The sequence below is a fragment of the Jatropha curcas genome, chromosome 5, assembly GCF_041381405.1.
Source record: "Jatropha curcas cultivar XTBG-Jc1 chromosome 5, XTBG_Jcur_1.0, whole genome shotgun sequence".
In the NCBI taxonomy this organism is placed as follows: Eukaryota; Viridiplantae; Streptophyta; class Magnoliopsida; order Malpighiales; family Euphorbiaceae; genus Jatropha; species Jatropha curcas.
The window spans coordinates 2607834-2679922 of record NC_143155.1 but is presented as its reverse complement, the minus strand read 5'-3'; the positions used below and the strand labels follow the sequence as shown (position 1 = coordinate 2679922).

Sequence of the window (72089 nt, the reverse complement as noted above, 5' to 3'; positions counted from 1 at the left end):
GCTACCGCCGCCTTTAAGGGCGGCCGCCACCGCTGCGGCCGGGAAAACCGGCTTTTCGAGTCTCAAAATTTAAGTATTCACAATAATTAGCCAGAATCTGCATCCACTTCCGTTGTCTTGAATTCAAGTCCTTCTGTGTTGGTAAGTACTTTAAACTCTGATGATCTGTGTAAATGTAACACTTTTCACCATACAGATAATGCCGCCATACTTTGAATGCTAGAACAATGGCTGCCAGTTCTAAATCATGGGTTGGATAATTCAACTCATGTGGTTTCAATTGTCTGGAGACATAGGCGACCACTTTCTTATCTTGCATGAGTACACATCCCAACCCAGTATGAGAGGCATCACTGTAAATCTCAAAGTCTTTACCTGACACTGGCTGAGTTAACACTGGTGCTTCAGTCAACTTTCTCTTCAAAGTGTCAAAACTCTGCTGACATCTAGCATCCCATTGAAATACAACCTCTTTTTTCAATAGTCTTGTTAAAGGTGATGCAATGATGGAGAATCCTTTTACAAACCTTCTGTAATAACCGGCTAAACCCAGAAAACTTCGAACTTCTGTGACATTTCTGGGTGGTCTCCAATCAACAATAGCTTCAATCTTCTTAGGATCCACTCTGATACCCTCCGATGACACCACATGTCCTAAGAAAGAAACTTCTTCTAGCCAAAACTCACACTTACTGAGCTTAGCATACAGCTGTTTATCTCTCAATGTCTGAAGTACAATCCGTAAATGCTTATCATGTTCTGCCCTGTCTCTGGAGTAGACCAAAATGTCATCTATAAACACCACCACAAACTGATCCAGGTATGAATGAAATACGCGGTTCATGAGATCCATGAAAACCGCCGGTGCATTTGTGAGACCGAATGGCATTACTAAAAATTCAAAGTGACCATATCGGGTCCTGAATGCAGTCTTAGCGATATCTTCTTCCTTTATACGCAACTGATGATATCCCGACCTGAGGTCGATCTTAGAAAACATACCTGCACCTTTTAACTGATCAAACAAATCGTCGATTCGAGGCAATGGATACTTATTCTTGATTGTCAGTTTATTCAGCTGTCTGTAATCAATGCACAGTCTGAGTGATCCATCTTTCTTCTTGACGAATAACACTGGTGCTCCCCAAGGTGCTACACTGGGTCTGATAAAGCCTTTATCCAATAACTCCTGCAGCTGAATCTTTAACTCTTTTAACTCTGCTGGTGCCATTCTGTAAGGTGCAATAGATACTGGTGCTGCTCCAGGATAGACATCTATGGTAAACTCCACTTCCCTCCTTGGTGGTAACCCTGGTAACTCATCTGGAAATACATCTGGATAATCACACACTGTTGGTATGTCTTCCACTTTCGACTTTTCTTTCTCTGCGTGTAATGCACATACCAAGTATGCTTCACAACCCTTCTGAATTAATCTCTTTGCTGTTATGGCTGATATCACATTACTCAAAAAATCTCGCCGCTTCCCAACTACTGTAATCTCTTCCCCTGCTGGTGTATATAATGTCACCCTTTTCTTTGCACAATCAACTAGAGCATTATGTCTAGATAGCCAATCCATACCCAAAATAACATCAAATTCTCTAAATGGCAACTCCATAAGATCTCCTGGAAATTCCTTTCCATGAATAACAATTGGACAGTCTTTGATCACTGTATGAGTTGTTACTACATCTCCTAATGGATTGGTAACCAACATACCCTGACCCACATGTGCAACCGCTAACCCTTTAACCCAGGGTGTAGGCACACTAATGTATGAATGAGATGAGCCAGGATCAATTAAAGCATAAACTCCATGATCACATAAAGAAAACTCACCAACTATGACATCTGGAGCTTCCTCATCTTCTCTGGCTCGCATGGCATAAACCCTGGCTGGACCCCTGGTCTCAGGCCTGTCCACAGTCTCTGACTGCTGTCTCTGCACTCCGGAGGTCTCGCCTCGACCTCGGCCTGCTATGAACGGTGTAGGAACTCTTGCCCTTTTAGGACAATCCTTCTTCTGATGGTCTGAGGCTCCGCATGTCCAACATTTACCAGTCACCAACCAACAATCTCCACCATGTCGTCTGCCACAATGCTCACAAGGTGACAAAGTATAACCGGCTGACTCTGCACCTCTACCAGTGCCTCTACCAGAACCTCTGCCTGAACCTCGACTCCCACTGGTAGAACTAGCCACCACTGATGCTGCTGGCATATTAGTGCCCCTGACTAAGCCTTGACTAAAAGGAGGCCTAGAACCAGATGAACTACTTGCACCTCTGAATTTCGTGCTCTCCGGCTGATGTGTACTGGGTGCACTCTGAGTCTGGTCTCTTCTCTGCTGAGACCGCTGGCGTCTAGAACGCTGATTGGCCTGTATTCGCTCTATCTCTTGAGCTGCCTCTACCAAGGCTGAGAATTCTCTGAATCTGGAAGCTACCACTCCCATCTGAATCTCATCATTCAAGCCTTCTTGAAACTTCTTACACCTTTCGGCTTCTATAGCCACTATCTGCTTACCATACCTGCTGAGTCTAGTAAATTCTCTTTCGTATTCAGCTACAGACATTCTGTTCTGTCGCAGGTATAAGAATTCTTTCCTTCTCGCATCTAGGTAAGCCTCGGTAATGAACTTCTTCTTGAATTCATCCAAGAAGAATTGCCAAGTACGCTGATCTGCTGTTACTCTCTGTTGCACAGTGGTCCACCATGTATATGCCTCCTCTATCAGCAATGAAGTGGCACAAATCAACTTGTCTTCGGCTGTACACTGCAATTGTTCTAGGACTCTCGATGTCCCATCTAGCCAATACTCAGCTACTTCGGGACTATCATCTTTGCTCGCTTTGAATTCCTTTGCACCATATTTTCTAAGCTTCTCCAATGGGGGTTTTCTCTCTCTCTCCACCACTACTGGTGCTTGAGGCATCACCCCTGCAATCTGTCGAAAAGTATCTGCAAGTTGTTTTAACAGCACCTCTTGACCTAGTGCTCTTGAAGCCTCACCCTCCACTGTTCTAGCTTGACCTGGTGCTGCTGGAGCCTCACCCTCCACTGCTCTGGAGGCGTGTGTCTCACTTTCACCTTCCTGAGACATCCTCCTAAAATAATAACAACTGCTTAGTTCATCAGGGTAGTCATGGCATGTACATATACTGACTTATGCATTCAAGCCCGGGGAAATTAAACCGAGGGCTCTGATACCAAAATTTGTAACACCCCTTCCCGGTCCACCCGTTAACCCGAATGAACCGAGTCGAGATGCTACAACACTGGTTGACTGTATGATTAGACATGCTGATATCAGAATACTGAATATTTATATATATATACCGATGCCGTTTACATTACTAGTGTACTGAATATTTATATACATTATACAAGTGTTCAAAATGAGATGGGCCCAACTGTGTGCCCTGTACATGCCATGAAAGAATAATAAAAGATACATATCAAAATAGGGAGCTACCCTGAAGACCGTGTCTTCTACAGATGAACTGCTGCAGTTGTACGCTGTCGCTCTATAGACCAGTCTCAAAACCTGCGAGTTAAACAGGTAACTCGCTGAGCTATTACAGCTCAGTGGATATCTCAATATAGAAAGACATAATTAAGCACACATATATGCAGAAAGAATTATGTAAGTACATATAATCACACATAACATACGGCTTTCATTTCACCTTGATGATCTTTCTTACTGTTTATTTTACTGTCTGATTCATGCAATAGCAAGTTAAAATATCTGTATGGCTCCATAAGGTTATAGTGAAACCGAAGTGATAAGATAAACTGTATGAAACTGGATGAAACTGTATGCTATAGGCCCCGAACCGGATTCGCCTATGCCAATATTGTCCGTTTTGGTGCCCCTAACCGGATTTGCACCGCACGGTTTAATCATATCCACTCAACGGCCTGTAGCCGGAGTTCCAAACTGTATGGGGCGCAGATCTGCTATTCTATGTCGCGACATAGCCTTATCTACATGGTTTCTACCTAACCTCAATGGAGCTTAAGATTAGCATGTCAACAATGTAACACAATAGCACATAAATGGTTTCACAACGTCATAGTTCATCATATTGATTTGATTTCACACCATATAAATGCTTACATGTTGTTTTAATCCATGTTCTTATATTATATTTTTGTTTTACAATGATTGGATGCATGCATGTTGAGCAAAGGAATGTAATTGTATAGAAAATGAAGTCCAAAATGCATGAAAACACAAGTCGCGAGCGCGCAGGGAAAAGTCGCGAGCGCGAGATGCTTCCCAGGGAGAAGTCGCGAGCGCGTCTTCAAACCTCGCGAGCGCGAGAAGTGCAATCGAGAGTCAGAGAGGTTTCTGGCTCAAGTCGCGACCGCGCAGCACAAGTCGCGAGCGCGAGATGAAGTCGCGAGCGCGCTTGTGGAGTTCGCGAGCGCGAAATGCGCAAACTGAGAGTCAGAGAGCTTCTGGCCGAAGTCGCGACCGCGCATGTGAAAGTCGCGAGCGCGAGATGTGCCATTTGAGAGTCAAAGAGTTTTTGGCCAAAGTCGCGACCGCGCATGTGAAAGTCGCGAGCGCGACTTGCTTTCCAGACCGCGCGGGCGCGCGACGTGTTTCCAGATTGTGCAGTCTGTGTTCTTTTGGCCATAACTCTCAATATACAACTTCAAATTGAGTGATTCAAAAGCCCACGTAAAGATAACACATAGAGGAACAAATAACTCGTCTATGACAATTCCTAGTTCCATCATTTACTGGGGTCAAAATCAAGATGAAGTTGCTGGTAAAATTTCCAGCAAACTCTAGTTCATAAACTCATTCCATCCCCTGTTTTCACATCATTTTCAATCCTCTCACTCCACAATAAGCAACATATGATCTCATGAGCAACACTCCACACAATTTTTCATGCAAAGAACATGGGAAATAACAAGAGATATCAAACCTGTCTTGCCACAAAGCTGGGGCTCTGTTTTAGCTTCTCTTTTCTGCTACCTTTGAACTTTCTTCTCCTATACACAAGAATTCTCATAACTCATCTCCAATATAACTCAATTAAAGAGTGAATAACATATAACTTCAAGGAATTCTACTTACTTGGAGTGGACTTACTGCGTAACTTGCATGAAAAGTGCAAGGAAATGGAAGGGAAACGTAAGAAGAAAATGAAAAACGTGAAAATAGGAAAGTGAAAATGATAGGAACGGGTAGACTCTAGAAGAAGTGATTTGGCTGTGTAAACTCTCTAATTGGTACCTCAAGTATACAAAGGCTACAACTTACTACCCAAGCTATATGTTTGGAGGCAAACAAGTCCTAAACTTTCCATGCAAATAAGTCCACTTATCATCTATTCTACCCCAACCAGGTTTGGTTCAACCCGACTCAACTCAAGAGGATGTTACAGGGATTGCTTGAAAGGCTTCCTTGAACTTTGCACAACTCTTCAATACTTAACTTCTAAAAGAAAATGAAGCTAACTATAAAACTATAAAACTATAAGAGAAAAGAATAGATGTAGAGTGTAGGAAAGATGGGATTGCTTCTTATTTGGAGTGGCTCCTTCTCTTCCTTATATAGACTTCTTGGGGGAACAAGCCTTGTGTGTTAATGAGTAAAGTTCAACTTTGTGAGGTGGAAAAGTTTTGTAAATCAAGCCATGAATTGCTCTCAATTAGGGTTTCTCAATTGCACATGGTTGAACTTTGACTGGCATGTGAAGGAGGTATCCAAAGCATCTTGTGAAAATGGTAGGAATTAGTTGGCAACTTTTGACTCAAAGTATTGCTTTCTTGCTTTGCATAGGCGTGTTGCCTGGCACGGCCTGGGGCGTGCCCGGCTTTGAAGGTTTAGAGGCTTTGGCATGGGCCGTGCTCCGTAGCATGGTCTGGCAAGCTAGCGCGCACGGGCGTGCTATCTAGCAGTGCAGTCTCCTGGAAGTCTTGGTGATAGTGCGCACGGCCGTGCGGGATAGCACGGGTTGGGGCGTGCATCTCTCTGTCTCTTAGTTTGTCTCGCCTTGTGCCAGACACGGCCGTGCTTCTTAACACGGGCTGGGGCATGCCAATTGTACTTTGCCTTATTTTTGTTCTTTTCTTTGCAAAATCCTACAATTTTCTTTCCAATCAAGTGAGTTGTGTTTAAAGGAAGCTTTTGATTTAAAACATACAAATATTATATAAAAACTAATTTAAATAAATTAAAAGTTCTAATAATCTTAGTGAAAATTACAATAAAAACACTATAAAAATCAACACTATCAAAATTCCCCAGACTTAAACTATTGCTTGTCCTCAAGTAATAAAATTCTTTTGAAATAGCATTGAATAATTAATTGCGAATTTAATCAATATCTAAATTAATCATAAGAATGATTTATATATATTTTCTACGTAAGTTATTTTTAGCCAAAATTAATATAACATATTCTTTTTATTAAACATGAGTAAAGAACATTTTGTCTCCTTCTTTAGAATAATAAGTATTAGGACAAATTTAGCCTACATGTAATATTTCTCATCTCAAGGTATTTTTAGGTAACCTCTTTTTATCACTTTGATTGGTTGCATTTTATGCTCCATACCACTTTTATTTTTATGTGGTTGCATTTTTATGCTCCATACCACTTATATATAGGGATATAAGTAACAAGTAGTTGCATTTTATGCTCCATACCACTTGGTTTAGAATGGATTTCCGCTATTCTTTAAATAAAACCTTCATCCTTTATTGATTTAAAACATACATGTAAGACGGCTTCAGTGTCCCTTTTCTCTTTATTCAAGATTAGATTCAAAATTTTCTAAACAAATGGTTAAATCAAAGAAGTATGTTAAAGCCAATTTTGGTTTAAAATAATTTACGTTGGAAATATATATAATTCATTCAAAGGTTTAACTAAGATAAATCATAAATTCATGCTAATAATTATTCCATACTTATTTTATTGAAACCAATTTTTATAGTTTAGATAAAGGGTCCACCCCCTACGTAATTGAGCACATTGTCCTCAATGAGCAATTCCCCAAACTTATGGTAGTACAAATAATAAGAAGTTCAGAATTTTGCCATTGGTGGGACAAGAGAATGCAGTAAGGCATGGTAGAGTATCCAAGCTATGAGGTTAGAAACATAATAAAAATAACCAAAATATGGAAATGGACAAACAATTTAAAAATCCAAAAAATGCAAATGGAACTAAGTGAAATCCAAAGTATGCAAACCAAACCAATGGCAAATGTGTGACAAGTAGAAAAATAAGAGAAAATAAACAAAAGGATGTAAAAGAAATCAGGCCTCTGGTGGTGGAGGAGGAGGAGGCTGTAGCAACTGGATCACAGTCTGAAGTTGAGTGGAGAGGCCTTGGTAGTGACTCTGCAAAGTGTCCAAGCGAGAGTCAATGCTGCCCTGTGTGATCTCAAGAGACTGGAAGCGATCATTGATCATGGATTCCATGCCGGTAAGTCGAGTGTCGAACATATCCATGCGAGAAAACATACGTGTGAACAGCTCATCATTTGACACTGTAGAAGTGCCTTGGAATGAAGGTCCAGCTCCAGATGTACCTGCACCGGTAGTAAAACCAGGGAAAGGAGGTGGCTGATCCTCCTCAATGTCAGTAGCTGCAGGTATGTCTTCGTCAGTGGTTTCCGCTGGGGCACCTATTACTCGATATGTATCCCCAAATTTTTCCACAATCTTCATGTGAATCATAAGATCAACATCTAATCTAGTTCCTCTACCACCTCCTAAGCTATCATAAATAGGTCTAGCTGGATCCCACATCCTCAAATAGGTGGCAATGCGTGTAACAAAGCTACCCATCACAATGGCTCCCTTGTCGGCGCGTGCCACTCGAGCCCATTTTTGGCATAGCCAATAACCCACATTTAACGACACTCCATTTTTAATAGCCCATAAAAAATAAAGTTCACTGCGCCCTACAACTCCTTCACTCTCATTTCGTCCAAAAATAGTATGAACCAAAAACTTATGGATGTATCGTAAAGCGGGGCTTTTTAATTTTGATGCTTTGGATGATCTAGCACTATAAACACTGCTGTCTGCTAACTCACCCCACCTATGACGATCCATAAAATCATTCGGGACTTGGGTGACCGCATTTTCAGTAGGAAAATAAAAAATGTGACTAACCTCATCTATTGATAATTCAAAATTTCTTCCTAGGAGTCTAAATGTGATTTTATTCCTAAAACTGTTAGCTGGAAATTTAATTGATGCAGAAAGGGAGCTTAAAAATTCTAATGTGAGGGGCGGATACACAAGGTCTTTCATTTCAATAAAGGAACCCCACCCCACACGTTTCAACGGTTCAATCACAGCATCTTTAAGCCCCACAATCGACAAAGCATGATCATCAATAAATTTATTTGGTAAAATGGGGCGTAGTAGAAGTTTATTGTACCTCTCTAATTGGTCGCTGGAACCCATATCAAATGGAGGCAGTGGTGTAGTGTCCGAAGAAGGCGTGGAAGATCTTGTGGTGGAGCCTCGTCTAGCCGCTACCGATGAAGGAGGACGGCTGCGCTTGTACCTAGGAGGCATGATGTGAAGAATATTGAAGAAAATCAGATATAAGTGCAAGAAGATGAGGGAAAATGAGAGAAAATTGAGAGAAAATGAGAGAGAGGGGTTGTAGCGGCTAGGGCGTGTTGAGTTGAATGAAACAGCGCTAGGGTGTGTCATTTAAATAAGGTAGCACGCACGGTCGTGCAGGGTGACATGGTCCAGGGCGTGCAGTCCTCTGGATGGCTAAGTTCAAGCGGGCACGGGCGTGCAGGGTGACACGGTCCAAGGCGTGCACCTCTCTGAAAGTCCTGCAGGGCAACTTATCTTACCTGGCACGGGCGTGCGGTGCTGCACGGCCTGAGGCGTGCACTTCTCTGGATGTCTGGCGCCTGCGGGCACGGTCTGAGGCGTGCACCTCTCTAGAAGTCTTGCGCATGCGTGCACGGGCGTGCTGCGCGGCACGGCCTTGGGTGAGCACCTCTCTGGAAGTCCTGCAGGGCACTCATCTTACCTGGCATGGGTGTGCAGCTCTGCACGCCTGAGGGCGTGCATGAAGGCACGGGCGTGCGTCTCTGCACGGTCCAGGGCGTGTTACCCTCTTCTTTCTCAAATTTTAATTACCTTTTGAGCACGGTCTAGCTAAGTTACACACCCAGATTATCTTAACTTTTTGGCAACTGTAAAAAGCAAATAAAGTTATAACAAACTCATAAAACAAACTAATCATAATGAAAATGGGTTGTCTCCCATAAGCACTTTTGTTTAACGTCGTTAAGTTCGACGTACCAAACCTGATTAAAGCTTACTCAAGATTGATAGCGGTTTTAACAGGATCAAAATTTCCACCTTGGTAAACCTTTAGTCGGTGAGCATTAACTTTGAAACTTCGGTCACTGTCCATAATATCTACTGCTCCATGCGGGAAAATTTCTTTAATAGTGAAAGGACCGGACCACCTTGAGCGCAGTTTTCCTAGAAAAAGGCGGAGTCTAGAGTTGTAGAGTAATACCTGCTGGCCTACCCTTAGATTCCGCAGAATAATACGCTTATCATGCCACTGTTTGGTGCGTTCTTTATAGATCTTGGCATTTTCATAAGCGTGGAGCCTCATTTCATCCATCAGATTCAATTGAAGCAACCTCTTTTGACCAGTTTCCTTAGTATCAAAGTTAAGAAATTTGATTGCCCAATATGCCTTGTGCTCCATCTCGACAGGGAGGTGACAAGCCTTACCGTATACCATTCGATATGGTGACATGCCAATTGGTGTCTTGAATGCAGTTCTATAGGCCCAAAGAGCATCATCGAGCTTCTTGGACCAGTCCTTTCTTGATTGGCCAACAGTTGTCTCCAAGATCTTTTTGATTTCCCGGTTCGTGACTTCTACTTGTCCGCTTGTTTGAGGGTGATATGGAGTACCTACACGATGTGTAACGCCATATCTAGAAAGTAGTGAGTCAAGGTACTTGTTACAGAAATGCTTACCTCCATCGGTGATTATTGCCCTTGGAGTACCATGCCGTGTGAAAATGTATTTCTTGATGAAGCTCATTACACTTTTGGCATCGTTATTGGGAAGTGCGATAGCTTCTGCCCATTTTGACACGTAATCCACCGCCACTAGGATGTATTGATTTGAATATGATGATGGAAAAGGTCCATGAAGTCCAGACCCCAAACATCAAAGATTTCAACTTCAAGAATGTTATGCAAAGGCATCTCATGTCTTTTTGAAATGTTACCTAACCTTTGACAGCGATCACAAAGACGTACATAGTTAAAAGCATCTTTAAATAGATTAGGCCAATACAAACCGCTTTCCAAAATACGTGCCGCTGTTTTGTTTGCTCCAAAATGTCCTCCACATTCCATTGAATGGCAGAATTTAAGAACACTTTCCATTTCACTTTCCGGTATGCACCGTCGAAATAACTGATCACTACAATATTTGAACAAAAATGGCTCCTCCCAATAGTAGTATTTGATATCATGGAAGAATTTTTTCTTTTGTTGATAAGAAAAATTGGGGGGAATGATTTTGCAAACAAGATAGTTGACTATATCAGCATACCAGGGAGTTTGAGTCATTAGCAGAAGATGCTCATGGGGAAAGCTCTCATTGATTTGTAGCTCGGTTGTATCCTCTTCTCCTAATTCTAACCTGGAAAGGTGATCAGCCACCAGATTCTCGGTTCCCTTTTTGTCCTGAATTTCCAAATCAAATTCCTGCAATAAGAGAACCCAACGAATCAGTCTCGGTTTAGCATCTTTCTTTTTTAGCAAATATTTGATGGCTGAGTGGTCCGTGTAAACTATTGTTTTGGCCCCAATTAAATATGCTCGGAATTTGTCAAAAGCAAAAACAATAGCTAACAATTCTTTTTCAGTAGTTGCATAATTCAATTGAGCGTCATTCAATGTGCGACTAGCATAATAAATGACATGCAACTTCTTGTCCTTTCGTTGTCCAAGAATAGCTCCAACAGCATGATCACTAGCATCACACATAAGTTCAAATGGAAGAGTCCAATCTGGTGTAGTGGTGATAGGTGCTGAGATCAACTCCTTCTTTAATATGTTAAAAGCATCTAAACACTCTTTGTCAAAATTGAAAGGGACATCTTTAACTAATAAATTGCAAAGAGGTTTTGTGATTTTTGAGAAGTCCTTGATAAACCTTCTGTAGAACCCTGCATGACCAAGAAAACTTCTTATGCCTTTCACTGAGTTAGGAGGAGGTAGTTTTTCAATTACCTCGATTTTGGTTTTGTCTACTTCAATTCCTTGCTGAGAGATTTTGTGCCCCAAGACAATACCTTCACTAACCATGAAATGACATTTTTCCCAATTCAACACAAGGTTAGTATCTTCACATCGCTGCATTACTAAAGATAGATTATAAAGACATGCATCGAAAGAAGAACCAAATACAGAAAAATCATCCATAAATATCTCAATGGATTTCTCAACCATATCAGAAAATATGGACATCATGCATCTTTGGAAAGTTGCAGGAGCATTGCATAGTCCGAAGGGCATCCTCCTATAGGCAAAAGTGCCATAAGGACAAGTGAAAGTAGTCTTTTCCTGATCTTCTGGAGCAATGGGTATTTGAAAGTACCCGGAATAACCGTCCAAGAAACAGTAGAAAGGATAACCTGCAAGTCTTTCAAGCATTTGATCAATAAAGGGTAAGGGGAAATGGTCTTTACATGTTGCTTTGTTTAATTTTCTGTAATCAATGCACACACGCCAACTTGTGACTGTTCTAGTGGGAATTAACTCATTATTTTCATTAAAGATGACAGTCATACCTCCCTTCTTTGGCACCACTTGAATAGGACTTACCCAACTACTATCGAAGATTGGATAGATAATACCGGCATCCAGAAGTTTTATGATTTCAGCTTTCACCACCTCCTTCATGTTCGGATTCAAACATCTTTGATGTTCGATTGAAGGTTTGTAGTCATCTTCCATTAGGATCTTATGCATGCATATACTTGGGCTTATTCCTTGTAAATCAGAGATTGACCACCCTATTGCCTTCTTGTGCTTTCGAAGAACCTGCAACAACCCTTCCTCTTGATCAAGCGTTAAGTGAGAGGAAATAATAACAGGAAAAGAGTTGTTCTCACCTAGAAATGCATGCTTCAAATGAGGAGGAAGCTGCTTCAGTTCTTGGTTAGGTGGTGTGTCTTCTTTTTCTTTTTCTGCATTATTATCGTCTATGCTATATAGAGTTTTATCTACACATGTATCTATTACATCTATTCTAAAGCAATCATCGCAATCCACAGGTAATTTACAAGATTTTAACACATCGAAAACGACTTCCTCTTGACCAACTCGTAATGTTAGTTTCCCATCATGTAGGTCAATTAGAGCTCTTGCAGTTGCAAGAAAAGGTCTTCCAAGGATCAATGATCCCTCTCTTCCTTCATCAATATCAAGGATGACAAAATCAACTGGAAAAATAAATTTTCCTATCTTGACTAGTACGTCTTCTACAATTCCTTTGGGATATTTGATCGATCGATCGTCTAATTGTAGAGACATCCTTGTTGGCTTGAGCTCCCCCATACCTAGCATTTTAAAAACTTCATAAGACATTAGATTTATGCTAGCTCCTAAGTCAGCTAAAGCTTTTTCAAAATTTAGATTGCCAATATTACAAGGGATAGAAAAACTCCCTGGATCCTTTAGCTTTGGTGGCAATTTGTTTTGAATGATTGCGCTGCATTCTTCAGTCAGTTTTACCATTCCTTGATCATCAATCTTTCTTTTCTTGCTCAAGATTTCTTTTAAGAATTTTGCATAACTAGGCATTTGAGCAAGAGCTTCAGCAAAGGGGATGTTTATTTGAAGCTTCTTGAAGACGTCCAGGAATTTCATGAAGCTTTGATCATCTTGCGTCTTTTTTAATCTTTGTGGAAATGGAATGGGTGGGATATAAGGTTTTAACTCTTCCTTCTCCACTAGATCGATAATAGGAGCCCTTTTCTCCTCTTTCTTCCCCTCCTCCTTCTCTTTTCTGGGGTTGCCCTCCACTTCTCTTCCACTCCTCAAGGTGATGGCTTGAACCTGCTCTTTAGGATTTTTTTTTGTGTTGCTAGGTAACGTACCTTGAGGTCTAGTTGCCATCATGTTTGCAAACTGTCCCATTTGGATTTCTAGATTTCTTATCGCAGCTTGTTGTATTTTATTATGTTCTCTTGTTTCGTTCATGAAATCCATGTGCGATTTGGAAAGGGCAGTAAGGAGATCATCATGAGACTTCTTTTCAGGAGGCGAGAAACCTGGTGGTGCATTTAAAGTGTTATTAGAATTACCATATGAAAGGTTCGGATGATTTCTCAACCTGTTATCGTAAGGATTCGAATATGGATAATTCCTCCTCTATTGGTTCATCACATAGTTCACTTGTTCCAAAGTTTGTGGGTTTGCAGAATCTAACATGCATTCTCCAACTCCATGCGGTTCGTTACATCTGTCACAAGTTTGCATGATAGAATTTACAGACTTAGTGGTTAACAAATCTAACTTTCTTACCATGTTGTCAACCTTTGCATTTAGTGCTATGATGGCATCAATTTCATAAATTCCAGCAGTTTTTCTTCTTTCAGAACTGCTTTGATAATGGCTATTGCTTGCCATTTCTTCTATTAAATCGTATGCCTCATCGATCTCTTTTCTTTCAAAGGATCCTCCTGCAGCTGCATCCAAAGTGATTTTAATGTTAGGTGACAATGAATTATAGAAAGTTTGGACTTGTAACCATTTGGGCAGACTATGGTGAGGACATTTTCTAAACAAATCCTTGAATCTTTCCCAAGCCTCATACAAGCTTTCTTGATCATGATGAGCAAAGGTCATAATCTCATTTCTTAATTTGGTTGTTTTAGAAGATGGAAAGAATTTTGCCAAAAATTTTTAGGCTAACTATTCTCAAGTTGTAAAACTTCCAGCAGGACAAGATTGTAGCCATGATCTTGCTTTGTCCCTTAGAGTGAAAGGAAAGAGTCTCAATTTAATGGCATCTTCAGAAACACCATTTTGTTTGAAGGTGTCACAAATTTCCAGGAAATTAGTGATATGAGCATTAGGGTCTTCACTAGGCAGTCCTCCATATTGAATAGAAGTGGAAAGCATTTGAATTATTGCAGGTTTGATTTCAAAATTATTTGCTTCCACTCTTGGTCTAGTGATGCTGGAGGTAGCTCCATTGAGAGAAGGAGTAGTATAATCTCGCAAGGTACGGACGTTTGGCTGCTGTATGATTTGAGGATTTGCAGCAAGAGGTATATTCTGAAGTTGAGGATTAATTCCGTCCATGTTTGATTGTTGTTCGGATCTGTTTTCTTGTGCTCTCCTTGCTGCGTTGTTTCTTCTGCAGGCTTTTTCTATTTCTGGATCAAAGATCAGAGGTTCTGTCCTTCTGGATCTTCTTTGCATAAAACCTGAGATATTCTATAGAGAAATTAAAGATGAATAAGTAAGTGTCTAAATTAATAACAAGACAATTCATATTGATATTGGTATTGCCAATTCCCCGGCAACGGCGCCAAAAACTTGACAGCTTATTTCGCAAGTGTACGAATCGCTACAAGTAATATATGATGAGTAAGATATCGTTCCCATGAGGATTGTAATCCAAGTACCAAAATTATGTTATCTCGTTATTATTTAAACGATAATGAGAAAATTGTTTATAGAAATTAAATTCAACAAGTAAAAATAAGAAGTTAAGCAAGCAATTATTGATTAAAGAACTCAAGGAAGTAAAACTACTAGGGGTTTTGATTTCACTTAACTCTATCCAATTTATTTCATTAGTTCATTGATCAATTTAATTATTCAAGTAGGGGAAACAACCCAAAAATCACTAACAAGCTCTCCCGATGTATTGTTAGCTATTTTAACCCGGTCTAATTACCTATCTTCCAATAGTGCAATCAAACATGAATTAAATCATTAAGTTTTATGGTTTGTTTTGTGAATTCATAACCTAAGGTCATTAACTTATGAAAACCCCCCATGAGTCAAACCGTATAGCTTCCGCATCAAGTTATTATTCTCATGTGTTTTATTAACCTTTTCATATCAAAGATCCTTCTTCCGATAGAGATAATTGAAATAAATCAATTTAGGGGAAAATTCTGCCTATAAGCATTAAGTTCATTAATAAATCATAACTTGAATAAGGAAAAATAAATCTAATTGCATAAATTGGAAAAGAGATTAAGCTACATCAAACCCCTAGTATAAGAGTTTAGTTACACATAGTACTTAAATAAAACTCAACAATACTTGATAAATATTCCATGATCAATAAAGATAATGAAAGAAATAAACAAGATTAAGAGTTGGAAATAAGAACTAGAGAGGGATTGCTTGAAAGGCTTCCTTGAACTTTGCACAACTCTTCAATACTTAACTTCTAAAAGAAAATGAAGCTAACTATAAAACTATAAAACTATAAGAGAAAAGAATAGATGTAGAGTGTAGGAAAGATGGGATTGCTTCTTATTTGGAGTGGCTCCTTCTCTTCCTTATATAGACTTCTTGGGGGAACAAGCCTTGTATGTTAATGAGTAAAGTTCAACTTTGTGAGGTGGAAAAGTTTTGTAAATCAAGCCATGAATTGCTCTCAATGATGGTTTCTCAATTGCACATGGTTGAACTTTGACTGGCATGTGAAGGAGGTATCCAAAGCATCTTGTGAAAATGGTAGGAATTAGTTGGCAACTTTTGACTCAAAGTATTGCTTTCTTGCTTTGCACAGGCGTGTTGCCTGGCACGGCCTGGGGCGTGCCCGGCTTTGAAGGTTTAGAGGCTTTGGCACGGGCCGTGTTCCGTAGCATGGTCTGGCAAGCTAGCGCGCACGGGCGTGCTATCTGGCCGTGCAGTCTCCTGGAAGTCTTGGTGATAGCGCGCACGGCCGTGCAGGATAGCACGGTTGGGGCATGCATCTCTCTGTCTCTTAGTTTGTCTCGCCTTGTGCCAGACACGGCCGTGCTTCTTAACACGGGCTGGGGCGTGCCAATTGTACTTTGCCTTGTTTTTGTTCTTTTCTTTGCAAAATCCTACAATTTTCTTTCCAATCAAGTGAGTTGTGTTTAAAGGAAGCTTTTGATTTAAAACATACAAATATTATATAAAAACTAATTTAAATAAATTAAAAGTTCTAATAATCTTAGTGAAAATTACAATAAAAACACTATAAAAATCAACACTATCACTAATTCAGATTGGGCTGGACGTCGAATCTCACGGGGGTCTACCACATGCTGGTGTATGTTTTTGGGAACTTCATTGATCTCTTAGAAGTGTAAAAAGCAAGATTGTATTTCCAAATCTTCAACAGAAGCAGAATATAGATCCATGTCTACTGCATGTTCTGAAATCATTTGGCTTCGCAGGCTTTTAGAAGAACTTGGTGTCAAGATTAACTTCTACACACCTCTTTATGTAGATAATTCAAGTGCAATTTAAATTGCCTCCAATCCTGTCTTCCATGAGAGAACAAAACACATGGAAGTGGATTGCCACTATATTAAAGATCTTGTACAAGAAGGTGTTGACAGCTTATTTCGCAAGTGTATGAATCGCTACAAGTAATATATGATGAGTAAGATATCATTTCCACGAGGATTGTAATCCAAGTACCAAAATTATGTTATCTTATTATTACTTAAATGATAAATGAGGAAATTGTTTATAGAAATTAAATTCAACAAGTAAAAATAAGAAGTTAAGCAAGCAATTATTGATTAAAGAAATCAAGGAAGTAAAACTACTAGGGGTTTCGATTTCACTTAACTCTATCCAATTTATTTCATTAGTTCATTAATCAATTTAATTATTCAAGTAGGGGAAACTGTGGGTCCCGAGTGTGTATGGCACAACCCAAGAGGGGGGGTGAATTGGGTTTTAAAAAAAAACTGAAATAAATTTTAGAAATTCTAAACAAGAATTAGAATTCTAAGTGCAGCGGAAAAACACACAGAACTTTGTGAGAGTAGAATATGGATTAGAATCTCCTCACAATGTTCTAATTTCAGATATAGAAAGTCTGTGCAAAGTGCAGCTATTGATTAGAACAGCTTCACACTGACTTGTACAATATCAGAGCTTCTTTATGAAGGAAAGTTATTGAACTCAGAACTTCCTCATAAAGTTTGCAAAACCATATAACACTATGTGAAAGATAGTTATTAGAACTTCTTCACAGAGTCTTAATCAAATGTTAAAGTAACTTTATGATGAAGAGTTATCAGGATTAGAACATCCTCATAAAGTTTAGAAAACAAAATAGAAACCCAAACAGTGAATTATATTGGAAATAGAACAACAGTTAGAACATTGTATATTCACTATATTAGAATACCAGAGTTCTAACGTTTAGAATAGATGAAACTTATTGTCGTTTTAGAACATCTGAATATTAACAATTTCAGCGTTTCTAAAAATTAAACAAGAGTGTGAAAGAGACCGTATCAACCAAACTTCAGAAATAAAGAGATCAACACCGAGAGTTATAGTGGTTCGGCACTAACTCGCCTACATCCACTCCCCAAGACGCATCTTGAGATCCTCCACTAAGTTATCTCTTTTAAAGGGTAAGAGACAAACCAACAGTACAAGGCAAATAGATCAACAACCTAGATCTACCCTTTTTGTCCCACTAGATTTTCCAAAGGTTCTAGTTAACCTCAACCCTTTCTGTTTTTGGTAGAGTACAGAAAACTCAATTCAAGACATTGCTATCCCACACATGGAGAAGGTCGCTTGATAACCTCTATCTCAATAGCTTCTAACCTAAGCTATTACACTCAAAAGTTTAACAAAATAAAGAGCCTGTCTACTGTAGAATACAGATTCTAAATAGACAGAAAGAAACGCCTATATAAGCACAGGAAAAATAATTTTATCAGATTAGAAAATCGATTAGAACACAGAATTGTTTTTCAAAAAGAAATTGTAAAAATTCTTTTCACTTTAAATATTGAAAACGTTATGTGTAGAGATGAAAAGAAAATGGGGGTAGAGTAAGTTTTGAGAGAAAAAGATTCGTTCAATGAGAGAGAGTGCTCTTAAAACAATTACTCTTACTTCACCAAATGTTTAAGGCGTGAATGTTCCTTTATATATAGGAAACAAGGAAGCTGTCACTTTTGGAAAGAGATTGAAAACAGAATATCTTCTTTCCTTATTTTTAGAAGATGTGAAAATCTTTGTTACCAAAAATTATTTCATCCTTTTTGGTGAAATAATTTTTGGTAAGAGAATAAAACCCGATTTTCACTTTCCTTTAGAAAAGATTTTTGACAGCATTTATTTTGGAAAGAATTATTTGCGGATAGATGCATTTACCAAAACCGAAAAAGATTTTCCTTTATTTTTAAGGTAAGAGAATAATTTTAAAATACTTTAGATCTTTCAAAGAAAATATTTCCGAAAAAGTGAATGATTTTATTACCAAAAACTTTAGAGAAGAAATCTCTTTAGTTTTAGGAAAATAAATCTTTTCGATTTAAAGGAATATTTTTTGAAAATTAAAATAAAGGAATTTATTTAAAAAAAAAAATAATTTCCGAAAATACTTTTGAGAGAGAAAAAGATTTTTGTGCTCATATATAACCTTTCTCTCTATCCTACAAAGTTTCCTAAATGCCTAGATGACTAGGATCTTCGAAATCTTCACTCTCAATGTAGGACTTGCCTTGTATGATTTCTTTCCAAAGAAATTCTGCATAAAATAAAATTAGCACAAATATAATTTAAATTTATTTATTTTGTATTAATCATCAAAATCCGAGATTTGACCCTTGAGCCAACAGAAACAACTCTGAATTCACTAACAAGCTCTTCCGATGTATTGCTAGCTATTTTAATTCCATTTAATTACCTATCTTCCAATAGCGCAATCAAATATGAATTAAATCATTAGGTTTTGTAGTTTGTTTATGAATCCATAAATTAAGGTTGTTAATTCATGAAAACTCCCCATGAGTCAAACCATATAGCTTCCGCATTAAGTTATTATTCTCATGTGATTTATTAACCTTTTCATATCAAAGATCCTTCTTCCGATAGTGATAATTGAAATAAATCAATCCAGGGGAAAACTCTGCCTAGAAGCATTAAGTTCATCAATAAATCATAACTTGAATAAGGAAAAATAAATCTAATTGCATAAATTGGAAAAGAGATTAAGCTACATCAAACCCCTAGTATAAGAATTTAGTTAGACATAGTACTTAAATAAAACTCAATAATACTTGATAAATATTTCATAATCAATAAGAATAATGAAAAAAATAAACAAGATTAAGAGTTTAGAAATAAGAACTAGTGATAAGTTGCTTGGATGGCTTCCTTGAAACTTTGCACAATGCTTGAATACTTAACTTCTAAAAATAAACTATATACAAAACTATAAGAGAAAGAAAGAGTGGAGTGTAGTGTAATGTGTGAGATGGGATCTCTACAATGCATCCTTCCTCTCTTTATATAGACTTCTTGGGAGAGAACTTCTACATTGTTTAGGGAATAAATTCCACCTTGTTTATGGAATAAAGTTCTCAATCAAGCCTTCAATTTCTCTCACATGTGCATAAATTAAGGCTTGATTTGTATGTGAAGAAAGTTGTCCAAGAGTAGCTCTTGAAATTGGTGAAAATTGGTTGGCAACTTTTGACTTAGTTTAGGATTCCTTGCTTGGCACGGGCGTGCGCTCTAGCATGGTCAGAGGCGTGCTAGGCTCTGAAAGTCTGGAGGTTTTAGCACGGGCGTGTTGCTGCGGCACGGGCCAGGATTGTATCTTCAATGCGGGCACGGGCGTGCTGATTAGCACAGGCTGGCCGTGCTAAATTATATTTTTCCTCATTTTTGTTTCGGAATTGGTGTTGATATCTCAACCAACTCCAATTTGAGGGGGGTGTTAACAGGATATTATTCACGAAAATATGGCAGCAGATTAACACATTCACATTATTGACTTATCATGATTTTGGGCTCATTATAATGCAATAATAATGCTTGTACAGCTAGGGCAATATCTTCCTTTCACACCTGTATTTGTACAGTATATATATCCATTCACTGTAGCTGCAAGAATATTAACAAAGATACAATTTCTTCAATTCATATTACTTTCTTTCTCAATTTCTTTGATTATCAAGTTGTGCGCAAACTGCTCCAAATAGAGAGTTGATATAGAATCAGACCAAGAATAAAGAAATATTTATGTTCTAGTAAAAGAAGGGATGTAATGGCTGATGCCAAAACTAAGAAAATTTCACATGTGAACCATTAATAAAAGAAGCAATTGGCTACATGCAAGAGGAATTATATTAACCAATTTTTACATACTATAATTTTCACCAATACTTTCAATCAAATAACCACCCTCGACCCAATTAAGAAGCAGATAGCGTGAATGCGTGATTACATATAGGACAACACATATTTTTCAATTTGACTCCAAAGATTAACCAAATAAAATGATGCCATATTCATTCTATTGCTTTTAACACTGGAAAAACCAAACACAAAGAACTGGCAGAAGAAATATGGAAGATAAAATTAGGAGCAATTAATTTTTTGTCGTGAAGTACCTATCATTTGCAAGATTCCTGCCTCAATTCTTCAGGCGCTTCAAGGGTCGCAAGGTAGTTTGAATAAATTTGTGAGGATGCTCAACATGACAAACAAAACCCATCTCTTTCAATATGTGCCTTTCTGTTCTTCTCAGTTCCACCTTCAACTCTGCAAATTTCTTCAAGTACATACCACAAAGCTCTAGGAGCACCAAAACTGCTAGCTAGAATTAAAAGAAAGAATACAAAATCGCAATTCAAAGGTTAAGATAAAAGACTAATATATTCATACGAATATAAGCTTTTGTTTGCTAGTTTACACTTTATAATTGAAATAAGCAATGACAATTATACTTTATGTTTAACAAACTCCGAGATTCCTATAATTATAGTCAAATTAACACTTATAAAGCAATTAAAAAAAAAAATTTAAGCTGGAAGGCCATGTCCCCTTCTCTCCATCCGTTCTCACTAGGGGTGGCCACGGTTCCGGAACCGGCGGTTCCGGTTCCAAAAAAACTGGAACCGGAACCGACCGAAAAGTTTCGGTTCCGGGAACGGTTCCGGTTCCGGTACGGTGACCAAACCGACAGTTCCGATCGATTTTCCGGCGAATCACATAATTTTAAATTTTAAATTTTGAAGACCCGTTTTAAAAAATATATATTTGAACATAAAAAATTAAAAGATACACCTAAAAAATTAAAAAATACTTCAATTAAATTTATTTTTTTTAAAGACTTGAACATAATTATTTTTTAAAAAAAAAAATTTCAACTGAATTTTTTTTTTGTTTAAAAAAGTTTGAACATAATTTTAAATTTTGAAGACCGGTTTAAAAAAAAAATATTTGAACATAAAAAATTAAAAGATACACCTAAAAAATTAGAAAATACTTCAATTAAATTTATTTTTTTAAAGACTTGAACATAATTAAGAGATTTCACAACAAAAATTTAAAAAAAAAAAAAAAAAAAACCTGATAGTTTGGCTAGAACTGCCGGTTCGAACCGGCGGTTCCAGTCCGGTTCCGACCGGTTCTCTGGAACCGCCGGTTCCGGTTCCAGAAAATTTGGAACCGAAATTCTCCGGTTCTGATTCGGCCCGGTTCCGATTCCCACCGGTTCCGGTTACGGTTCCAGACCGGTTCGAACCAACGGTTACGGTTCCCGGAACCGTAATATGTCCATCTCTAGTTCTCACAAGTACCAAATCTCCTACCTATATTACTATCCATTCATGAATTGTGAATCCAACTTTGCCGTCCACACCTGCAGAAATGAGGCTCCTTACTTGATCCTTGCGCATGATTTTTCGCAAGTATGGATGCAAAATACGAAGGGATCATTGGTTTAAGAGGTAGGTCATGGTTTAATTAGTGAGTCATAAAAATATTAATAATATATAACAATTAAATAATTATAATTTAAAATAATTACAATATAATAAAAATATAAAAAAAAATGGTCCTGGCCAATCAGGCCTGTGCGGATCAGCCTGCTGGACATCGGGACCATCGGTTCAATCCTAATAAACATTAAAATAACAAACTTTCATAGTTCTTTACCTGAAAAAAAAAATCTATTACTGATCCCTTTAACTAGATTTATTTATCCTAATAAACATACTATTCAACTTTCAATTAAATTTATGTTTAATAAATAGGAAATTATTTGCCTAAACCGGGTCTATAGCCACCCTTACGGATCCAACCAGTAATAGTAAGAATTCTTTAAAAAATGTTCCGACTTTTTTTTTTCCCAGTGTATAGTCAAAAATATCATTGTTTCAACGAAAAATCTTATTCTATTGGTTTAGTCCACGAGTGAGGCTATAGATCCGGTTTAGGTAAAATTTTTCGTACGCTATTTTGAATATAAAAATATTCTACCATTAAATTCACAAATCAAACAAATTATTTATTAATTCCATCCCTAAAATTTATTTTATTATATAAGAGGAGAGCCAAGCTCTAAGAAATTAAAAGCTAAGTTTAGGATAGGATACTCCCTTACGTCATGATTTAAACAGTGAAATAAACCAACAAGAAGACTACTAAGCACATGCGTACTAACATTATATTAAACATAGCAGGCTATTTGAGACATTTATTCTTTTTTATGCAAGTTCATATTTAACTGGTACAAGCAATAAAGCTTCTTTCTTATGAGTAGCAAGACCAGAACCAGATGCCTCTTCCATATTAATGTCTGCCTCCTTCATATTGCCAGGTAACTTCCAATCAAAGCAAAACAAAAGGTTTGCAAGCGCAATCTCCACCAAAGACAATGCCATAGTTATACCAGGACAGACTCTCCTGCCACCACCAAATGGTAAAAATTCATAATTTTGCCCTCTAAAATCAATGGAGTTATCAATAAATCTCTCTGGAAAGAATTCTTCGGGATTTTTCCAAGTTTTTGGATCTCTTCCAATTGCCCATACATTGACATGGACTCGAGTTTTGGGATAAATTTCATAGCCATTGATGCTAAATTGTGACATGGTTTCTCTTGTAACTAGTAGTGTTCCTGGTGGGTGCAATCTCAGTGTTTCCTTGACCACCATCTTTAGGTATTCAAGCTTGTTAATATCTCTTTCAGATACTTTTGTTTTGTCTCCAATTAATCGTCTGATTTCTTCTTGTGCTTTTCTCATAACTCGAGGATTTCTGACAAGTTCTGCCATAGCCCAGACTAATACTATTGCTCCAGTGTCCACTCCACCCAGGAATATATTCTGATATACATGTGTACATATTACATTGAAATATTTTAACAGTGTCAAAAATTCAAGTCGGAACTAAGGATTGCTCATGAATTCTAAAATTTTTTTATCAGAAATTATTACTCAGAGTTAATTGTAAATTAATTGATTTGTTAGATTGTAAATGCTTTGATTCAACAATGAAATATAGTTTTACTCTTTTTTCATTGGCTTGGGCCATGAGTAAACCCATGAACTTGGTCTAGACAAATCAATTCAACTAATTCATAACTAGCAAACAAAAGAAGAAAAAGAATTAAAGAATGAAGAGATTAACGTCTTGTTTGAACCATAAAATATTGTTGAATTTGAAGAGAGCATAATTCTTATCACATAGAATAGCTATTCATCATTTTGATTCAAATTTAAACTTGAAATAATTATTTTAACCAATAGCAAATTTATAATGTTAAATTTTAGTTGAATGTTTAATCATAAAATAATTCATTATATGTAATAGATATTTTTCAAATTTATAAAAAACAATATTTGATGAAAAAACAATTATTGACTAGCTATTCTATTTCTTTTTAATTTAGTTCACTAACCAAACAAAGTTTTTAAGAATCAATAGGAATATTACCATGATAATTGCTTTGATGTGACTTTTAGAGAATTGAATTCCTTCAGATTCAGTTTGATATCTCTCCAAATCCAACAAAACATCGACAATATCTTGATGTCCATGCTTCTCTTTTCCCTTTTGGATATGATCCTCAATAATCTTCTGGTAGAATTCATCAAGTTCTTGAAAGCTTCTTTCCAGTTTTGAATGGAGACCTGTAACCCTATCAACAATCCAACCCACATAAGGAAAAAAGTCAGATGCAGAAAAACCCCCTAACTTGGCCAAAGCTTCATGAATCACTTCTTGAAACCTTTCCTGGGTAAATCCTCTTGTTGCAAAACTATTCCCAAAAGCTACTCTACAAGTAACATTTGCAGTAAGAGACATAATTTTTTCACTAAGATCCACAGGAGAAGAAGAAGAAGAAGATTTTAAAATCGAATCTATGAAAAGACCCACTTCTTCTTCTCTAACGGATTGAAACGATTGAACTCTTTTAGCACTAAAAAGCTCAAGAACACAAATCTTTTTTATTTCTCTCCAGTAATCTCCATAAGGTGTAAAAGCTATATCAAGATAGTTGTAAGATAGTCTTCCAGTACCAGCCAAGCGAGGTCTACTACAACTATTGAGGTCATTTATTTTGATAAGCTCTTTTGCTGCTTCTGCAGAGGAGATAATAAGTGTAGGAACTTGACCAAACTGGAGAAGCATGACAGGACCATATTTCTTGGACAGTTGCCATAAAGAGTAATGAGGTAAGGTCCCAAGTTGGTGTAAATTTCCTATTATAGGAAGTCTAGGAGGACCTGGTGGAAGGTGCTTGCTATTTAGTTTCTTTTTCAAAAGAAAAATGAAGGGTAAGAGAAGAAGAAGAAGAAGAGATAACCACATATGTAGATGAAAAGAAGCCATTTTTTGTCTGTGTTGGAAGAGCATATATTCGAAGCAGAGGAGACTACTATATATAGGAAAAAAAACTGTAACACCAAACCCCAATACTATTTTTTATTCTTTTTGTAAACAGGTTAATTGAGGGAAAGCTTTATTAAACTAAGTACGATTAACTTAAAAAAATAGATTTAAAAACTCAAACTCATAAAAACTCGTTAATAGATTTAATAAACCAGCTTCATAATTTAATAGATGAAGATCAATATTATTAAAGATTTTAAATGAGGTCTTCTTGGACATGAATTTCAAGCAGTTGATTTGCACTCCCAGTATATATATCCAGATCTTAATACCAAGGACTGATTAATCCGGCTCAAGGCTTAGTCACAGTTAAGTGTTTAGTAGGGATTAAACTCGAGAGCTCTTTCCACGTACTCAGCCTGCATTGCCAACTGAACCAACCATAGGTTATAATTTTGTTTGAATATAATATTATTAAAATTTCATTAATAACTCCAAATTAATACAAATAATACAAAGAGAACAGAAGCTCTCTCCTAAAGACTAGATATAGAATATTATTATAATTAAAATAGTCATCGTTTAATGATCTATGAAATCCTAATAAAAATTATTGGAAGGTGAACTTGAAAAATTGATAGAATTTTAAAGTAGTTGGCTAGACAAACTCTCTAAATCAAGATGGAGATAAATTACAAAAAAATAACGGAAATATAATTTACATAGATCCATGTCAACAAACATAAATCTATAATTTATTTGACAAAATACATAAATATTTGCAAAAAAAAAAAAAAAAAAAAAAAAAGAGAAATAAGAGAAATAAGAGGGAGGCGTTATCATATCTATACGCTTGATTCTTGTATTTTGATGGAGAAATAGATAAAAAATTTTAATGAAGAGGAGAGAAGAGATGGGCTAGGATTTTTTTTTATTTTGTAACCGTCCTAGCTTCAAAAGTTTTTTTCGTAATATAATTTATATATAAGTATTAATACGTATTTAACAATAAGAAAAGGAATAACATCACAACTAAAATTTTGAGTTTGTTTTAATTTGTTCTTTTGGATATAACTATTCTTTTATATGACATGCATTGGAATGTTGACTATACTCATTATATACTCATTTTTGTACTATTTTAATTTTTTTTATCTATATAATATTAAACCATAAATTTTTACTTAGATTAAAAGAAATATAAGTAGTTAATTTGTATTGCATTTTGCCGCACAAGCTATTTGTAATATTGCTTCTTATGTACTTAATTCTATTTTTATATAATGATATGATCTCAAACTGAATTAATAATGGCAATTATTTTGACTACAGTGATACTATTTCTTTTAGAATTTACTTTCTAGAACTTGACAATCTTAAATATTCTCGCTCCTTTTCTTTCATTTTTTTTTATCTTTGGAACCAAATCTACCATGTTTCAGGCATGTCGTAAATTCATTAGCATAGACAGTTTGTCCTTCAAGGGCTTTAAATGCCAGACGCCCTCCTTCTTCTTTCTTTCTTCTCCTCCTCTCTTCTCCTCCGTTCGCAGTGTCGTCCCAGTCTCTTGCCACGCCGCTCCAAGCCACCTGACGCCTCCATCTCCGCTCCATTGCAACCCCGGTCGCCGGAGGATCACTTCTCATTGGCGTTCGCAGTCATCAGTCAGTTCAGGTACATTTGATTTTTTTTTTTCGTTTTTTTTTTTGTGAATTGCAATCTATGTCTTTTTATTATAATCATTTTATATATTATAATCATCTTTTTATTGTAATATTGTTTAGTATAAATTGAATTCATTTATTAAATTGTATTCATTTTTATTGTAATATTGCGTGGAATTCATTTATTAAATTGAATTCATTTTTTTTGTTGCATGACAAAAAATGAGTTGTTATTTAGTTGTCGACAGATTTGTAGTTGTGATTTAGTTGGTGTTGAATTTTGTACATGTGTTATTGAAAAGAATGATAAAATTGGAATTAGGCAAAATTATATATGTAATTTAATCAATGTAATTTTATGTAATGCAATTTTAAAATTTTAGTTTGTGTTGACTTGATTGAAAAATAAAAAATTACATGTTATTAATTAATGTTAAAAAAAGAACTAAATCAATTAAAATATGTGCAAATAAATAAATATAATTGTGTAAATAAAATAAATGACAAATAAACATAGTTATGTAACTAAAATTACTCTTTTTTGTAATTATGAAATAATGCATTTTATTTGTTATTATTGTTATTATTATTCTTAAATATTTTTTTTTTTAAATGAATGATGCGTTTGGGTTGAAGGCCTAGTAGGTGCCATTTTACCTTTGGAGAATGTTGGTATGATATAGAAGTGTTCATTGAAGTGTGTTTGTATTTGAGATTTGATTGTGTTGTGCCGAAGTGCTGCCGAATTTTTTTCCAAAAAATTCAACATGTGGAATCGTACACTTACCTTTATTATAGTAGGTTCATATATATATATATATATATATATATATATATATATATATATATATATATATAACTATATATAACCTTAGTATTGAATAAATGAACTTAGTGAGTTTACATTTATATATAGTTACCCTTATTATAGAAATAACCTTAATAAGTTAGAAGTGTTGATGATCAGGAGAGACAAATTGCAGAATTTAGAGCGCATGTCATGCGGCTGTCCGGTTAGCTCGATGCTAGTACTTCTTCCTCTGATCCTGCACTTGCTACAGATCAAAATGCTTCGACATCTCAGCAGCAGCCACTACCGTCTCCTGATCCTGATGCTGCAGACGATACCTTGGTCACCCCTGCCGACACTACAGCACATCCAGCAGGTACTCCTCCCGGCGATTCAACATTGAATCGTGTAGATGACCAACCGCGTAGATTTGATTTTGGACCTTTTTAGTTTTCCAGTTGTTTTTTGAGATTTTGTTCAGTACATTAACTACATTAACAATTACATTTTTATATTGTTTTTTAATTGCGTTTGTTATATATATATGCGCCAATTTTCACAGGTGCAAAAAAATTATGGTTTTATAATAATATTTATTTTTTTCTTTTTTTTTTATTTTGCGACAGATTTATGACCGAATTGCAACCAAAAATAAAAACTTTAAATTTAAAATTTGCGACCGCAGTTCATAATTGCGACAGACTGTTTCTACAACCAATTTGCGACAACGTTTCGAAAGGAAAACACGACCAAATTTTGCGACTGATTTTTTAGTTTTGTCAGTTGCTAATTTGCGACTGATGAACTAATCGGTCGCAAAATATTTTGCGATGAGCACTTTTGCGACTGATGGTGGTCGGTCGCAAATCGGTCGCGAAGTTTGCTTAGCGACCGATTTCTTGCGTTTAATTGCAATCATTTAATAAATGATTATATTAAATCATTTTGAGCATAAATAAAAGCAACGGCGGGTTACCCTAAATTATTTCAATTAACACATGTTAATCATTAAAGGTCCGACGTGTAAATTCATCATCATTCTCAAGATAAATTAGCTTACTAGCATAATCTGGAAATTGTATTCTTAATCAAATTATTTCACAAATTAATCTTACAAACTCGGATTGCAAGTTGACAATAATCTTTGCAAACTTCAGGTTACAAGTTAATAATATGATGTAACTATACTTTGAATGCATCCATAAAACATCTTAATGATCCACATGGTGGATTTAACCTTTATATATTCTAAAAATGTAAGTAGTTCAATTTGAACTCTACTTGGCAATTGCTAAATAATTAATTTGATTTAAGAACAAACTAAAAATGAAAAATTCAATAGATTTCTTCAAATTTCTGGTTCTTCAAGAAATATCCCTATAAGGATTAAATTTTTCTTTTTTGCATCATCATTGATCAAGATTGTCAAATTGATTATGCCAAATAATAAAATAATTGGATTTGTAAACTTTTGGTTTACCACCATATCCATTTTTAATGAATATCTTTGAAAATAATGCATTATGCATTCTTCTTAGTAGTAATATGTGCTCTTCCAGAGCCTTTAAATATTCTTTTACTACCAAAGTCAAATTTGTTTTTCCATTTTTTGGTGTATAACAAATAGATAATTAATATTCATCTATGACACATTATTTGTACCACTTCTAGTGGTAAAATTTATTCTTAATTATGTGGCCACCATAATTATTAAGATACTTCAAGTATGATCTTACTGGTATTCTAAATGACAAGTATATCTTTGTCATTATTTACGCCCAATATCATATATTATTGCATTCAATTCAGGAATGTATCAAATCTAGTTGAGTAAACATTAATATACACATATATATGTTATTCCATTCACTTCAAGGAATGGAACAAAATCCAGTTGGGCGATCTCATAATGTTTATTAAGATCTCTTTATTTTGCTCAATGATAAAAGGATATGAAATAAATCCAAAATATATCTTAAATCTTTCCTCTCGATATTGTTATTTCAGGAGTATATTCAAGATATAAATATCATCGATAATTTTAATTTAAGAGCTAATATAGGCTCCAAATGTGATAATAATATTACTAACAAAAATCTATTAGATCTCAAAATATGTACCCATGTAAATTATATGCCAATAAATAACAATAATTATAATAAAATAATAATCTCAATACTACAAGGATATAAAAATATTAAACATTTATGAATTTTGGATATAGTTAAAAGCACGGTCAGCTCACGTTTCCAATAATTACTTGGAATATTTTATTTTGCCCATACATTTTATAATTGAACTATTATATAAGAAGGCTAAATAAAATATAACAATTAACAAGCTACGATAATTAAAACACTTAGAGTTGTAGCCATCATAAAATGACTAATAATTATCTTTGTCTAATGGGTCAAATTTAGACCAAAGATTTAATTGAAGATGAAATATCATTCTCATAAATATTGTTTCTTTTCTTAATAAGAGTGTACCACTTACGAGACTAAGAAAAGAACAACTAAAAGGACCAAAAAAGTAAAATATACTTTGATGAGCTGAATTCCGTATTTATGACGAATAAGCATAATAATTAAATATATTTAAGGTTTGATTGGTTCATAAAACCAAATAAAATAAAATAACTTCATGGACACTATAGAAAGTATTTAAACGTGCAACCATTACACACCAAATTATACGCAATAATATAAAAAGAATATAAAGGATTACCTTTCAAACTTAAATAAATTAAAATATATCAATCTTAACTTTGATTGTCATACACTATAAATTATCCTCTTAGTAAGGGATTTGATCAAGAGATATTTCTTGAAGCAATTTGTAATTGCTATCCGCGATTTGATCAAGAGAGCCGTTGAATAAAAATCAAAATAGTAGAACTAAATCGTGCAGATAATATGTTATAAAATAATAGATAAATAGGGAGAGGAATAAAGAAAGAATAAGGGAGAATATGCGAGTATTATTATTATTAATGAGAATTCATATATATATATATATATATATATATAAGTGGAACCCTAATAGAGTCCTACAGAAATTAGAAAGATAGAGTTCACAAGAATTAAGAATACAGACTTCTAACTTATATAAGACATCCACTAATTTCATAATATATATGTATTTATTTATAAAAGCGTTATTTTTATAACACTTGTAAATTTGCAAAACATACACTATAACTTCAATCTGTTCAACATAAGAAATACATGAATTTCATATCAATTTTAAAATGTTCAAACTAATATATATTTATGAACTCAAAATCATTAGTCAAGGTAAAGAGGGTATAATACATTTTATATATAGTTTTCCTTTATTTCATATTTAAATTAATTTTTTTTACTAAATTATATAGCCCAATCTCAACTATATTCTTGAATGTTTATAAATACAATGAAGAATCAGCGATTAAATTAACCCAAAATATTAAACTCGATCTTTTTAATTATTTTTAAACAATTTCGAGGGAGAGGGAAATAAATTGACCCAAAACCTTAAACCCAAACTTCTTAATCATTTTAAACAAATTTAGGGTTTAAATTGATTAAAAAGGTTAAATCCAACATTTTTTATCATGCTAAACAAATTCATGGGCTCAATTGATTTTTATTCATTTTTCTTTTAGTATGTGGAGGTGATTGCCTTTTTGGTTAGTTTGTAGTTTTTCTTTTGAAAATGGTGTTTAATTTAACTTATTAGTGAATTTTATTTTTAAGTAGAAATTCATAAGTAGAATTTTTTTCTTTTTTCTTTTTTCTTTTTTTTTTTTTATCCTTTTGAAGAAGGAAGAGAAAGATTTCATTAATGAGTAATATCTAAAACAAGAAGAGCTTCAATATTAGAAGGAAGTTAAAACCAAATATGAAAATCAGCATGTGAATAATTTGACTTACAATACCAGTGTTTTATTTGGCTCACAATTTTCTATTTATTAAATAAATATTTTTTTGTATCAAATAAAAGATTATATTATTTCATTAATATTTAAAAGGAGTAATCACCTTATAGTTTTTAGATTTTGCTCAATTGTACTAATGCAGACTTCAATTTTTTAAATTATACTATTTAGTCTGTATATTGTAAGATTCAACTGTTGGCTCCCGTTGAGTGATTTTAAATGATTGAAAGTGCCTCTAAAAGTAATTGTTGTGTTGTTATCCTTATAACTTGGTGAAATTTACATTAGTAAGGACCTCAATTTTCAAATTTTAAAAATATCGAATGATTTTTTTTTTTTTTTTTTTTTTGAGAAAAATCAAATTTGTTAGCTATTTAAAGGTCTTTATTAGAATTAAGAAATAATATTTACGAATAATTTATTAACTCATAGTGGTAGATGGCTTGTCTTTTCTATTAAATAGGTCTATGCATTTGCAGGGTCGATCACTATAACTTAAATCATGGGTTTGATCCTGCGCAACACAAACTCTCTCCGGGCTAATTACCCCTTTTGCCTCCAAGAGCAAACAAGGATTAGTCAAATTTGTAGACCGTTACAATGGATACTAGCCTTAATACCTCATATTAAAAAGAAAAAAGTTAAGGTTTTTTAAAAGTTATTTAAATATTTCATATTAACTATAGAAATAAATGCGCTATATAAACTCCTAAATATTGGATTCATTAACTATAGAAATTGAAATTGAAATTGCTTAAAGTTTTTTTGTAGTTGAACTAAATGAGTTTGATTGATTGCTTATTTGGAGTTGATTTTTTGGATTCATTTTCTGTATCTGAACTTGGTCTAAATAAAATGATGCCATATTCATATATAAAGTGATAAACTATTTAATATTCTCTCACTAACTTAAACATCGAAGTGGTTGCAGGCTTAAGGCCTCTCTTTTCTCTCCCCTTTTTGTCTATATCTTGTAGATTTCTACATGGGCGTTATGGATAGATTTTTTCTAAATCTATCACTATTTAATAAAAAAACTTAATATTTATTAAATGTAAAAATTATTAATTAAGATTTATTAGTTTGTAACTCCATTATTTAATAAAAAAACTTTTTGATTTTATTAAATTTAAAAAAAATTAATTATAATGAAAAAAAATGGCATATCATTAGTTTCATACTCTAATATGTTGCCACATAAGCATTTAAGCCTTAGAAATTATATATTTACTAGTCACGTGCTCGCGCGATGTGCGGATTATAATATTTTGTTATTATTCCTATCATTCTTCAATACTCACCTAAGTAATCAATAAAAAAAGAGAAATAAAGTGTCAAAATTTCATTATTTTTTTGCCTTGAATTTAGAAAAAAAATTTCATATTTATTTATAAATATAGATCTAGCACTCCCATAATAAAATAAAAGGAATATTTGCTAATTATTTGTTCTTTGAGTCTAAATCCGAGTGCACCATATGTGAATCAATATATCAAGGACATTATTTCACTAACGTGTGAGAATCTACATTTTAGAAGAAAACTAAACAAAAAGATACAAAAAAAAAAAAAAAAAACCGGTTGACAACCCTTTAACCATGCCAAATGTCCAATTCATACACAAACATAGTAAATAAAATAGATAAAAACTAAAAACTAATCAAATAAATCAAACTAATAATCTTGAAAGATCTTGCATTATTTGTAAAAAAAATAATAAAAAAAATTCACAAATGTTATAATAATTAATAAAACGAAAAAAAAAAAGAAGCAAAGAGTTAGTTGATTTCTTTCATTAAAAGAAAAGTATTACTTTGGTAGGATTTGTAAACCAATAAGTGCATCAAATTTCATGCAAATATTAATAGTGTGACGTGTTAGAAAACTTCGATCACAAATTGTGATGGAAGTTTCTATTATTTTTCTCTGTTGTGTTGTTATTGGTTTTCGGTAGCTTCCTCTCTCAGAAGGGGAAAGAGAGAGGAAATGGAAAAATGATTTATTTATTTATTTTGAGAAAAGGAATTATTTACACTATTTTTGCATGTTGTATTCATGAAATATTCTTTCACATTTAAGACAAATGATTGATTGCCAAGAATACAAAACAAAGGACGTTATAAATATAAATTTCCCACTTTATATCAATAAATGAGAATAATTAATAGTTACATAATAAAACAATGAATTAAAAATGCAAAAAGAAAAAAAGCAAATGTGCACTTCAAAGCTCTAGTTTTGTGCCTTTTTAGCCTTGAAGTTCTATTTTTATATATTTATATAGATATATATATATATAGATATAAATATAAATAAAAAGCAAAGCTCTTTGAGCCGTCTATTTCTTTTCTTTTTTTTTTTTTTTCCTTTGGTGTACATGGAGAGCAAACCCTCAAAGAGAAAGACTAGACAATAATATCGGGCTAAAAGCAATACGCCAGGAGAAATTCTTACATAGACTCATCCACTACATCAGCTATAAATTCATTCAATGAAATAAAGCAACATCAATAATTTGCATTTTTCTAGTATCATATGAGTAACTCTTAAACCAACACAACTACGTTTCCTATCTCTATCTAAACTGGAAACGTGAAAGAATTAACAGAAAATAAGCTAAAAAAATAAATTGTTGATATAACTTTATTTCATTTTATGGGTCTATAGCTGACGTGGTAGACGGAGCTATAATTTCTCAAATCGATGCAGTTGAGACATCTATTCGTTATTCTAAATGAGTTGATATTTAGTTGGTACAAGCATTAAAGCTTCTTTCTTATGAGTAGTAAGACCAATATCTCTTCCATATTAATCTCTGCCTCCATATTGTTAGGCAACTTCCAATCAAAACAAAACAAAAGGTTTGCAAATGCAAGCTCCACCAAAGCCAATCCCATTGTGACACCAGGACAGCCTCTCCTGCCACCTCCAAATGGTAACAATTCATAATTCTGCCCTCTAAAATCAATGGAATTATCTATAAATCTTTCTGGAAAGAATTCTTCAGGATTTTTCCAAGGTTTAGGGTCTCTTCCTATCGCCCACACATTGACCTGGATTCGAGTTTTGGGATGAATTTCATAGCCATTGATGCTGAACTGTGACATGGTTTCTCTTGGTATTAATAGTGTTCCTGGTGGGTGCAATCTCATTGTTTCCTTCAATACCATCTTTAGGTATTCAAGCTTGTCAGTGTCAGTTTCAGATACTTTTGTTTTGTTTCCAAGAAGAGTTCTGATTTCGTCTTGTGCTTTTCTCATTACTCTAGGATTTCTAACAAGTTCTGCCATGGCCCAGACTAAGACTATTGCTCCAGTGTCCGCTCCAGCGATAAATATATTGTGATATATAATGTTAAATTGAATTATTCCAAGAGTGCCAAATTGAAGCCAAAATTAAGAACTAGAATTGTAAATTCAAAATGAGAAATTATCAAGATTCAAATTTCTAACTTATTGAACTATAATAATAGTGTCAAATTTTACGGATCAGTAAGAATATTACCATGAGAATTGCTTTGATATGATTTTGAGAGAATTGAATTCCACCAGATTCAGTTTGATCTTTCTCCATATCCAACAAAACATCAACGATATCTTCATGTCCAGGATCTGATTTTCCCTTTTGGATATGATCATCAATAATCTCTTGGTATAACTCATCAAATTCTTGAAAGTTTCTTTCTAGTCTTTCATGGAGACCTGTAAGCCTATCAACAATCCAACCCACATAAGGAAAAAAATCAGCTGCAGAAAAACTCCCCAACATAGCCAACCCTTCATGAATCACTTCTTGAAATCTTTCATGGGCAAGTCCTCTTTCTTGAAAACTTTCCCCAAAAGCTACTCTACAGGTAACATTTGCAGTAAGAGAAAAAGTCTTTTCACTTAGATCAACAGGAGAAGAAGAGGCTGAAGAAGATTTTAAAATCGAATCGATTAAAAAACCCACTTCTTCTTCTCTAGTGGATTGGAATGATTGAACTCTTTTAGCGCTAAAAAGTTGAAGAACACAAATCTTTCTCATTTCTCTCCATTAATCTCCATATGGTGTAAAAGCTATATCAAGATAGCTGTAAGATAGCCTTCCAATGCCAGCCAAGCGAGGTCTGCTGCAACTATTGAGGTCATTTGCTTTAAAGAGCTCTTTTGCAGCTTCTGCAGAGGAGATAATAACTGTAGGAACTCGACCAAATTGCAGAAGCATCACAGGACCATATTTCTTGGATAGTTGCCATAAAGAATAATGAGGTAAGGCCCCAAGTTGGTGTAAATTGCCTATTATTGGAAGTCTAGGAGGACCAGGTGGGAGGTTCTTGCCTTTTCTCTTAGTTCCTAGTCCTCCTTCTTAAACAAGAAATAAAGCAAGAAGAAGCGGAAGTAACCATAAAAGCAGAGATGGAGAAACCAATTTTTTTTTTTTTCCTGGTTCTTTTTTGGTGTTTGTTGTGATATGTTTATATGTGAGCTTGCTCCAATAACTTCCTATCACATGTTTTCACATGTCAATCATGCATGAACTATCTTTAATTTTATTTCTTATATTAGTCAATGATTAACATTAAACACTTCATTTTTTATCAAATACTACTTAAATAAAATTTTTTTTGTCTCAAAATAATATATAATTTTATAATGTTACAAAAGTTGGATTTGCATATGATACTTTAATGATAAATAAAGATGGTGATGATATTTATTACACCTTTCTTTGTGTCTCTGTATATGCATCCGATCCATACTTTTCAACTCTCTTCCCTTTTTCTTTTTTCCAGTTTAAAATGTGATGCATGTGCTTATGATTCTGTCCCAATATAATATTTATAAATGGTGGGGGTTGTTGATATATATATATATATATATATATATAACTAATAATCAAATTCCATTAATGAAAACCAAGAATCTCTTCCAAAATTCCATTAAAATTATGTGCAATGTAGAATTAAAGTTGAAATTAATTAGAGAGTTTTGATCCAATAGTCACGGTTTTTTTCAATAGTATGGTTAATACATGTATTCATTTTTAAATAAGAATATTGGTTGGAGGCTGGACCGCAATAAGCCGAAAAGAAAAAATGTATTGGGCTTAAATTCCATTAATAAATAAATAAATAAATTAGTAAATTTAGCTATTCTCTATCTTATATTATAGTTATACATATTGTTTTATTATTTTTGTTACTGTTATTATTATTATTATTATTATTATTATTATTATTATTATTATCATCTAGAATTACCGGTCTAAAACCAATCCAAACTCAAACCAAGCCCAACCCAAAGAATAGTCAAGAAAAATCAAGAAAGTGTATGTAGAGCTCCGTAATTAGATTACTGTATTTTCTTTTCTAATATGTAGAGCTCCGTAATTATATAAGTGTGAGTTGTATAATAGATTTCATTAAAATTATATATTGAAGATGTACGAGTTATGGATTTATTTTAAAGTTAATTGAGGACCGCAAGCCCGTGATACATTTGAGTAAATGAATGTAAAAGTTATGGCATGATGAGCTTGAGACTCAGTTTATCTAAAACGTCGACTGTTTAGGCTTGTTGCGGATTTAGGTGGAGTTAAGCCTCCCAAATCTTAGTACTGGTCGGTTCATAAATTTAAGTCGTAAGATTTATATACAAAATTTAAATTTAAATTGTTTAGGTATTTAATTCAACTAGTCTTTTTTTATGACGTGCATTACACGTTTATTATACTCATTATTTGTACTCGTTTAATTTTTTTGTTTATGTAATATTAAAATATAAATTTTTTATTTAGATTAAAATAAATAAAATGTTTATTTACATTACACTTTGCCCTAAAAACTACTTGTAATCTTGTTTCTATGTATTTCTATTTTATATAATAAAATGGTCATTCAAGTAAAGTTTACCGTTGACAAGCATTTTTCACAAGTATACGAAAATCGCTACAAGTAATATAAAGTGAGTAGAGTATCGTGTCCACAGGGATTGTGTACCAAGTACCAAAATTATATTATCCTATTATTATTTAAACGATAAAAGAGGAAATTGTTTATAGAAATTAAATTCAGCAAATAAAAGAGAATAAGAAGAGATCAAGCAAGCAATTATTGATTAAAGAAATCAAGGATTTAAAACTACTAGGGGTTTTGATTTCACTTAATTCTTTCCAATTTATTTCATTAGTTCATTAATCAATTTAATTATTCAAGTAGGGGAAACAACTCTTAATTCACTAACAAGCTCTTCCGATGTATTGCTAGCTATTTTAATTCCATTGAATTACCTATCTTCCAATAGCGCAATCAAATATGAATTAAATCATTAAGTTATGTAGTTGTTCATGAATTTACAATTTAAGGTTGATAAATCATAAAAACCCCCCATGAGTCAAACCATATAGCTTCTGCATCAAGTTATTATTCTCATGTGTTTTATTAACCTTTTCTTATCAAAGATCCTTCTTCCGATAGTGATAATTGAAATAAATCAATCTAGGGGAAAATTCTGCCTAGAAGCATTAAGTTCATCAATAAATCATAACTTGAATAAGGAAAAATAAATCTAATTACATAAATTGGAAAAGAGATTAAGCTACATCAAACCCCTAGTATAAGAATTTAGTTACACATAGTACTTAAATAAAACTCAACAATACTTGATAAATATTCCATAATCAATAAGGATAATGAAAGAAATAAACAAGATTAAGAGTTTAGAAATAAGAACTTGTTAACAATTGACTCCAAATGGCTTCCTTGAATCTTGGCACAACTCTTGAATACTTGAAATTTTGAAGAGAGAAAATTATGTACAAGAATAATAGAATGAGAGATGATCCCCTTACAATGAATTCCTCCTCTCTTTGTATAGACTTCATGAGAGAGAAATCCCACCTTCTTTAGAGAATAATTCTCCTTATTTTAAGGGAATAAATTCTCCTTGTTTTAAGGGAATAAATTCTCCTTGTTTTAGGGGAATAATTCTCCTTATTTTAAGGGAATAAATTCTCCTTGTTTTAAGGGAATAAAGTCTCCTTGTTTTAAGGGAATAAAATTCTCCTTGTTTTAAGGGAATAAAATTTTCATTAGACTTTAAATTTCTCTCAATCACGGTCCGGGTATGCTAGAGTCTGTGTCTTCACTTGATTTTCCTTAAATCCAGCACGAGTGTGCTAACTAGCACCGGCAAGGCATGAGTGTATTGCTTTATTTTACTCTTCTCTGTGCCAAAACCCTACAAATTTCCTTAAGATTAAGTGCATCATGATTCAAGGGAGCTTTGAACAAAAACATAAATAAAAATTAATTAAAGTAATTAAAAATACTACAAATCCTAATAAAAACCACATTAAAAATATTATAAAAATAACACCTATCAAAATTCCCCAAACTTAAACCATTGGTTGTCCTCAAGCAACAAAACTAAAATATTAGCTTATTATGGTATGGAATAATCATTCACAATTTCAATAAGTACCCAAAGTCATTAACATAAGAATAAATCATGTGTTTCTTATGCTAATCATTTTCTAGCCAAAATTTAATTTTCAATAAAACACATTCCCTTAATTAAACATAAGTTAACAAGATTTTTATCATCAACAATTATTCAACTTATGATAATTAGAATATGAATTTACAAAAATCATTTAACCTTTAAATAAGATGTTTGAATACAAGTTCAACATTCTCATAGGCAAAAATAGTCATTTCTTCTCCACAATTTAAATGCATACAATTTAAAAGATCAAAAGGTCTTTATTTAGGTTGTAATGGGATTTTAGGGATATAATCTTAGCTAAGTAAAGAAAAGGATAATATGGTATATAAAAGTACAAATAATGTTTAATATCAGGATTTTCATTTATATTAAAAACGAATTTTTATTTGTGAAGGGAGATTAACTTGAAGTCTCTTACTAGCTCAAAATTAGATCTATTTTTGGCAAGGTCTCTTCATAACACTTTTGATATTTTCTCCCTTGCTAAAGTTCCCCAAACTTGAATTCTTGATTAATTGCTTCTCTTATGGGGTTTTCTTTTTTTTTTTTTTCTTTTTTTATTTCCTTCTTTTTTTTTTTCATTCATTTGCTAGTATTAATGAAATTTTCTCCCTTTGTTGCTATGTTTTAATAAAAATCAAATCCTTCAATTTCACATTATTGCACTTAGGGTTGAAAATTAATTTGGTTTAATGGCTAGGTTTAAATATGGGTGAACAATAAAAATTTGATATAGGCTTCGAATGGGTTGCAAAGGTCATAATTTCTTAGGTGGTCTAAGCTAGATATGAGGTTTTTAACAAAGAATGCCTAAATCATTTCTTTCTAAATGTAAGCACAAAAAAAATTTGTCTTGAAGAAAATTCTAATTTTGTTCTAGGAATGCCAAGGTTAAATAAATTTTGATTAAAACACATCTATATATCATAAATTTTCACAAAGTTGATGTTTATAATCTTAGAAACAAATGGTTAAATCAAAGAAACATGTTAAGTTAAAAATTTAAATTTAAGCTGAAAAATAATTAACTTCGAAGAGCAACTAAATTCATCACAAGTTAATGAATTGAAGATAATTTTTAAATTTGCTTACAATTATTCCAACCATATTAAACTAATGAAATAAACAAACAAAATAAAAAAAATAAAATTTTAACTAAAATTTTCCTTTCCCCAACTTAATCTAGCACATTGTCCCCAATGTGCGCAAAAATAAGATCAATTCCTCAAACTTATCATATCTTATCAAAACAATGTATAAAAATAACATAGCGTTAAGAACACCTTACCACTATTATTTTGAAAAATACAATAAAATTCAAGTAAGCGAAACGCACTAGATCCAAATGCTAACTTCTAAAAGTGAAAAGGAACAAAAGTAATATATATATATATATATATATATAAAATAAAAATTAATAAGGAAAAAAAATGGAAAGGAAATTTCATATAAAAATAATTAAAAGCAAAGGAAGTAAGTAGAAACAGGTAGGTAAGAGTAGAACAAAAACAGAAAGAAAGAAAGAAAAAGTAGGTAGAAGAAAAAAAATAATGAAACATAATCATAAAATAAAATAGAAAGCAAAACAAAGCATTTGCACGTGGTCAAAGTAAAAAGTAATGATTAAAAGTAAAATAAATAAACAAAATTGAAAAGAGCATAAACAGATTAATAAAGCAAAAGGACAAAAATAATGAAAGAAAATAAAACTTAGCCTGTGTTCACTTTGTCCTTGATAAGCGGGAGAGTCTATGCAGGTTTCCAAGTTGATCGTCACGAACAAGAGGATTGTATAAATTTTATATATCAATTGACACGCCCGTGCTTCCCGACACATTCAGCTCGTGCTACTTCCTGATTTGTATAGATGGGTCATTTAATACATCAAGCCATGTAATTTTTATTCTAGACTATTTTTTCTGCAAAATTAACTGAATTTCTGTAATTTAAAAAAAATAATAATAAAAAAAAATCAATGACAGAAAACATCTTTTTTTTTTTTTTTTTAAACCTGTGAATGAATTCCTCGAGCCAAATTTTTTTTTTTTTAGAAGATATATATAAAAATAAATAAAATAAAATTAAAAGGACAATAATAATAATAATAATAATAATAATAATAATAATAATAATGAAAAGAATACACTTAAAGGAAAAGAAAGTGAAAGAATAAAAAAAAAAAATATATATATATATATATATATATATGCATGTGACGTTAATAATGGAGAATGAAAAAAAAAAAAATGTTACTTTCACATACAACATGACACATGTAGGAATAAATAAATAAACATGACACATGTAGGAACAACAAATAAACATGACACAATCATTGTGAAAAAGCTAATTGGGTTTTTTTTTTTTTTTTTTTTTTTTTTTTCAACGTCTGTGCTTCAAGGCACGGCTTGACCGTGCTGGCTGGGGCACTGGGTAGCATGGGGGTGTAGCACGGGGGTGCTGTGTACCACGGGAATACTGTGTAGCACGGCCTTGGGAGTGCTAGAGCCTGACTCTTGCACTTTCAATCAGTTTTCAAGCCTTTTTAATTTTTTTTTTTTTTTTTTGGACCTGCAATATGAGTATAAAACACCAAAATAAAAGAAAATAATGGTTTAAGGATGGGAGAATAAAATGAAAAATATAAATAAAAATAAAAATGAAAATAAATAAAATAAAATAAAATAAAAATTTGCAAAGGAAGAGAAAGAAAATGATGGGTTGCCTCCCATTAGCATTTTGTTTAAAGTCTTTAAACTCGACTTTTGAGAAGTTTATCAAATAACGGCATTCGCCCATAGTATGTATCATGTAGTATCACACATGGGTCTTGATTGAAAATGCCCTCACGATTGGCTAATTTGAGAAAATTTATGCTCGTCATACCAACAACATCTTGCCTTGAATGATGAACTTGGGGAAAAACCTGTATTAGATCATGGAAAACACAATTTATTGAATGTGGTATTATTGGAAAGAAAAGATCTTCTGGTGGTGTATTTATAAAGACCATTGATGAGCTCAAATCAATAGTCTCAATTATTTCTTCATCCACCAATATTACTTTCTGCTCATTTAAACTCTCGCCCAATGTCCCTTCCAGTTGTACCTTACCTTTTTCATGGTCATTAATAATCATATCTGAAAACAAGAAATTGAGATTTAATTCGTCTTCAAAGGAGTTGCATTTTTCACATGTAGGTTTTACATCTTCTAAATATGCAATTTCCCATGAAGTTTCCTCAGAATTCATTTTGCACTCATTATCTTGATATCTATTAATTGCCATGGTTATCAATTTCGTTGCTTGTATCTCCAAATTCTTTATTGCTGCTTGTTGGATCTTAAAATTCTCACGAGTTTCATTCATAAATTCAATGTGAGAATTAGTAAGGGCAGAAATCAAATCCTCTAAATTCTTTTGCTTTTCTTCTTCCTATTCAAAATTTTGAGGATATTGGTGATTCCAATCCTGCAATGAAGGATCCAAATGACAACGGTAGTCAAAATCTGCCATATCATTTAATATGTAAAGTAAATCTTCATGGCTACTTTCAAGAAGGTGAATATTGGTTGCAGAAAATCCATTATCTATCCAATTTTTAGTTTCTTCATCTAATCCACAATAGAATATGTAAGGGAGATATTTATTAGCAAAATTATGATAAGGACATCTCTCTAACAATTCATTAAATCTTGCCCAAGCTGCATAAAATGGCTCTAAATGTTGTTGAATAAAACTTGCGACTACTTGTTGATGAAACATCTCAAAATAATTCGCAAGAAAATAATGAAAATAAAAATCAATAAAAAAACAGAGGAACAAGAAACTACAAATAATATAAACAAATATTTTAATCAAGAAATAAAAACAAAATGTCTAAATTAATAACAAGATAATTCGTATTGATATTGGTATTGCCAATCCTCGGCAACGGCGCCAAAAACTTGACAAGCATTTTTCGCAAGTATACGAAAATCGCTACAAGTAATATAAAGTGAGTAGAGTATCGTGTCCACAGGGATTGTGTACCAAGTACCAAAATTATATTATCCTATTATTATTTAAACGATAAAAGAGGAAATTGTTTATAGAAATTAAATTCAGCAAATAAAAGAGAATAAGAAGAGATCAAGCAAGCAATTATTGATTAAAGAAATCAAGGATTTAAAACTACTAGGGGTTTTGATTTCACTTAATTCTTTCCAATTTATTTCATTAGTTCATTAATCAATTTAATTATTCAAGTAGGGGAAACAACTCTTAATTCACTAACAAGCTCTTCCGATGTATTGCTAGCTATTTTAATTCCATTGAATTACCTATCTTCCAATAGCGCAATCAAATATGAATTAAATCATTAAGTTATGTAGTTGTTCATGAATTTACAATTTAAGGTTGATAAATCATAAAAACCCCCCATGAGTCAAACCATATAGCTTCCGCATCAAGTTATTATTCTCATGTGTTTTATTAACCTTTTCTTATCAAAGATCCTTCTTCCGATAGTGATAATTGAAATAAATCAATCTAGGGGAAAATTCTGCCTAGAAGCATTAAGTTCATCAATAAATCATAACTTGAATAAGGAAAAATAAATCTAATTACATAAATTGGAAAAGAGATTAAGCTACATCAAACCCCTAGTATAAGAATTTAGTTACACATAGTACTTAAATAAAACTCAACAATACTTGATAAATATTCCATAATCAATAAGGATAATGAAAGAAATAAACAAGATTAAGAGTTTAGAAATAAGAACTTGTTAACAATTGACTCCAAATGGCTTCCTTGAATCTTGGCACAACTCTTGAATACTTGAAATTTTGAAGAGAGAAAATTATGTACAAGAATAATAGAATGAGAGATGATCCCCTTACAATGAATTCCTCCTCTCTTTGTATAGACTTCATGAGAGAGAAATCCCACCTTCTTTAGAGAATAATTCTCCTTATTTTAAGGGAATAAATTCTCCTTGTTTTAAGGGAATAAATTCTCCTTGTTTTAGGGGAATAATTCTCCTTATTTTAAGGGAATAAATTCTCCTTGTTTTAAGGGAATAAAGTCTCCTTGTTTTAAGGGAATAAAATTCTCCTTGTTTTAAGGGAATAAAATTCTCATTAGACTTTAAATTTCTCTCAATCACGGTCCGGGTATGCTAGAGTCTGTGTCTTCACTTGATTTTCCTTAAATCCAGCACGGGTGTGCTAACTAGCACCGGCAAGGCATGAGTGTGTTGCTTTATTTTACTCTTCTCTGTGCCAAAACCCTACAAATTTCCTTAAGATTAAGTGCATCATGATTCAAGGGAGCTTTGAACAAAAACATAAATAAAAATTAATTAAAGTAATTAAAAATACTACAAATCCTAATAAAAACCACATTAAAAATATTATAAAAATAACACCTATCAACCGTAACCCCTAAACCTAATTTCAGCTCCTAATTTATATAGATTTTTGAAACCATCCAAAAAGTAAATCAAACCATCACTCATTCCTCATTTTTTCTGTCCCCAACCCTTATCAATATCTATATATATTAATAATGGAGAAGTAAAAAAAAATTAAAAAAAAATTCCTTGAAAAACTGATTTGAATTGTTTAAAAATAACATGAGCCAGAATAATAGTAATAATTGCTTTGGCTATAGTGACAGTATTATATACTTAATGCATTAGAAAAATGAACATATTTATATGCACGGATCCTTGAAACCTTCAAAAGTGATCAAAAACAGAAATATTAGTTCTAATTTTTTTTTTCCAGTTTTTTAAATACTATTTTCCTTCGAATCAAACAAATTTAGAATATAAGAGAAAAAATTTTAAAAAATTAAAAATATTTAATCATTAAGAGACCATCTTTTTATTGCAAGAAGATACAAATCTCTTACTAAAGAAAACAAACTACTCCAATTTGAATACTAAAAATCAGCCCCTTCTTCCATTGGAAACCCATGATTTAATGAAATTTGAGTTTGATGGACCAAAAAAAAAAAAAAAAAACTAAAGTCAAGTAAAAGAACATATCCAATCAAATTATACAAATATAAAGAAAAATAATATTTAAATAAAAAATATATCCAATCAAATTATACAAATATAAAGAAAAATAATATTTAAAAATAAATGTAAAAAAAATCAAATACAAATTGTAAAAAAATAAAAAAAAATTCAAAAATCAATTCTAGTCAAAATATTTTAAATTACAATCAAATATTAGATATTTTTAAAGATTTTTCCTTATCCTTTTCTCTCTCCTAATAAAAAATATTTAAAATTACATTAGATATTATAAATATTTTTTAAGATAAAATTGTTTTAATTGGCTATCATAGGTTATTTCAAAATATTTTAAATTTCACCGAAAACACTATCGAAAATCTCATTATTTTCCCTATTTCCACATTTATATATAGTATAAATAGATTAAATAAAATTTTTTTGGATAATTTAAAATAAACACATTAAATGGAATAGATTCAATGAACTGACAAATTTTTATTAAAAATGATTAGATAAAATTTTAAAATATTTATTAGATGAACTAAAAAATATTAAAATTTATTATGTTCGTGCGTGCACTATTCAAAAATTTTAAAGTATAGAATTTTAAAAAAAAAATTAGCGAAAAGATCTTTGAAATTCAAAAATTTGAAAGTCATAATTATGTATGTATTTGTTTATAAATTACTCAAATATTATGTGTATGTAGTATTTAAAAATTTAAAATATAAAATTTTAAAAACTAAGGAAAAAATCTCTAAAATTCAAAAAATTGAAAATTATAATTATCTATTTATATATTAATTATCCAAATATTATATATATATATATATATATATATATATATATATATATATTATAATAATAAAAAACTAAATTTTTTTGATTGACAAAAAGATATTTCAAGATATCTCGTAATAATTTCACATTCTATTATTTCTCCCGGAAATCCTTTTATTTCCGCATTTTGCTTTGATTACACGTACACGTTGAGATACATAGATATATAGATACCTTAGAGTCTTATGTGGAATTCTTCTGTTTATAGAAAAATCATCTAACTGGTTTTGCTGGAATTGAATATGATCTAATACAATATGATATAATAACAACCAATATTTATGGAAAAAAAAAAAATTAAAGTGTTGTTTTATAAATAAAAAAATTGAAAAACTTAGATATAAATAAATAGATATAAAAAGAACAAAGTGATATATATATATATAATTGGCATTCATTGGATTGTACTAACAATTAGTTAATTCACTAATTAAAAATTGCATTGCACTAACAAAAATCACAGAACACACTGTAAATTCAGTCAAAGGGATGCCACATTTCAAAAATCAAGTTTTTGCTTACAAAATTCTGCAATAGATTATTTTTTTTATCTGCAAAATTTTTAATTTTTATAATTAAAATTACCAGAAAAAAACTTAACAAACATAATTGGGAAAAAAATTAATTAAAATACAAAGAAAAATCTGGTAAATTACTCATCAAACCCAATTAGCAAAAAGTAGGCCCACTTGCTAATTAAGTGGCACCAACTAGTTGATTGTAAATCTTTTATCAGTTCAGTCATTCAATTATTTATATATATATATATATATATAGGAAAATTATTATTTAGTCCCTCAGGTTTTATATAATTAACCAACTAATCTCAAGTTTTGCGCAAATATCTAACTAGTCTCTCAGGTTTAACTCCGTCTAATTAAAAGGTCCTTCCGTCCGAAAAGTTGGTTTTTTTCCGTTAAAATCAGTACAAAACAAAGGCAGACATTCTGTAATGACAAAGAATGCCCTTAGTGAAGCTCCTATTACTATCAACAAGGTATGATGAAATTTCATTCTCACAAAAATGCAGAGAAAGGAAGAAAGGGAAAAAACAAACTCATCTCCATTTCATTTGCAGGTAACAAGCAACAGCGTACATGTCTTCTTCAAGCGCAGCCGATGGAGCATGGGAAGGAAGGTATGTGAATATGTATTGCAAGTGTGGGAAAAAAGCAGGCATTAGGATCTCAGAGACACAAAAAAACAAAAATCGACTGTATTATTACTGTATTGAAAATGCATGCGGGTCTTTTCTTGGTTGGTGTAAAGCTATAGATTCATCAGATCGATCTCAAGGAAGCGAATTCGAAGTGAGGCAAAGAAGTGTAGCTACTGACTTGTTTGAATTTAAGGAAGAGATGTTGTATATGAAGAGGGAGATGATGAAAATGTATAGTGAGATTGTGACCATTGGAGGAAAAAGAGAGTGCTTGGAGTCGGAGATTGGCAGCTTGAAGAAGTTGATTTTCATATGCTTGATGGCTATCATAATGTTTTCACTTTACTTGTAATGTTGCTGTTCAAGGGTAACAGAGGATTGTGAATAATAATTTTTTTTTTTGTTAATGTATTTAGGGTAGTTTGGTTAGTTTTTTTGTAGTTTATGTTGTTTTTGTAGTTGGCTGTGTTAATGTGGTGGGTTAGTTGTTGAATGTTAGTAGCTCAGCTGGGCACAGTCAATTTGAAGATGACTTGAATGTAATATACGTTTTGCAATGAAATGTGTACTTTTTCTTAAGTATAGCAACTGCAAAGAAAAAATATTAATTCAAACTTGGCTCCCATGCAGAAGAGTGGTTACAAATAGTGCAATTGTCATTAGTCAAATGTTTGCAATTCACAAAAGACAAAAACAACATATTTACATAATGTGATCACAAAAACCCAACTCAAATCAAACTTGATCCACAGTTGCGTGTTTGCTGTCAAGAAAAAGACAGACACAATGCAAAAAAAAAAAAAAAAAAGTTACACATTTGTTTCTGTGCTTGCTAGAAAATCAAAAGATTCCTTGTTCTCCCTAACTTTGCAATCTGTTGTCAGCAGTAGCACCTCTTCACACAAAATGCACATAGCAGGATATCCATACTGCAAGATGTGAAGCCCAAAATACCATCTGCAACACCTCAACAACCCAAAAGAACATCCGCATCATATTAGTTAAAAAAAAAAAAAACCATCTTCAACATTTGAACCAAAAAACCAAATCTGTTATCATTCTTAACACAGAGCAAAATACATATATTCACGATATAGGATGTCCTCTCCCTCTCAAACCAGAAGCTCCTCTCCCTCTCAAACCAGAAGCTCCTCTCCCTCTCAAACTAGAAGGACCTCTACCTCTCAAACCAGAAGCACCTCTCCCTCTCAAAGCAGAAGCACCTCTGTCTCTTGTTGCAGCAACACCTCTCCCTCTTGTTGCAATAACACATCTTCCCACAGCAGCAGCAGCACCTCTTTCCACAATAGCATCAGATCCAGATGAATTTTTTCCTTCTCTTTGCACAAGTTGTTTGTTCCTCTAATAAAACAAATGGTATGTAGTAAGTATTCACATAGTATAAAACATCATAGTAATTATTGAGATTGCAAAAGTGAATCTGACCTGAGATATGGCTGGTGGGGCTTGCTCGCATGTTCTCTTATTATGGCCTAGTTGCTTGCATGTCACACACCTAACTGTGCAAGATCTTTTAGCTGTGCTTGGAGGAGCTTCTTCCTGTTGAAGTTTTCTCCTTTCTCTTGGTCTGCCAGGCTTCCTTTTAACGGTTGGAGGCTTTAGGAATGGAAAGTCAGTTTGTGGTGGGATGTTGTAATTTGGAATTGGATGAATGACTCCTTTGTAGGCCTTTACATACTTCTCTACTGTGAAATACTCGTGACAAAAGTCTTCAAGATTGAGTCTCATGTATCCAAGTGCAATGCAAGCATGTTTACATGGAAGACCTGAAATGTCCCAATAATTGCAGGTGCATGTCCTTTTCCCAATGTCAACAGCAAAAGCCATAGGCCCCTCTCTCACCTCAAACTCATTATTGTTGCTTGGTAGTATCTTGCATTGTCTAGATTCTTTTATCAATCTGTTCAATGTACTCTTGCATTTTGGAGTTACTCTCCCTTCCCAAGCAAAAGCCACTGCAAACCTTTTATGAAGCATAACCATGCATTTCTGCCTAATAGAGTCTATTAGCTCAACAATAGGTTTGTTCCTCAAGTTTCCAAGCCAGCTGTTGAAACTCTCTGTCATGTTATTTGTCACATCAACGCTTTTAGCTGTTGGATGAAAGGCATGTCTACTCCAATGTGAAATAGGAATATCCAGTAACCATTTTGCAGCCCTTCCCTCATTCTTAGCCTTAACATTCTTCATATGCTGCTTAAATGCATAACTATGGCTAGACTTAGCTGCCATCCAAAATTCCTTCCTCAACATCACCCCTAGAAAGCGCTTCTTGAAGTTCATTAACAAATGTTGACAACAATATCTGTGGATTGAACCTTCAAACTGTGTCCTCACAGCCTCAATCAATCCCTATGTTCAAAAAGAATTCAACATCATTAGCTAAATAGTTGAAAGTGAAATATGAAAAACTTTGGAGGAAGTTACCTTTTGTCTGTCTGAAATGAATGTCCATGGCTTTGAATCACATCCCGATCCAATGCATTGTCTAAGACAGTCAAGGAAGAAGGTCCATGTTGCAGTGCATTCATTTTGAACAATTGCAAAAGCTAGTGGGAACACCCCCTTATTCCCATCTAGTGTAATAGCACTCAGTAAACATCCTCCAAAAGGGTCCTTCAGGAAGCATCCATCCAATCCAATGAGAGGCCTACATCCCTCCAAAAATCCCACTTTCATTGCTTCAAAATATATGAAAATGGAGCTAAAGACAAGTGGCTCATCCAAATTGTTACTTGGCATTGATTCAAATTTGATAAAAGTTCCAGGGTTTGACATTTGAACTTGTGTAATGTATTCATGCAACTTATTGTAGCTCTCAACGTGTGAACCTGCAACTTGCTCTCTAGCAGCTGTCCTTGCCCTATGAAGTTGCCAATATTCAGTCTCAATGCCCCATTTTGCCTTTAACTCAGCTTGCATTAAATCATAGCTCATTCCTAGATCAACAGCCAATTGAGATTCCAGTTTCTTCTTCACCCACTTTGTTGTTGCATTGGGATTCTTGTTGTTTAATGGCCTCGTGCTTGTATGCTCAGGTTGTAGGGTTTTTATTACAAAACTCACTAAGTCTGGAGCCACACTAGCATGGAACCTAAATGTGCATCCCTCCCCCTTACATTTTGCTGTCACTCTTCTACTATCATTCTTGATCATCCTCAGTATGAACCCTCCCCTAATAGCATAATCCCTTAAAGCTTCCCTACAACTATCAACACTTAAGAATGCATGCCCAACTCTGAATTCAATATCACCTTCAACTGGTGTTTCAAATATATTGTCATATATTTTCTTCCAAGGATCTCGTGTTTTCTTTTTAGGTCTTCTCCTTCTTGGTGCATCAACCTCCATGTCACTACTTTCAGCTGACTGTTCCTTGTCAGTATCAACATCACTGGGACCATCATCAACATCATCATTGAAGTCAACTTCCTCTTCTGGATCTATTTCCATTCCCTCGGGTGTTTCAGCTCCACTACTCTCATCTTCAGTATCAGAAAAGACATAGTCATCATCTGTGGACTGACTATCAACAACAGTTTCTGTTTCTCCCCCCTCCCACTCTAATGGTTGTTGTTGTTGTACTCTATCTCTAAAGCTGTAAAAGGCTCCAACTGCAATTGCTCTTTTCCCCTTCCTATTGTCCCTATTCACATTGGCCTCATGAACATTTGCCCTGCCTCTACATCGCCCTCTCCCCCTCCCTTTTCCCCTGCCTAACTGGTTTACATAGCCTGAATACTCAGTGTTGTCAGCCAGCACAATATCCCACATCTGTGATCCTATCAACATTTCTGCCCCCTTCCCCTTACCACTACCTGTATCCTCTGTATTTCCAATCCCGCACCTACATTTTCTTGCTCAATAATGGTCACATCTCCAACATCCCCACTTATCTCAGTTTTTGACCCAATATTACTTTCTGCCTCCCCAACACCATTGCCTGGAACTTCCCTATTAGGCTGCACCGCATCATTATGTAAACTTATATTATCTGCCACCTGACTGTGGAACACATTTGGCATAACAACACTTGGTTCACCTTGCCTCCTAACCAAATTCAGTTCAATATAATCAGTGTCCTTGAATCTTTCAAGCATTAGAGTAATGTCTGCATCATTCTCTATTCCATAATTTTCAGAGAATGTAATATCCACATTCCCATCCTTTATCTTGTAAACTTTGCATACGTTTTGTAAGAGGACAATGTAACTCATTCTGTCAGGTTGTGCATCATACAAATACCCTGTATCCCCTTCATATATTACCCCAGTGGTGTAACTTTCAGGCAAAGCCATCAAATTCAAGTTTTCCTACATTGTAATTTAACACAGGTGTTACAAAAAACCCTCAATACATTATGATTAAGCATTATCATTATCATTATCATTACACACAAAACGTCTGCAAAAACCCTCAATACATTATCATTACACACAAAACAACTCATAACGATGCTTAAGCATTTTAATATACCAAAATCATCATCATAAACATCCTCAATAATATTGATTTTCAATTTTTTTTCAAGCAAAAAATGAAATGGGTCTGAGTATGTGGTATTTACCTCAAAATGAAGCTTGAAGACTGTGATTCCACGCAAACGAAGCACTACATGCTACGACCACTCAATTCATTTCGTTAATAAACATCATTTTCTAGCATGGATTCTTCAACACTTCCACTGGAGATGAAGACGTTTTTGCGTGAGAGAGTTGGGTCTCTAGGACAGTCTGACCTTTCGTTTCCTTCGCTTGGAAGGTCATACTGGTCCACGTCAGCTAGGGAGGGGTGTTTAGTCTTTTAGTCTTCAATTAATGGAAAAAAACCAACTTTTCGGACGGAAGGACCTTTTAATTAGACGGAGTTAAACCTGAGGGACTATTAGATATTTGCGCAAAACTTGGGATTAGTTGATTAATTATGTAAAACCTGAGGGACTAAATAATAATTTTCCCTATATATATATCTGTTTAGACATTAAAATAGCATATAGCCCTAATAAATAGAAAAAGCCTTTTACCTATATCTATATACATTACAAATTTTAAAGTACATATTTTTCAAGATATATAAGCATGTGTGTATATATACTTTAACTCAGTTTTCAAGCCCTTTGGATAGTTATATTAACCATCCTTTTATTTATGTTTTTCCTCTCTTTCATTTGAAATATTATTTAACAGTGTAGGACACTTCATTGTTCTTTACCTTAAAAAAAAAAAATCTATCACTCTCTTTAACTATAATTACTATAATTACTATCTTTTTTTCTTTATCAACAAAGATGAATTTTTATTTAAGAATTAAATAAAAATAAAAATGGAAAAAACTCAACTAACCATGTTTTTACACTCAAGCCATCAGGTTTCTCCAGTACATCATATCCTATCTTGGAAAGTTAATTAAGTAAAACCTGAATCCACACCCAATAGATAATTCAAAATATACGAGCAAATAGCAGCGGTACCTTTTCATGAGAGGAGAAAAGCAACTATTGACAAACAAAAAAAAACACAAATATATCATATATGAATTTATAACCATGCCAAAAAAAGGTAAAGGTATTATAGCCGTTACCCCTTTCTTTGCCAAAGAATATGCAAATGAGCTTTTTTTTCTCTTTATACGACAGAACTAAACTTAAATAAAATATTATATAATGCATCAGATCTGGTAATATTTTCCCGTCATTCCCATTATTTTTTATTTTTTCCATATGATAGCATCCTTAAATCAGACTCAATAATCAAAAGGCAACTATTATATTGCGATTTATAGAATAATTCTATTACATTTAGAATGGCTAAGAATTTAGTAGCGTTTTGAGTCCATAGCACCCACAAATTTAAAAAACAAACACAAGACATTACCTGAGGCATTTCTAAGCATACCACCAATATCTGTATCTCCTGACTTGCCTCTTGAGGATCCATCAACATTGAATTTCAAGGTTCCATGTTCCGGCGGCACACACAACTGAGATTCAACTTGGTACATTTTTCTTTAATTTATTCCAGCAACACTATTGCACATAAGAATGGGAAAACACTGAGCAATAAGGCGTCATTGGGAAATCTGCCTTTAACAGTTACTATTCAATTTTCAATTAAATTTATGTTTAATAAATATACAATATTCCAAATAGAAAAATATCCTACCGTTAAATTCACAAATCAAACAAATTATTTATTAACAAGAGGAGAGCACAAGTCTAAGAAACTAAAAACTGAGTTTGGGATACGATACTCTGTTTATATCATGATTTAACCAGTAAACTAAACTAGCAGGGGGACTACTAAGACATTATATTAAACATTATAATATATTTAAGACATTATAATATATAGGATACCAGCATTATAATAAACATAGCAAGCTATTTTAATTGAAATTTAAATTTGAAATGACTATTTTAAGCAATAGCAAATTTATAATGTTAAATTTTAGTTGAATTTTAATCATAAAATAATTTATCATATGTAATAGATATTTTCAAATTTTATAAAAAATAAATTTTTTTACGTAAACTACGGTTATCTGAACTCTATTACCAAAAATCGCCTAATATGGCTCAGAACTTAGTCACAGTACTTAGTCACAGTTAAGGCTTTTGGCTCTTCCCTGCTGCGTTGCGATCTGAGCCCACAGGTAAAAAAACAAAGTTTTTAAAAAATGAAGAATAAATTTTCCACTACTGACTAGCTATTCTATTTCTTTTTAATTTAATTCGCTAACTAGACAAAGTTTTTAAGAATCAATAAGAATATTACCATGATAATTGCTTTGATGTGATTTTTAGTGAATTGTATTCCTCCAGGTTCAGGTTGATATCTCTCCAAATCCAACAAAAAATCGACAATATCTTGATGTCCATGCTTCTCTTTTCCCTTTTGGATATGATCATCAATAATCTTCTGGTAGAATTCATCAAGTTTTTGAAAGTTTCTTTCCAGTTCTGCATGGAGACCTGTAACCCTATCAACAATCCAACCCACATAAGGAAAAAAGTCAGATGCAGAAAAACACTCTAACTTGGCAAGAGCTTCATGAATCACTTTCTGGGTAAATCTGCTTGCTTCAAAACTATTCCCAAAAGCCACTCTACAAGTAACATTTGCAGTAAGAGATATAGTCTTTTCAGTAAGATCCACAGGAGAAGAAGAAGAAGAAGAAGCTTTTAAAATCGAATCTATGAAAAGACCCACTTCTTCTTCTCTAACGGATTGAAACGATTGAACTCTTTTAGCACTAAAAAGTTCAAGAACACAAATCTTTTTTATTTCTCTCCAGTAATCTCCATAAGGTGTAAAAGCTATATCAAGATAGTTGTAAGATAGTCTTCCAGTACCAGCCATGCGAGGTCTACTGCAACTATTGAGGTCATTTATTCTGAAAAGCTCTTTTGCAGCTTCTGCAGAGGAGATAATAACTGTAGGAACTCGCCCATATTGGAGAAGCATGACGGGACCATATTTCTTGGATAGTTGCCATAAAGAGTAATGAGGTAAGGCCCCAAGTTGGTGTAAATTGCCTATTATTGGAAGTCCAGGAGGACCTGGTGGGAAGTTATTGCTAGTTAGTTTCTTCTTCAGAAGAAAAAGTAAGGGGAAAAGAAGAAGAATAAGAGCTAACCACACATGCTGAGGAAGAGAAGCCATTATTGGTAGCTATGTTTCTATTTTGAAGTGCATATACTAGAAGAAGAGGGAGTATAACCATTGTGTATATAACTATATATATAGAATGCCTTGGCTAAGCATAGGTGGATTAATCATTTGACTGGGTAAGAATACACATTAAAGTTCGGTTTTCATTCCTCAAAATTTAAACAAGAAAAATAATACCAAACCCACCAACTATTTTCTATTAACAATGATTTAGAAATATATAAGATTTGTACAGTTTGTTCTTCCAAAGAGAAATTTAATTAGCGAGATAAATAAATAGAGTATTTTTGGATAACTAATTCCATCCTATTTGATCTAATCATATAAATTTGTATATTTTTAACTGGGCATGGAATGAGTACATGTTCAAATTTATTTTTAAACAAATAATAAATTAAAAATAAAATAATAACCTCGGAAAATCATTAACTAAACTATAAAACATTAATAAAAAGTTTAAATTTTGAATATTTTTGTAATTCTTTTTTTTTTTTTTTGAATGGATACTCTCAATTATTCTTTTTAAACAATCATGACCTTAATTCATTTACCCTTTGTTTGAAAAGGAGAGAAAAAGGCAATATTGGAGAAAGTAAAATAATCTAGAAAAATAATCAAGATTTGTCAACTTTATTTTCATTATTATTTTCTATCTTTATGTTTGGATACAATGAAGAAAAAAAAAATTATTTTCCTTCATTTGAAAAGGAAAAAATTTTACAAGTTGAAAGTTGGAATGTTTGATAAAAAAATTTTTCAAATTAAAGCATTCAAGAGTTGAGGACCATAACAATTTTTTCGTTAAATACATGAGTGAATTTAAACATTTAGCCGAAGTTTAAGTAAATCTTATATAGTTTATAACATTTTGACTTATTTGACCTTCAATAAATAAAAAGAATATTACAAAAATAAATTATAAAAAAAGGTCTAAAATTATGGTAAATTGACCTTTGGACCTAAAATTAGTTGGTTGTCTTTCAATCTATAAACTAACTCGCTAAGAACTTCAATTGAAGTGCAACTATGGTTAAAGAGCTAGCTTATCAATGGAAGAGACAATAATATGATTACAAGAAAATGATTAAGTAGTTAATGATTAATTATATTAGTAAGTACGTTTAACTTCATGTATTTGAGAGATGTAGCACAACCGTTTTGTTCACACCACACATGTTGGGTAATAACATTTGCACATAAATAACCAGATAATGCCTGAAACTCACCACCCTAATCAGCCTGTAACATTTGAATAGATATATTAAAATAATTTTTCACAAGTTGGGGAATTTGAATGAAGGTTGGTAAAAGTAAAACATCAGATTTTTGTTTTAAGAAATAGACCCATGAACATTTGCAATAGTGACCATAAAACAAAACATAACATCAATTGATGCGACTTATGCGGGTCCCTAAAACAAATTAATTGAAATGGTAGACCCATGAATATTTGCTATAGCTATAGTGACCACAAAATAAAAATAATATCGATAGCCATCAACTGATGCGACTGGTGAGGGTTCCCAGAACAAATTATTGAAGTGGTTCTGTCGTCTGAAACATTGAATCAGGAAATGGAAGGTTATGCGTTCTGCTGGAAAAACACGCATCACAAGGTGTAAAAGGAGATGTCTTTTTATTACAAGCTAATTTATTAGAACGAAAACTTTATGAACTAGGCCAGAATTAGCATGACCAAGTTTGGCATGCCAATCTGCAAAAGTAGCAGCATTAGCTCGTGGACTAAACTAGGCCAGAATATAAGCTTTTATTTGCTATTTTACACTTTATAATTGAAATAAGCAATTACAATTACACTTTATGTTTAACAAACTTGGAGATTCCTAAATTATAGTTAAATTAACACTTATAAAGCAATTAATGTCAAAAAAAACACTTATAAAGCAATTAAAAAAATTTCTGAAGCCGGAAGGCCATGTCCCCTTCTCTCCATCCCTAGTTCTCACAAGTACCAAATCTCCTACCTATATTACTATCCATCCATGAATTGTGAATCCAACATTGCCGTCCACACCTGCAGAAATGAGGCTCCTTACTTGATCCTTGCGTATGATTTTTCTCAAGTATGGATGCAAAATACGAAGGGAACATTGGTTTAAGAGGTAGGTCATGGTTTAATTAGTGAGTCATAAAAATATTAATAATAAATAACAATTAAATAATTATAATTTAAAATAATTACAATATAATAAAAATAATTAATAATATAAAAAAAATAGTCCTGGCCAATCAGGCCTGTGCGGATCTGCCTGCTGGACATCGGGATCATCGGTTCAATCATAATAAACATTAAAATAACAAACTTTCATAGTTCTTTACCTGAAAAAAAAATCTATTACTGATCCCTTTAACTAGATTTATTTATCCTAATAAACATACTATTCAACTTTCAATTAAATTTATGTTTAATAAATAGAAAATTATTTGCTTAAATCGGGTCTATAGCCACGCTTACGGATCAAACCAATGATAGTAAGAATTCTTTAAAAAATGTTCCGAGTTTATTCTTTTTTTTTCCCGGTGTATAGTCAAAAATATCATTGTTTCAACTATAAATCTTATTCTATTGGTTTAGTCCATGAGTGAGGCTATAGACCGGGTTTAGGTAAAATTTTTCGTACACTATTTTGAATATAAAAATATTCTACCATTAGATTCACAAATCAAACAAATTATTTATTAATTCCATCCCTAAAATTTATTTTATTATAGAAGAGGAGAGCCAAGCTCTAAGAAATTAAAAGCTAAGTTTAGGATAGGATACTCCCTTACGTCATGATTTAAACAGTGAAATAAACCAACAAGAAGACTACTAAGCACATGCGTACTAACATTATATTAAACATAGCAGGCTATTTGAGACATTTATTCTTTTTTATGCAAGTTCATATTTAACTGGTACAAGCAATAAAGCTTCTTTCTTATGAGTAGCAAGACCAGAACCAGATGCCTCTTCCATATTAATATCTGCCTCCTTCATATTGCCAGGTAACTTCCAATCAAAGCAAAACAAAAGGTTTGCAAGCGCAATCTCCAGCAAACACAATGCCATAGTCATACCAGGACAGACTCTCCTGCCGCCACCAAATGGTAAAAATTCATAATTTTGCCCTCTAAAATCAATGGAGTTATCAATAAATCTCTCTGGAAAGAATTCTTCAGGATTTTTCCAAGTTTTTGGATCTCTTCCAATTGCCCATGCATTGACATGGACTCGAGTTTTGGGATAAATTTCATAGCCATTGATGCTAAATTGTGACATGGTTTCTCTTGTAATTAGTAGTGGTCCTGGTGGGTGCAATCTCAGTGTTTCCTTCACCACCATCTTTAGGTATTCAAGCTTGTTAATATCTCTTTCAGATACTTTTGTTTTGTCTCCAATTAATCGTCTGATTTCTTCTTGTGCTTTTCTCATAACTCGAGGATTTCTGACAAGTTCTGCCATAGCCCAGACTAATACTATTGCTCCAGTGTCCACTCCACCTAGGAATATATTCTGATGTACATGTGTACATATTACATTCAAATATTTTAACAGTGTCAAAAATTCAAGTCAGAACTAAGGATTGCTCATGAATTCTAAAATTTTTTTTATCAGAAATTATCAGTCAGAATTAATTGTAAATTTAATTGATTTGTTAGATTGCAAATGCTTTGATTCAACAATGAAATATAGTTTTACTCTTTTTTTTATTGGTTTGGGCTATGAGTAAACCCATGAACTTGGTCTAAACCAATCAATTCAATTAATTCATAACTAGCAAACAAAAGAAGAAAAAGAATTAAAGAACGAAGAGATTAACGTCTTGTTTGAACCATACAATATTGTTGAATTTGAAGAGAGCATAATTGTTATCACATAGAATAGCTATTCATCATTTTGATTCAAATTTAAACTTGAAATAACTATTTTAACCAATAGCAAATTTATAATGTTAAATTTTAGTTGAATGTTTAATCATAAAATAATTCATTATATGTAATAGATATTTTTCAAATTTATAAAAAACAATATTTGATGAAAAAAAAATATTGACTAGCTATTCTATTTCTTTTTAATTTAATTCACTAACAAAACAAAGTTTTTAAGAATCAATAGGAATATTACCATGATAATTGCTTTGATGTGACTTTTAGAGAATTGAATTCCTTCAGATTCAGTTTGATATCTCTCCAAATCCAACAAAACATCGACAATATCTTGATGTCCATGCTTCTCTTTTCCCTTTTGGATATGATCCTCAATAATCTTCTGGTAGAATTCATCAAGTTCTTGAAAGCTTCTTTCCAGTTTTGAATGGAGACCTGTAATCCTATCAACAATCCAACCCACATAAGGAAAAAAGTCAGATGCAAAAAAACCCCCTAACTTGGCTAAAGCTTCATGAATCACTTCTTGAAACCTTTCCTGGGTAAATCCTCTTGTTGCAAAACTATTCCCAAAAGCTACTCTACAAGTAACATTTGCAATAAGAGACATAATTTTTTCACTAAGATCCACAGGAGAAGAAGAAGAAGAAGATTTTAAAATCGAATCTATGAAAAGACCCACTTCTTCTTCTCTAACGGATTGAAACGATTGAACTCTTTTAGCACTAAAAAGTTCAATAACACAAATCTTTTTTATTTCTCTCCAGTAATCTCCATAAGGTGTAAAAGCTATATCAAGATAGTTGTAAGATAGTCTTCCAGTACCAGCCAAGCGAGGTCTACTACAACTACTGAGGTCATTTATTTTGATAAGCTCTTTTGCTGCTTCTGCAGAGGAGATAATAAGTGCAGGAACTTGACCAAACTGGAGAAGCATGACAGGACCATATTTCTTGGAGAGTTGCCATAAAGAGTAATGAGGTAAGGTCCCAAGTTGGTGTAAATTTCCTATTATAGGAAGTCTAGGAGGACCTGGTGGAAGGTGCTTGCTATTTAGTTTCTTTCTCAAAAGAAAAATGAAGGGTAAGAGAAGAAGAAGAAGAAGAGATAACCACATATGTACATGAAAAGAAGCCATTTTTTGTCTGTGTTGGAAGAGCATATATTCGAAGCAGAGGAGACTACTATATATAGGAAAAAAAACTATCACTCCAAACCCAATACTATTTTTTATTCTTTTTCTAAACAGGTTAAATGAGGAAAAGCTTTATTAAACTAAGTACGATTAACTTAAAAAATAGATTTAAAAACACGTTAATAGATTTAATAAGCTAGCTTCATAATTTAATAGATGAAGATCAATATTATTAAAGATTTCAAATGAGGTCTTCGTGGACCTGAATATCAAGCAGTTGATTTGCACTCCTAGTATATATATATAAATCTTCTTACTGAGGACCGCCCAAACTGGCGCGGGCTTAGTCACAGTTAAGTGTTTAATGGGGATTGAACTCAAGAGTTCTTCCAACATACTTATTTTGCACTGCCAACTGAGCCACAATCCGTAGATTATAATTTTGTTCGAATATAATATTATTAAAATTTCATTAATAACTTCAAATTAATACAAATAATACAAAGAGAACAAAAGCTCTCTCTTGAAACCCCGGATATAAAACAAAACTATTATAATTAAAATAGTTATCATTCAATGATCTATGAAATCTTAATGAAAATTATTGGAAAAACTTGAAAAATTGATAGAATTTTAAAGTGATTGACTAGACAAACTCTCTAAATCAAGATAGAGATAAATTGAAAAAAATAAAGGAAATATAATTTATATAAATCCATATCAAACAAACATAAATCTATAATTTATTTGACAAAATACATAAATATTTGCAAAAAAAAAGAGAGAGAGAGAGAAATAAGATGGAGGCGTTATCATATCTTGTATTTTTGATGGAGAAATAGTTAAAAAATTTTAATGAAGAGGAGAGAAGAGATGGGCTAGGATTTTTTTTTTTATTTTATTTTGTAACCGTCCTAGCTTCAAAAGTTTTTTTCGTAATATAATTTATATATAAGGATTAATACGTATTTAACAATAAGAAAAGGAATAACATCACAAATTTTGAGTTTGTTTTAATTTGTTCTTTTGGATATAACTAGTCTTTGATATGACATGCGTTGCATATTAGTGTTTTATATGACATGCGTTGCGTGTTGACTATACTCGTTATATACTCATTTTTTGTACTCTTTTAATTTTTTTATCTATATAATATTAAACCATAAGTTTTTATTTAAATTAAAATAAATACAAGTGGTTAATTTGTATTGCATTTTGCCGCACAAGCTATTTGTAATGTTACTTTTTATGTACTTAATTCTACTTTTATATAATGAAATGATCTCCGACTAAATTAATAATGATAATCATTTTGACTACAGTGACACTATTTCTTTTAGAATTTACTTTCTAGAACTTGACAATCTTAAATATTCGCTCCTTTTCTTTCATTTTTTTTTTTTTTATCTTTGGAACCAAATCTACCATGTTTCAAGCATGTCGCAAATTCATTAGCATAGGCAGTTTGTCCTTCAAGAACATCAATTCTAATAGGAGCATTTGCAGCTAGAATGTAAGATTTTATTTCTCTTTTGGATCAAGAAATATATCTGACAATTAATTTGTAATATTTTGCAAAATGAATTATCTTTTAAACTTTTAAATTCATATTGCCTCATATGAGAATCAAGATATAATAACGATAATTCTTTTCCAATCAATTATTTTTCTATCAGCTTATTTTCTCTCTCCAATGTTGGGATTCATAACAATTAGCAAATTTGGCATCTATAACTTTCTTATTTGAAAGTTCTAAATATTTAATAATAGATTATATCCGACATATATTTTCAACTTCTTCCGAGGATCTAACTTAGTGCGTAGTGGTGGAGTTATTAGAAAATATAGCGCACATTTAAAAATTCCTTGATGGGTAATATTTAGTTCTTGATCCAAAATTAATTATAAAAGGGAGAACATATAATAATTTATTGGTCTGATGCGAGTAAATACTACTACATATAATAGCATGTCCATCTACAAAAATAGGGAGCTTTGTTATCATAATAATGGCCTTGCAATTAATTGCAATCAATTAATAAATGATTATATTAAATCATTTTGAGCATAAATAAAAGCAACAGCGGGTTACCCTAAATTATTTAAATTAACACATGTTAATCATTAAAGGTCTGATGTGTAAATTCATCATCATTCTCAAGATAAATTAGCTTACTAGCATAATCTGAAAATTGTATTTTTAATCAAATTATTGCACAAATTAATCTTACAAACTCAGGTTGCAAGTTAACAATAATCTTTGCAAACTTCAGGTTACAAGTTAATAATATGATGTAACTATCCTTTGAATACATCCATAAAACATCTTAATGATCCACATGGTGGATTTAACCTTTATATATTCTAAAAAATGCAAGTAGTTCAATTTGAACTCTACTTGGCAATTGCTCAATAATTAATTTGCTTTAAGAACAAACTAAAAATGAAAAATTCAATAGATTTCTTCAAATTTCTGGTTCTTCAAGAAATATCCCTATAAAGATTAAATTTTTCTTTTTTGCATCATCATTGATCAAGATGGTCAAATTGATTATGCCAAGTAATAAAGTAATTGGATTTGTAATCTTTTGGTTTACCACCATATCCATTTTTAATGAATATTTTTGAAAATAATGCATTATGCATTCTTCTTAGTAGTAATATTTGCTCTTCCGGAACGTTTAAATATTCTTTTACTGCCAAAGTCAAATTTGTTTTTCCATTTTTTGGTGTGTAACAAATAGATAACTAATATTCATCTATGACACATTATTTGTACCACTTCTAGTGATAAAATTTATTCTTAATTATGTGGCCACCATAATTGTTAAGATACTTCAAGTGTGATCTTACTGGTATTCTAAATGACAAGTACATCTTTGTCATTATTCATGCCCAATATCATATAATTGCATTTAATTCAGGGAATGCATCAAATCTAGTTGAGTAGATATTGATATACCCATATATATTTTATTCCATTCACTTCAAAGAATGGAATAAAATCTAGTTGGGCGGCCTCATAATCTTTATTAAGATCTCTTTATTTTGCTCAATGATAAAAGGATAAGAAATAAACCCAAAATATATCTTAAATCTTTCCTCTCGATATTGTTATTTCAGGAGTATATTCGAGGTATAAATATCATTGATAATTTTAAATTAAGAGCTAATATAGACTCCAAATATGATAATAATATTAGATCTCAAAATATGTAACCATATAAATTATATGCCGATAAATAACAATAATTATAATAAAACAATAATGTTGTTAGGAATCAGCTCTGATACCAGTTTTTTGGCATCAGCTATGATACCACTCGTTGGGCCCTTTCAACCAATTAAGAGAAAATTAACGCAGCGGAAAAGTAAACTTGTGACACATAGAAATTTACGTGGTTCACCCTCAACTGTTTAGGGCTACATCCACGGGACAAACTCCAAATCATTCTTCCACTATTAAAAATAGTAGGTAAACAAAGAGAGCAATACAAAAATAGTGGCACACAAAGTGTTTCCCAAAAACACCACATAATAATTTTCTCACTATTTTTCTCTCCCCTAGTTTTAGGAAACCCATCCTAAAACTATAACACTCTCTCTTGCTACTTTTTCTCTTTCTTTCTGGTGTGTGTTTCAATTGAGGAAAATCCTCTCCTATAAATAGGAGAGGAAAAGTGAGAGTCGTGTGTGAGTTACACACGGCTCTTCATTTAGGTTGGTTGCCAACCTTTTGCTTTTTCAAACAGCACGTTTTTTTTTTTCTTTTCATTTGTGTGTGGGTTCCACTTGAGTGGGCACCACCACAACAAATCTCCCCCTGCACACTCAAGTGGAGACTTTAGCTATCATCTCCCCTGCAGCTATAATCTATTAGATCTGCCCACCATCTTGTACTGCCGCTACAACTTTGCGGGACACGCCGCCCGACCTCCTTTTGTCGGGAAGACTTTCGACACAAGGCACCACCTGCAGATCTTTTTCCGGTCTTGGTCCGGTTGTTACACAACAACTCTTTGCACGCTTCAGTAATCTTGACTGCCACGACATGGCTCCCCTGCAAATGTGATTGGATATCTTGAAAATCCATTTCACTGCAGTCCAATATTCCTTTCCAGAATTTAAAAGCAACCGACTCACTACTCCAACTGAGTGAGTAATATCTGGCCGTGTACAAATCATGGCATACATCAAGCTTCCAACTGCTGAAGCATATGAAATCTTTTCCATTTCTTCCTTCTCTCGATCGGTAGAAGGGTACTGTTTAGAACTCAATTTAAAGTGATTAGTAAGAGGACAACTAACCACTTTAGCATTCTCCATTCTGAACCTTTGAAGTACTTTCTCAATGTACTTCTCATGTGACAACCATAATTTCTTGGCTCTTCGATCTTCATGCCAAGAATCTGCCTTGCTGGTCCCAAGTCTCTCACGCAAAGACTTACTAGATTTCTGACCAACAATCAACCACATAGAGCAAAAATAATGTAGTCATCAACAGAGAATTTCTTCATAGAAAAACAGTGATCTCAAGTAGTCTTTCTGTAGCCTTGCTCCCCCATAACAGACTTAAACTTCTTATACCACTATCTAAGTGCCTGCTTCAAGCCGTACAGGCTCTTCTTCAGTTTGTAAACACAATCCTCTTTTCCTCTTTTTCTACGAAACCCTCTGGTTGCTCCATGTATATTTCTTCTTCTAAATCTCCATATAGGAAGGTAGTTTTTCCATCCATTTGCTCAATTTTCAGTTCAAAACTGGCGGTTGTTCCGAGCAATGTCCGAATGGATGTCATTTTCACAATTGGTGAAAAGATAAAAAATCAATACCCTTTATTTGATTAAATCCTTTCATAATCAGTCTAGCTTTGAATCGTGGTTGGGAGCTGTGTTCTTCCTGCTTGATCCTGAACACCCACTTGTTCTTCAAAGCTTTCTTGCCTTTAGGCAACTTCACCAGCTCAAATGTTTCATCCTCATGCAAGGACTTCATTTCATCTTGCATGCCTTCAATCCAGTTCCTCTTGTGTTCATTTTCCATAGCTTCTTCAAAGCTTTCACGTTCTCCCCCGTCAATCGTCAGTACATACTCTTTGACTGAATATCTAGTAGATGGTTGTCAAACTCTACTAGATCTTCTTAATGTTTGAGAACCTTTCGGTGCTGGTGGCTGAATATGAACACCATAATCTTCATTTGGTTCATTTAGGAATTTCTAGACTTTCTAACTCTAGCACTTGTTCTTGTGGAACATTTTCTTCATCTCCAATTTGTCTGCGTTCTATTGGAGGGACTCTCTGTATGTCTGTTGAGTCTTCATCAGATCTATTGGCACTCTGCTTCAATATCTTCAATAGTCTGATCTTCAACAAATATAACATCACGATTTCTTATAATCGTCTTTTGGATTGGGTCGTAAAACCTATAGCCATATTGGTTTTGGCCATAGCCAATGAATACACACTGTCGAGTCTTAACATCAAGCTTAGACCGTTCATCCTTCGGGATATGCACGAAGGCTTTGCAACCAAACACCCACAAATGATCATAGGAAACATCCTTTCCTAACCATACTCTCTCTGGAGTATCATACTGTAGAGGGAAATAGAGTGAACGGCGAACTGCTGTGAGTAACGCTTCACCCCAAAATCTTTTAGACAACTTTGCATGTGAGAGTAAATATCTGACTCTCTCCATCAAAGTTCTGCTCATCCTCTCAGCCAAACCATTCAGTTGCGGCGTCTTGAGAGGTGTTGTTTGATGTCAAATACCATGCTCTTTGCAGAAAGCATCAAATGGCCCAGTGTATTCTCTATCATTATCTGTCCTGATGCACTTCAGCTTCTTGTCTGTCTGTCTCTCAACCAGGTTTAGAAGACTTCAATGTGTATACCCAGGTCTTCCTAGAATGGTCATCGATAAATATCACAAAATATCGATTTCCACCATATAACATTGTCAATGGTCCACACAAATCTGAATGAATCAGATTTAATACATTCTTCATTCTAGAAGGAGGGGTAATCTTGAAAGCTACTCTGTTTAGCTTTCCCGCCATACAATCAGGACACTTGTCTAGGTGAACTTCATCCAATCCAGGTAGGATGTTCTTTCTTGCCAGAGTTTCCTTACTCATATGGCGTAGTCGTTTATGCCACAATTCAACTGTACTATCATTCTCCACTACACTCAAAGTGTCTTGGGAGAGTTTCGCATACATCACGTACAGCTTTCGGTCTTTAGCTATCACAAATGAACCTTTTGTGAGCTTCCACTGACCATTTCTGAAGGTGCTACAAAAACCTTCATCATCAAATCTGCCAACTGAGATTTGGACACATGCTCCAAAGCCCATTCCTCATCAGTCTTCTCTTCCGGTTGAGTTCAACTAAACACAGGCAAATGCATTTTGATTACCATAAGGAGATCTCTCGTTTCTCCATATATGGTAATTCCCGCCATTTAGACTGATCATTTTGCTTGTCCATTTTGACTTGTGCAGAATATCATCACCAACATAAATCGTATACATAAACAGTAGTATACGTGAATAATGACCATGAATAGTAACCGTACACGTAAATAGTATTATGCGTGAATAGTGCTGGGCGTAACGGGCTCAGCAACAGTAACGCCAATAGTACGGTTCACCACCAACTTTGAGTTACTATTTTACTATTCATCACTAAGTCGATTCTGCAACATATTTCCGAGCGGACAGCACCAATGGACTCGTCGTAATTTTCTCTTCATCGTGGTATATTTATTTTCAAAATATATCCACGGATCCGGTACCGCTATCTGACCGGCTGGACCTGCCGAAACCTTCGGCTCTGATACCAGTTGTTAGGCATCAGCTCTGATACCAGTTTTTGGGCATCAGCTCTGATACCACTCGTTGGGCCCTTTCAACCAATTAAGAGAAAATTAACGCAGCGAAAAAGTAAACTTGTGACACACAGAAATTTACGTGGTTCACCCTCAACTGTTTAGGGCTACATCCACGGGACAAACTCCGAATCATTCTTCCACTATTAAAAATAGTAGGTACACAAAGAGAGCAATACAAAAATAGTGGCACACAAAGTGTTTCCCAAAAACACCCCATAATAATTTCCTCACTATTTTTCTCTCCCCTAGTTTTAGGAAACCCATCCTAAAACTATAACACTCTCTCTTGCTACATTTTCTCTTTCGTTCTGGTGTGTGTTTCAACTGAGGAAAATACTCTCCTATAAATAGGAGAGGAAAAGTGAGAGCCGCTCCATTTAGGTTGGTTGCCAACCTTCTGTCAACCTTCTGCTTTTTCAAACAGCACTTTTTTTTTTCTTTTCATTTGTGTGTGGGTCCCACTTGAATGGGCACCACCACAACAAATGTCAATACTACAAGGATATAAAAATATTAAACATTTATGAATTTTGGATATAGTTAAAAGCACAGTCAGCTCACGTTTCCAATAATTACTTGGAATATTTTATTTTGCCCATACATTTTATAATTGAACTATTGTATAAGAAGGCTAAATAAAATATAACAATTAACAAGCTACGATAATTAAAACACTTAGAGTTGTAGCCATCATAAAATGACTAATAATTATCTTAACCTTTCAAACTTAAACAAATTAAAATATATCAATCTTAACTTTAATCGTCGTGAACTATAAATTATCCTCTCATTAAGGGATTTGATCAAGAGATATTTCTTTAAGCGATTTGTAATTGCTAATTGCAATTTGATCAAGAGAGCCATGAATTAAAATCAAAATAGTAGAACAAAATCGTGCAGATAATATGTTATAAAATAATAGATAAATGGGGAGAGGAATAAAGAGAGAATAAGGGAAAATATGCGAGTGTCATTATTAATACAGAGAGTTCATATATATATATATATATATATATATATATATATATATATATATATATATATATATATATATATACACACATAAGTGGAACCCTAATAGAGTCCTATAGAAATTAGAAAGATAAAGTTCACAAGAATTAAAAATACAGACTTCTAACCTATATAAGACATCCACTAATTTCATAATATATATGTATTTATTTATAAAAGCGTCATTTTTATAACACTTGTAAATTTGCAAAACATGCACTATAACTTTAATCTTTTCAACATGAGAAATACATGAATTTCATATCAATTTTAAAATGTTCAAACTAATATATATTTATGAACTCAAAATCATTAGTCAAGGTAAAGAGGGTATAATATACTTTATATATGGTTTTCCTTTATTTCATATTTAAATTAATTTTTTTACTAAATTATATAGCCCAATCTCAACTATATTCTTGAATGTTTATAAATACAATGAAGAATCAGCGATTAAATTAACCCAAAATATTAAACTCGATCTTTTTAATTATTTTTAAACAATTTCGAGGGAGAGGGAAATAAATTGACCCAAAACCTTAAACCCAAACTTCTTAATCATTTTAAACAAATTTAGGGTTTAAATTGATTAAAAAGGTTAAATCCAACATTTTTTATCATGCTAAACAAATTCATGGGCTCAATTGATTTTTATTCATTTTTCTTTTAGTATGTGGAGGTGATTGCCTTTTTGGTTAGTTTGTAGTTTTTCTTTTGAAAATGGTGTTTAATTTTTTCTTTTTTCCTTTTGAAGAAGGAAGAGAAAGATTTCATTAATGAGTAATATCTAAAACAAGAAGAGCTTCAATATTAGAAGGAAGTTAAAACCAAATATGAAAATCAGCATGTGAATAATTTGACTTACAATACCAGTGTTTTATTTGGCTCACAATTTTCTATTTATTAAATAAATATTTTTTTTGTATCAAATAAAAGATTATATTATTTCATTAATATTTAAAAGGAGTAATCACCTTATAGTTTTTAGATTTTGCTCAATTGTACTAATACAGACTTCAATTTTTTAAATTATACTATTTAGTCTGTATATTGTAAGATTCAACTGTTGGCTCCCGTTGAGTGATTTTAAATGATTGAAAGTGCCTCTAAAAGTAATTGTTGTGTTGTTATCCTTAGAACTTGGTGAAATTTACATTAGTAAGGACCTCAATTTTCAAATTTTAAAAATGTCGAATGATTTTTTTTTTTTTTTTTGAGAAAAATCAAATTTGTTAACTATTTAAAGGTCTTTATTAGAATTAAGAAATAATATTTACGAATAATTTATTAACTCATAGTGGTAGATGGCCGGTCTTTTCTGTTAAATAGGTCTAGAAAATAATTTAATTTTTGTAAATTAAAGAAAATGCCCTTAGGTAGGTCCATTATCTCTTCACTTTTGACTAGCAATAGTAGAAGAAAGCATAATAATGACTTTCAGTTGCATTGTAAAAACAGTTAAAGGTTTTAAGCCAAATGGGATAGCAGAGTACCATTGAGCATTTGCAGGGTCTATCACTATAACTTAAATTATGGGTTTGATCCTGTACAACACAAACTCTTTTCGGGCTAATTACCCATTTTGCCTCCAAAAGCAAGTAAGGATTAATCAAATTTATAGACCGATAAAACGGATACTAGCCTTAATACCTCATGTTAAAAAGAAATTGAAATTGAAATTGCTTAAAGTTTTGTTGTAGTTGAACTAATTGAGTTTGATTGATTGCTTATTTGGAGTTGATTTTTTGGATTCATTTTCTGTATTTGAACTTGGTCTAAATAAAATGATGCCATATTCATATATAAAGTGATAAACGCGCTACTCAGGTGCGAATATCTATGTAATATTTATGCAATAGATAACACGATATGTCATTCAATTATAACTATTTATTATTCTTTCACTAACTTAAGCATCGGAGTGGTTGCAGGCTTAAGGCCTCTCTTTTCTCTTCCATTTTTGTCCATATCTTGTAGATTTCTACATGGGCATTATGGATAGATTTTTTCTAAATCTATCACTATTTAATAAAAAAACTTAATATTTATTAAATGTAAAAAATTATTAATTAAGATTTATTAGTTTTATACTCTAATATGTTGCCACATAAGCATTTATGTCTTAGAAATTATATATTTACTAGTCACGTGCTCGCGCGATGTGCGGATTATAATATTTTGTTATTATTCCTATCATTCTTCAATACTCACCTAAGTAATCAATAAAAAAAGAGAAATAAAGTGCCAAAATTTCATTATTTTTTGTCTTGAATTTAGAAAAAAAATTTCATATTTATTTATAAATATAGATCTAGCACTCCCATAATAAAATAAAAGGAATATTTGCTAATTATTTGTTCTTTGAGTCTAAATGCGAGTGCACCATATGTGAATCAATATATCAAGGACATTATTTCACTAACGTGTGAGAATCTACATTTTAGAAGAAAACTAAACAAAAAGAAAAAAAAAAAACCGGTTGACAACCTAAATTTAACCATGCCAAATGTCCAATTCATACACAAACATAGTAAAAAAAAATAGATAAAAACTAAAAACCAATCAAATAAATCAAACTAATAATCTTGAAAGATCTTTCATTATTTGTAAAAAAAATAATAAAACAAATTCACAAATGTTATAATAATTAATAAAACAAAAAAAAAAAAAAGCAAAGAGATCTTATTAGTTGATTTCTTTCATTAAAAGAAGGATAAATTATTATTTAGTCCCTCAGGTTTTACATAATTAACCAACTAATCTCAAGTTTTGAGCAAATATCTAGCTAGTCCCTCAGGTTTAACTCCGTCTAATTAAAAGGTCCTTCCCTCCGAAAAGTTGGTTTTTTTCCGTTAATTGAAGACTAAAAGACTAAAACACCCCTCTCTAGCTGACGTGGACCATAAGGGAAAATTATTATCTAATCCCTCAGGTTTTACATAATTATCTAACTAATCCCAAGTTTTGCACAAATATCTAACTAGTCCCTCGGGTTTAACTCCGTCTAATTGAAAGGTCCTTCCATCCGAAAAGTTAGTTTTTTTCCGTTAATTGAAGACTAAAAGACTAAAAAATCCCTCCCTAGCTGACGTGGACCAGTATGAAGCGATAAGGGAGGGAATTGTATAAACTAAAAGACTAAATAATAATTTTTCCAAAAAGACAAATATTTTAGAACAAACTATTTTCTCAAATCTGACAAGTATTATGGAACAAAGACAGTATTAAAAAAAGGATAAAAAAATTAATTTGATGTTCTAATTAAATATTATTAAATTTAAGTGAATCATGAAAGTAAATACCTCTTCAAAAAAGTAAATACCTCATTTTTCTTTTTACCCCAAATTATCATCATAGTTTCTTTTTTAGAAAAAAAGTAATAAACATAATTTTCTATTTTATTCATATTTAATATGCAAATTTTATCAAGAAACATTACTATTATCATTGATAAAATCTAAAAAAAAAAAAACAAAGTATTCCATCTATTCATAAATACTTTTAATGTTTTTATGGTAATTAAGTAAGTAAATTTATTCTTATAAATTATAACAAAATATTAATTAATTTTATTACGTAACGTTAAGTAAAAGAGGAGATGTTATATGATTTTGGAAAATTATAAAAATAATTATTAAATTTAATATAAATAAGGATAAAATTGAAAAAAAAATTAATTACTCATTAATATTCTAAAAAAAAAGATATTGCAGAGAAAACACCGGCTCTAAAATAATAGTTATTTATAGATAAAAAAGTAATTATTATTGCCACCTATATTATCATAATTTCATAACTTTGAATATAAATATTAATATTTAATGCAAGGTTATCTGTGCAAAAGATAAACTAGGCATATCATTATGGCATGGAATGAACAAAAGGGAAACAAACTAGATATATCATTATCGCTTCATACTGGTCCACGTCAGCTATGGAGGGGTGTTTTAGTCTTTTAGTCTTCAATTAACGGAAAAAAACTAACTTTTCAGACGGAAGGACCTTTCAATTAGACGGAGTTAAACCTGAGGGACTAGTTAGATATTTGTGCAAAACTTGGGATTAGTTAGATAATTATGTAAAACCTGAGGGACTAGATAATAATTTTCCCTTATGGTCCACGTCATCTAGGGAGGGGTATTTTAGTCTTTTAGTCTTCAATTAACGGAAAAAAATCAACTTTTCGGACGGAAGGACCTTTTAATTAGACGGAGTTAAACCTGAGGGACTAGCTAGATATTTGCTCAAAACTTGAGATTAGTTGGTTCATTATGTAAAACCTAAGGGACTAAATAATAATTTGCCCTTAAAAGAAAAGTATTACTTTGGTAGGATTTGTAAACCAATAAGTTCATCAAATTTCATGAAAATATAAATAGTGTGACGTGTTAGAAAACTTCGATCACAAATTGTGATGGAAGCTTCTATTATTTTCCTCTATCGTGTTGTTATTGGTTTTCGGTAGCTTCCTCTCTCAGAAGGGGAAAGAGAGAGAGAAAATGGAAGAATGATTTATTTATTTATTTTGAGAAAAGGAATTATTTACACTATTTTTGCATGCTGTATTCATGAAATATTCATTCACATTTAAGGCGAATGATTGGTTGCCAAGAATACAAAACAAAGGCAGTTATAGATATAAATTTCCCACTTTATATCAATAAATGAGAATAATTAATAGTTATATAATAAAACAATGAATTAAAAATGCAA

At 32.8% G+C, this 72089-nt stretch overlaps 4 protein-coding genes, 1 non-coding gene and 1 pseudogene across 7 annotated transcripts; 1 reads left to right on the top strand and 5 right to left on the bottom strand.

Annotated features, from left to right (window-relative positions):
- Nucleotides 1–13820: 13820 nt before the first annotated feature.
- LOC119370857 (small nucleolar RNA R71) lies at nucleotides 13821–13927 on the top strand. The gene has a single exon (XR_005178400.2). It is a non-coding gene; the product is annotated as a small nucleolar RNA R71 (small nucleolar RNA).
- Nucleotides 13928–22610: 8683 nt separating this feature from the next.
- LOC149496043 (cytochrome P450 71B34-like) lies at nucleotides 22611–24902 on the bottom strand. Its single transcript, XM_089720951.1, has 2 exons — nucleotides 23987–24902; nucleotides 22611–23376 (listed from the first exon to the last, which is right to left on the bottom strand). Exons 1-2 carry the CDS (start codon nucleotides 24884–24886, stop codon nucleotides 22756–22758), a joined length of 1521 nt encoding a protein of 506 aa, XP_089577077.1. The 5' UTR covers nucleotides 24887–24902; the 3' UTR covers nucleotides 22611–22755.
- A 9086-nt stretch (nucleotides 24903–33988) lies between these two features.
- LOC149496042 (cytochrome P450 71B34-like) lies at nucleotides 33989–35550 on the bottom strand (annotated as a pseudogene).
- Nucleotides 35551–47390: 11840 nt separating this feature from the next.
- Nucleotides 47391–54610, bottom strand: LOC149496040 (cytochrome P450 71B36-like). Of its 3 annotated transcripts, XR_016320924.1 has the most exons (3): nucleotides 53550–54605; nucleotides 52650–52801; nucleotides 47391–47712 (listed from the first exon to the last, which is right to left on the bottom strand). XR_016320924.1 is itself a non-coding variant. In XM_089721627.1 (2 exons), the coding sequence occupies exons 1-2, from the start codon at nucleotides 54435–54437 to the stop codon at nucleotides 52783–52785; spliced, it is 933 nt and encodes a 310-aa protein (XP_089577753.1). In that variant the 5' UTR covers nucleotides 54438–54610; the 3' UTR covers nucleotides 52523–52782. The 3 variants fall into 3 exon arrangements, 2 of the variants coding, with proteins under 2 accessions (XP_089577753.1, XP_089577754.1); XM_089721627.1 differs by lacking the exon at nucleotides 47391–47712 and having other exon boundaries at nucleotides 52523–52827; nucleotides 53550–54610; XM_089721628.1 differs by lacking the exon at nucleotides 47391–47712 and having other exon boundaries at nucleotides 52523–52801.
- On the bottom strand, nucleotides 47785–51657 carry LOC149496041 (uncharacterized). Its single transcript, XM_089721626.1, has 4 exons — nucleotides 51344–51657; nucleotides 49204–51089; nucleotides 48202–49128; nucleotides 47785–48117 (listed from the first exon to the last, which is right to left on the bottom strand). The coding sequence occupies exons 2-4, from the start codon at nucleotides 50566–50568 to the stop codon at nucleotides 47842–47844; spliced, it is 2568 nt and encodes an 855-aa protein (XP_089577752.1). The 5' UTR covers nucleotides 50569–51089; nucleotides 51344–51657; the 3' UTR covers nucleotides 47785–47841.
- Nucleotides 54611–57274: 2664 nt separating the features above from the next.
- Nucleotides 57275–59516, bottom strand: LOC105635465 (cytochrome P450 71B34). The gene is made up of 2 exons (XM_089722128.1): nucleotides 58576–59516; nucleotides 57275–57963 (listed from the first exon to the last, which is right to left on the bottom strand). Exons 1-2 carry the CDS (start codon nucleotides 59497–59499, stop codon nucleotides 57343–57345), a joined length of 1545 nt encoding a protein of 514 aa, XP_089578254.1. The 5' UTR covers nucleotides 59500–59516; the 3' UTR covers nucleotides 57275–57342.
- Nucleotides 59517–72089: the final 12573 nt, after the last annotated feature.

Bases quoted from the DNA above. Each gene is read 5' to 3' on its own strand.
- LOC149496040 (XM_089721627.1), bottom strand. From the start codon at position 54,437: ATGGCTTCTCTTCCTCAGCATGTGTGGTTAGCTCTTATTCTTCTTCTT. The intron at 52,828-53,549 runs GTAATATTCTTA...CTTATTGCTCAG, and splicing joins ACATCAAAGCAATTATCATG to TGTTTTCCCATTCTTATGTG.
- LOC149496043 (XM_089720951.1), bottom strand. From the start codon at position 24,886: ATGGCTTCTTTTCATCTACATATGTGGTTATCTCTTCTTCTTCTTCTT. The intron at 23,377-23,986 runs GTAATATTCCTA...CATGTATATCAG, and splicing joins ACATCAAAGCAATTATCATG to AATATATTCCTGGGTGGAGT.
- LOC105635465 (XM_089722128.1), bottom strand. From the start codon at position 59,499: ATGCTCTTCCAACACAGACAAAAAATGGCTTCTTTTCATGTACATATG. The intron at 57,964-58,575 runs GTAATATTCCTA...CATGTACATCAG, and splicing joins ACATCAAAGCAATTATCATG to AATATATTCCTAGGTGGAGT.
- LOC149496041 (XM_089721626.1), bottom strand. From the start codon at position 50,568: ATGTTGATAGGATCACAGATGTGGGATATTGTGCTGGCTGACAACACT. The intron at 49,129-49,203 runs GTAACTTCCTCC...TTTTGAACATAG, and splicing joins TCATTTCAGACAGACAAAAG to GGATTGATTGAGGCTGTGAG. The intron at 48,118-48,201 runs GTCAGATTCACT...TTGTTTTATTAG, and splicing joins CCCCACCAGCCATATCTCAG to AGGAACAAACAACTTGTGCA.